Here is a 72,089-nt window from a genome sequence, read left to right on the forward strand (position 1 = left end):
TTGAAAGATACCATAGACAATAAGTCAACACCAAAAAGGTTTACAGCAAGTTTCTCTGACAAAGGTCTTATATCTCAAATATATAGAGAATGGAGTCAAATTTATAAAAATAAGAGCCATTCCCCAATTGATAAGTGGTCAAAGGATATGAATAGGCAATTTTCAGAAAGAGAAATCAAAGATATCTAAAGTCATGTTAAAAATGCTCTAAATTATTGTTGATTAGATAAAGGTAAATTAAAACAACTCTGACATACCACCTCACGCCTATCAGAAATGACAGATGCTGGAGGGGATGAGGGAACATAGGTATAACTAATAAGCTGTTGGTAGAATAGTGAACTGGTTCAACTGTTCTGGAGAACAATTTGGAACCATGCCTAAAGGAAGATAAAACTGCATAAACCCTTTGACCCGGCAATACCACTACTAGGTATGTACCCCAAATAGATCAAAAAGAAAAGGGAAAGGACCAATATATACAAAATATTAATAGCAGCTCTTTTTGTGGTGGCAAAGAATTGGAAATTGAAGGGATGCCCATCAATTAGGGAATGCCTAAACAAGTGGCATATGATTGGGATGCAATCCTATTGTGCTATAAGAAATTATTTGAGGGATGGTTCCTGAAAAAGATGGCAAGACCTATATGAGCTGATGCAAAGTAGAGTGAGAAGAGCTGGGAAATCACTGCGCACAGTAACAGCAATGTTGTTGTGATGATCAACTGTGAAAGACTTGGCTACTCTGATCAATACGATGATCCAGGACAATTCCAAAGGGCATATGATGACAAAATGCTATCCACCTCCAGGGAGAGGACTGGTGAACTCTGAATGCAAATTGAAATATTATTTTCTTACTTTACTTTTTGGTAATATGGATATATGTTTTGCATGATTTCACATGTATAATTGATATCCTATTGCTAGCCTTCTCAGTGAGTGGGGGAGGGAGAGAATTTTGAACTAAAAAATTTGAAAAGAAAACAATGCTTAAAAATAAATAAATAATAAGATATTTAAAAAAGAAAAAAGAAGTACTTTTAAATTCATTCCTGGAGTCGAGAAGACTTGAGTTCAAATCAGACCTCAGACACTCACTAACAGTTCATCCTACGCAAGTCACTTAATTTCTGTCTGCCTCGATTTCTCCAACTGTAACATGGGAATAATAATAAAAACACTCCCCCAGGATTGTCGTGAGGATCAAACGAGATAATATTTATAAGGCACTTAGCTCAGTTCGTGCTTAATAAATGCTTATTTCCTTCTTTCCTGCCTACATGCACTTGTGGCCCAGTCAAACTGACTTTCTTCCTCTCACTTGGCATTCCATCTTTTGTCCCCTCCTTGGCACAAGAGATTGCACCTCATACCTGAAACGCACTTGTTCACCGCCATCTCTTAGAATCCATCTTGGAACAAGGCTCATCTCAAACACCACATGACCGTCTTACTGATCCTCCCAGCTGCCAAGGCCTTCCCCTCTGCCAAATTGCCTTGTATTTATTGTGTGTATGTATGTGTGTGTATAAATTACATACATGCATCTATATACACTTGAGTGCATGTATTATACATATGCACACACATACCTGTTTCCTTTCCAATAGAATGTCAGCTCCTTGAGGGTAGAAGTTTTCTCTTTCTTTTTTGTAATCCCAGTACCTAGCACATAGTAAGCACTCAGTGAATGCTTAGTGACTGAAATACAGAATAAAAATGACAACATATTAACTTGCATTTTCATAGCACTTCAAGGTTTATGAAGCACTTTATTCCTGAGCTGCCTATGAGATATTCATTGGGATCACCATCTTATGAATGTGTATTGGAACATACAGTTCACTTGGCATCAGAGAACCTAGGCTCGAATCCCACTTCTGCCACTGTGTGCCCTTGAATAATTCACTGGGACTCAGTTTTTTCATCTGTAAAATGAGGGTTTTGGACCCTCATACCTTGGAGGTCCCTTCCAAGACTAGATCCTATGAGAAACAAAATGTAACCTTCCCTGAGAGGCAATCGGTTCATTCATTCATCTTCTGTCAGATCAGATCAAATAAGGTGCCATGCAAAAGGCAGAACCTACAGAAAGGCATCCTCCTTATCAGACATTTACACCTCAGGGCACCAGAATGTTGCAGGTGTCTTTGTGAGGGTGGGCTTCAATTGCTGGACTGAATTAAAGAGTGGAAGAGAAAGTAGGAGGAAGGGAGAGAAAAGGAAAGAAAATATATGAGAGGAAGGGGGAGAGAGTAGTTTTGGAGAATTAGGGTGAGCATGAAAGGAGAGACTAGGAGGAAAATAGGAGGAGGTAAAGGAATATAAAAGATGGAAAGAAAAGAAAATAAGAGCGAGGGAGAGAATAGGAAGGTTGGGGAAAGAAAAGGAGGAATGAGGAGAGGATAGGAGAGATGAGAAAATGAAGGCCATTTACCAAGCCCTCTCTCTCCTCCTCTCCTCCTCAGCTCACATCACTCAGATGCCTTCTTCCACTCCCTCCTCTTTCACCACCTCCCATGAAGAGATGACCCTTCTCCTTGGCAAAGTAAACCTCTGTACGTGCACAAGTGATCTCATTCTATCCCATCTTCTCCAACATATTATCCCTTCTGTCATCCCCTTTCTCTCACTAATCTTCAACTCCTCCCTGTCTGCTGGATGCTTCCCCACTAATTAAAAACATGCTCATGCCTCCCCCATCCTCAAAAACCTTCACCCAACCCATTCTTCCCATATCTCTTCTCTCTTTCGTGGTTCTCTGAGAAGGCCATTTACAAATAGTGCCTTTGCCTCCACTTTCTTTCTTCTCAGTCCCTTCTGAATTCTCTAGTCTGGTTTCTGACCTCAACGTTCATCCGAAACTGTTCTTTTCAAGTCATCAGTGATCTTTTACTTGCCAAATCTAATGGACTTTACTCAATTCTCATTCTTCCTGACCTCTCTGCAGTTTTTGACACTGTGGAACAAACCCCTTCTCCTGAATATTCTCTTCTCGGTAGGTTTTCATGACTGCTCTCACCTGGTTCTCCTCATACCTGTCTGACTCTTCCTTTTCAGTCACCTTTGCTGGGTCTTCATCCAAGTCACACCAGTAATAGTGGATACTCCACAGGGTGCTGTCCTGGATCCTCTTCTCCCTCTTTACTATTTCTTTTGATGATGTCATCAGCAATCATAGATTCAATTATCATCTCCATGCTAATGATTTTCATATCTATTCAGACATCCCTAACCTTCCTGTTGACCTCACATCTTCAACTGCCTATTGGTATCTTAAACTGGATGTCCCATGGACATCAAACTTAACATGTCCAAAACAGGGTTTTTTTATTTTTCCCTCCAAATACTTTCTACCTTCCAAACTAATACTGTCCAGGTACTACCTTCCTCCCAGTCATCAAGGCTTATAATTTAGGTCAAGACTGTCCAGCCTTAGGTTATCTTAGGGCTGCATTAAAATAATTATTCAAAGGCCGTACCCAGAATAAAAAAAACAGTACACTAATAGAAAGTGGGGAAATGCGCATTATCAACACAACAGGAGAAGGCATGAAGCGTGAAAGCAAACACAAAACAACAAAGTGACAACACAACAGTATAAAGGTAGGTGCATGCTGACAAGTCTGCATTGTACAGATGGAAAGTATCCCAGAGATCGATTGAAAATTCCGTGCGATATGTTCCATCTGTGATACTTCTTAAAAACACCAAAAAAAATTAACATCAATGAGATTATTTATTAGTAATGGAATTTAAAAATCTAATATGCATTCCATGCAAATTATTATTTTATTTTTTCACCCGTGAAAACTAAAACCCACAGGTGGGCCACATAAAATCATTGCAGGCCACATGCTGCCTGCGCGCCATATTTTGGACAGCCCTGATCTAGGTATCATTCTCGACTCTTCCCTCTCTTGCTCCCCATGTCCAATCAGCTGCCAAGACCTGTCCATTCTACCTTTGCAGCATGTCTGCTACATGGTCCTCTTCTCTCCTCTGACATTGCCACCACCCTGGCGCAGCCCCTTATCACCTCACTCCTGGACTATTACAATGACCTGCTCATCTGGTCTCCCTGTCTCCAGTATCTCTCCACTCCAGGCCATCCTCAATTCAACTATGAAACAGATTTTCCTAAAACACAGGCATGACCATGTCAACTTGTAGTCAATAAATTCCAGAGGCTCCCTGCTACCTCCAGGATCAAATATAAATTCTTCTGCTTGGCTTTTAAAGCCCTTCATAACTGGCCCCTTTCTACCTTTAGAGTCTTCTAATGCCTTACTCTTTTCTTCCTCCACAATCCAGTGACACTGGCCTCCTTTCTCTTCCTTGAACATGGCATTCCATCTTTTGAATCCATGTGTTTTCACTGGCTAGCCCCCATGCCTGGAGTATTTTTCATCTCTGTCATCCATCTTCTCAAGCTTCTAGGCATGAGAGATAGCCAGAGAAAATGCCAGGGGACAAGAGATGAAAAGTCTTGTGCTAGGAACAGCCAGGAGACTAGTGTCACTGGATCAAAGAGTACATGTCAAAGAGTATGATATAAGATTGGAAAGGTAGGAGGGAGCTGGGTTATGAAGGGCTTTGAATGCCAAAGAGAGCATTTGGTATTTGCTGCTGGAATAGGAAGCCTCTGGAGTTTATTGGGGTTGGGGGGACTGACATGATCAGACCTGAGCTTTAGAAAAATCACTTTAATGATTGAATGGAGGAAGGATTGTAGTGGGGAGAGACTTGAAGCAGGCAGACCCACTAGCAGGCTATTACAATAGTCTAGGAGTGAGTTGATAAGGGTCTGCGTCAGAATGGTAGAAAGGAGATGTCAGAGGACAGAAGGGGCCCTCTATGGCAAAGGTAAAACCAACAGGCCTTGACAACAGATTGGATATGGAATGAGAGACAGTGAGGAATTCAGGATGATTCCTAGGTTGTGAGTCTGAAGAACTAGGGGGATGGTGTTGCCCTCCACAGAAATAGGGAAGGTAGAAGGTGAGGAAAGATAATGAGTTCTGTCTCAGGCATATTGTATTTAAGATGTCTGCTGGACATCCAGTTTGAGATGTCTAAAAGGCAGTTGGAGATGCAAGATTGGAAGTCAGCAAGGAGATTGGGGCAGGAAAGGTACATCTGAAAATCTTCAGCACAGAGACAGTGATTAAATCCAAAGGAGCTGTTGAGATCACCAAGTGAAGTAATACAGAGAAAGAAGAAAAGAGGGCCCAGGACAGAAACCAGAGGGACACCTATGGTTAGAAGACCTGATGTGGAAGAGGACTTATGTCCGGATAGTAAAATCCTTAACATGTTAGCAATCAAAAATTGCAGAAGAGAAGCATGTATCTTCAAGATGCAAGATGACTTGGAAAAAGCAGGCTGGTCACATGGTGAGAGGAAGGCAAAACTGATGGATCTCTTAGATGCATGGCCTCTGGGCAATGCTGGAATAAAGGCAAGCATAGTGAGCAAAAGAGACAGAGAAGATACAGTCTGATAGGTAAGAGAAAAACCAGGAGACAGTGGGGTCCTGAACACCTAAAGGGAAGAAGAGTATCAAGAGAGTGATTAGGTATCAAAGACTGCATAGAGGTCAACAAGGATGAAGATTAAGAAAAGGCCATTGGATTTGGCAACTAAGAGATCATTGGTAACTTTGGAGAGGGCAATTTTGGTGGAATGATAAGGTTAGAAGTCAGATTGTAAGGGGTTAAGAAGAAAGAGGAGAGTAAGTGGCAGCACCAAATGTAAATGGCCTTTTCAAGGAGTTTAGCTACAAAGGGCAGAGAGACATAGGATGATAGTTAGTGAGAATCCTAAATCCACATTCCTTTACTAAAAGCATGCATATTTAGTGGGCACAGGGTTTTCGAAGTCAAGGATTCAGGTCAGAGAGATAGCAGTTATTCCTGGTGTTTGAGGATGACAGTTCTCATTTACACTCTTCAACAACTCAACTTTTTTTTTTGACTGTCAGCACACCCCAATGTACTTGTGTCTGGTGCCCCCCAAAATAAATAATTCCTACTAAGATGATCACCACTGACCTTGACCTATTTTCTTTTAGGGAGATTAAAATTTGTTTTGAGGAAACCTATCTTGTGAAGATCCACTCCACTCAGGGAATTGTACACATTTAAATACCTAATTTCTCCTGGGCTGTGATTACAAACCTTATAGACTGAAAGTACTTACCTTTGACTGCTCTGTATAACTCCATGCTTTGTTTCTAGACCTACTGTGCTGATTATCTCTTCTCTTACAATCAGGTTGGTTCTCTGGATTCATGTGAGCAACAGTAAGCACTGCCCACAGGCCCTTGTTAGGATTTTTAGTGAAAGGCTGAGAACATGCAGTCTGTCAAAGTAATAAACCCACTGGATGGGGTGCATCCATCTAGCCTGACTCTCCCTCTGGGGACAGAGATATTTAAATAGCAAAGGCTTATGTCCGGATAGTAAAATCATGTTAGCAATCAAAAATTGCGGAAGAGAAGCATGTATCTTCAGGATGCAAGATGACTTGGAAAAAGCAGGGGGGTCACATGGTGAGAGGAAGGCAAAACTAATGGATCTCTTAGATGGATGGCCTCTGGGCAATGCTGGAATAAAGGGAAGCATAGTGGGTTGGGCCCCACTGGAAGATTTATAGGTGGATACAAGTGAGTAGGCAAGTATGATTTGGATCCCATTTTAATGAGAACACAGATGTGTTGATATTTTGTTGTTGTTCAGTTCTAAAATTAGATTTTAGAGGAAAGAAGATAATAAGGATTTAACTATCAAAGATTTAACCATTTTTTAAAAAGTGATTTCTAGAATATACTCTCACTGGGGTGTAATCAGCCCGGTCCCTTTCTTCCCCCCAATAGTAGCGATTGAGATTTGAAGATCTTTCCCACCCATTAATAGTGCATGTGACCTTCATAGGAAGCCTAAGCCACATGTGGTAGGAGGAGCTTCCTGACAGGAAAAGGAAGTTATGTCACAGAAAATGCTGAGAGAGATAAAGAGATGTTATGGCTGCTAGTGGCCGCTCTGGTGATTGTTAGAACTGAACAGGCTGACTTAGCTGTACTGTGAGTTTGTTTTGGGGAAGACCCCAGCAGGGGGTCAGAGAGGTTTTGGGATGGTAAGGGTCCAGGTTGTTATATGGTGTTACAAGTTCCTTGCTGTTATGATAAAGTGGGCTGACTGGCTGTGGGAGCTGAACATTTGGTTTGGGGATATGATTTTCTGGTGTCTAAATAAATATTATACTTCTTTTACCTTCTTTATGGAAAGTCTCTCATACCTTGCAATACAGGACTACATAGGCATATTCATGATTATCACTGATGTTGTGTTTACTGCCTTACTGATACACAATTTGGTGACTAGGAGGATGGGATCGTAACATATAAGATCTCTACTTAGAGGTAGAAGGGCTTTAGAGGAAGAAATGGTTATCCCAGGATGGGAGGATGTAACTAATTGCTCCCTAGCAAGGGAATGCTCTAAGGGCACTGGTCTCTGGGAGGACTGGAAGCAGAAGCTAAAGAGTGGAGGACCTAGAGATTTGGAGCAATGCCTCAGAGAAATTGCTGTTGAGCCAGGAATGGGGATCCCAAGAGCAATCTCCAGACACAGCTGGATTTTACTCACAGCCTATCATATTGTATGTGAACACAGAGACAGACTATTAGGAGAGAGAGCTCAGAATCAGTTGCTGAAATGTCTGAGAATACTCAGCCTATACCACAGCAAGATAGAGAAACTCAGGTGGTAGAACAGCAGGAAGCTAACAGCCTTGTTGCAAATTCAGCAGGAAGGCAGAGGGAGCCAAGGAGGTCGAGTGCACCTCAGTTCAGCTGAGGTCGAGCCTAGCAGTCTGGTTACCATGGTAACAGGGGCAGAAACTCTAGACAGGAGGATACAATGTCAGAATCTCTGGTATGAAGTGATACTTTGTCACATGGTACTTCTCACAGAGTGAGACATTCTTACACTCTCAAAGAGAAATCCGTCCCATAGAAGGGAGGAGACAGGAAATGCAAGATCGTCATACTCAGTTTAGGGAGATTTTGGAGGATTTTACACACACACACACACACACCCCATCTCTACCACTCTGTAAAACAGGTGTTAAATGCAAAATCTCCAACTACCCCCAAACCATATTAAAATGGAACTGGTAAATATTTAATAAACGAAAATGCAATAAAACATAGATGTTAATTTGTGGTTTTCTAAGTCAATATGCTACCTGCAGGGACATATTTTTATTTGAATTTGACACCACTGCTAGACAGTAACTGCTGGCATTGGTCCAAAAGATTCTTTGCACTGGGTACCTTTTATTAGAGTGGTTGACTATATTTCAGGAAGACTTGGAGGAGGAAAGAAACACTTTCCGAAAATGTTAACCACAAAATTATTAAGAAGGCTTCATTTTCTGCATGTTATTGAAGTTTAAATTAAAAAAGATTCATTCAAATGCCTTCCTCTGACCTTTGTATTGGGAAAGGTTTTTTCCTTCGGAAAACTAATTATTGAACACCCACTGTATCTAAGACAAGCTAGGTACCATTTTTTTATTAATTCAATATATACCTTAGGATACAAAAGTCAGCTTTGCCTATGAGGAATAATTCTTAATAAAGCTATGAATTATAATATATAAAATGCATAACATATACTACTACATAATATAATAAATTATTAGAATAAAGCTTGAAGCTTTAAGGTTTGTAAAGCTCTTTACATCATCTCACTTTAACTCTCCACCTTTCATCCCCTCTGGCTGGTGACAGTGTCTAAAATCTCAGAGCCAAGGGATCCCCCCAGGAGGGGATGGAGTTGGAATGCCTGGGTTCTAGTCTCTCTCTTTCTGGAACTATCTCCTCATCTGTAAAATGGAAGAATTGGCCAAGATTATGTCTAAGGTCTCCCCAGTCTTGATATTCTATGATTTAATCCACTGAAACAATGATAGTTTTTAAAATGCCCTCCTCCCTCGATCGAATGAAATCACCTTAAAATGCCATGTTTTCACTCTCAAACAGCAGGCAAAGTGACAAGGGAATCACAACGGTCCTTTTGTTTTATTGAAGACATATTACAGTAGACAAATATTACACATGCTATACAAAATATACATTCTTATAGGTGAGAAAATATAAATACCAGGAAAGGGCAACATTAAACCAGGACAACTTGACTTATACCTCTTTGGGTACAACTGGTTCCATAGCTGCTATGACTTTGGCATCCTCTGATAGAGGGTAGGGAAGGGGAGGTGGGGAGACTGAGAGGGTACTGGGGGAACGAGAAAATAAGTGAAGGTCAGAAATGTGTCCATTATAAAGGAAGAGGCTACTTTATCACCAAAGTACCCTTGAGCTCTATCTTGGATAGCTACACATTTCCTTGAAGATACCGTAACAGCTCATAATGAAACAAAGTTCACTTTGCCAATTATATCTTTAAAATACAGATATACATAGAGGTTCCCAGCCTCCCTTTCCCCATATATTATCTTGAGTGTGATCAGCACTTGTCAAGAAGTTCACCATCTACTTCATCCTAGAGGGGACCTGAGTTTTCAATCTCTGATTGGGGTTGATATCAACTTCCAGAACACTTAACATTTTATAAGTCAGTGAAGAAGGTTGTTTAAAAAAAAAAAAGACAAATAAGAATAGATGTTGGTTGTGATTCCAATAAGTCAAAAAAAAAGATAAAGGGCAGAATCAGGGGATGTGGATGGACAAAATTCATTTGCCAAGCAAAAGGGAAGGATAATAAGGAAAGGATGATAAGGAAAATGAGGTATTATTTCCAAATAAAGATGTCAGATATCAGCTTGACCTGACAAGGGCCAACTCTGTCATTGTGACCTTTAAATAACATAAAGCAACAAAGCAAAACAGGGGGAGTATGTGAAATGAGGGTAACGAATTCTTAGCATTGCATTTGCATTCTGGAATTTTTAGATTTTGGCATGTAAACAGAAAAGGGTTAGAAACAATTATTAGAATATCTGGGTGCAACACTGAAGAATACAAGTCCCTCTGGACTAATCAGGAAGGAGAATGGAAGTGACCCCCATGACAATAAAAGCATGTGAAACTGGAAGTTCTAGCAGGCATTGGATATTACCATTTGTTGGAGAAACTGTAGAGGGGATTCATTTACCAGACAGGTGCTTGGATTAGATGACCAGTCAGGTCCCTTTTTAGCTCAAGGAGCAGCATGGGACATATGAAGCGCACAATCAATACATTTAAGTTGGCTGTTAGGCTCCTTCCCCACCAATGTCACATTTTCTGGAGAGTGACAGGATTTAGAACTAACTTGGTAGGACCTTAGGGCTTACCTAGTCTTACTCTCTATTTTATAGATACGAAAATGAGACAAATTAAATGACTTGCCATAGGGTTATGAAGATAGCAAACAGGAGAGCCCAGAATCTGAACCTTGTTCACCTAATGCCAAATCTTTCCACTTACTCACATTTTGTGGATTTAAAGACTAACATACAGAAGAAGAAAAAAAGATCCAAGCTGTGGTTTTATATTGGGTAAAAGTCCATGTGGGAGAACAAGAAATGGTGGGATTATCAAAATCCCCTGAAAATGTGGGAATTTCATAGAAATCATAATTGGGAGGGACCTTAAAGGTCACCTATGTCAAACCTTCTTCCTAATGTAGGAATCTCTTCTAGAATATCCCTAACAGAGTGTCATCCAGCCTTTACTTGAATAATTTCTCACTGGGTTGAGGCAGGCCACTCCATTTTTATGTAGTTATGCTAAAAGCAAAAAAACAACAAAAAAAAAAACTTCCTTACAGTGAACTGACAGGTATCTGCTGAATTTACATCCATTAGGATCTGGGTTCAAATTTCTGCTTAATATCTATGTGACCTTGGACAAGTCACAACCTCTTTGGGACTCATTTTCTGTATCTACAAGTGGTTGGACTAGCTGATATATGGGGTCCCTTCCAGCACTAAACCCACAAACCCATCACCTAATGCTTCTGTTTCTGTGCTGACATTATATTGTCTAATTCTCCTCCCCCAACATTGCTAGTAGATTGGAATAAAGCCTGAACTGCTAACATCCTGAGGTTCCTTTTCATCTTCAAAGTGATATATGGAAGCAACTGATCTTGCTCAAGCTAATCACCTATTCTGATAACACTCCAGGGGCAGAAATATATTTAATTGGCCTCCTAATACCTTCTATCTTACAGAAGTTTGAGTTGTTAGGGAATGAGATTGAGAAAACAGATTTGTAACAGGAAATAATTCAGCTAGGCTTAAAAGCCTATGTTATATGGTAGCCCTTGTGTAGCTAGGAAAATAATGCTTACTTTTTTCAGGTGAAGTATCAATCAGTCAAGAGATAAAAATGGATGAATTAGGAACACTTGCTTATCCTGCTGAAAGGCAGTGATCAGAAAAGTACAACCCTGAGCACTTCAGTTTGCCTAGGAGCCAAGCAAGGATGCCTGTTATATTAGCATTAGGTAGCCATTATACTACTTAGAACAAACACTGAAGAGCCACTAAATTTGTTTAAACTGTGCGGTTAAATTGCTACTGGAGCATTAGTACTGTCATTAGGCCAAAAATGTATGTACAACGAAGCCTCTGTAATACCTACTTCTAGGGCAAGCACTGAGTCATTAAGCCAGTCAAATTCACTTCTTTTTAGAGCTGAGCTAGCTTTACCCCTTCTCCAGATCCACCAAGTTACTGAAGGGGAAAACTGGGGAAGACTTACATGAACTGAAGCAAATTGAAATGAGCAGAACCAGGAGAACATTGTACATGGTAACAGGAATACTGTAAAATGATCAGCTGTGAATGACTTGGCTAATCTCAATATTACAATGATCCAAGACAATTCTGAAGGAAAATGCTTTCCACCTCCAGAAAAAGAACCAATGGAATCTGAACAGAGATCTAAGTGTACTTTTCTAAAACTTTATTTTTTTTTGGTTTTCTTTTTTTGGGCGGGGCTGGGGGGGGGTGGGGGCAGTGTTTTGTTTTCTTTCACAACATGGCTAATTTGCATGACTACACATGCATAATCTATATCAAACTGCTTGTCTTCTCAAGGAGGGGGAAGAGGAAGGAGGGAGAGAACCTAGAACTCAAAATTTTAAAAGACGAATGTTAAAAATTGTTTTTACATATAATTGGAAAAAAACAACAAAATATAAAAATCTTTACCCAAAAAAAAAAGTTACTGAAGGGACCTAAGAATCCTAGAAATAGAGTGCAAATGTTTTAGGACGACCATTAGAAGGTGCCCTCCTAAGGGTAGGAATGAACCACTGATTGGAGAAGTGTAGGTAATTCTTGGGACAGTGGTGAGAGAATAAGTTAAAGTCTAGAAATAAGCACTGGCTAAGCCATGTGCAATCACTTTGGCTAATGAGGAACACTCTTTCAGGCTCATTACCATGCTATCATTCCTGCCATAGAGGAAGAGAGTCAGGGATGCTAATCCAAGGAGCACCACAAAACCTCGTTCTAACCTAAGTGGTTCTGTAAAAATTGCTTTTCTTCACGTAGTGTTGGTCTTTCTTGGATCAGGAAGAGAGCCCTTCAAATTGGCTCATATTGTGACAAGAGAGGGACAAGAAAGGGAGGGATAAGAAACAGACCTGTCTTTCAAAAATGTTATAAATGAAGAGATTTTTTGAGGTGATTCTAAGTGAAAGGGTCCACTTGGTAGTCTGTGTTAGGGAAGAAAAGAAATAACAAGGGAAAGGCAGTATTATCCAATCAAGAAAGTGCTACCGGGGTAAGGGAAACATAAGAATTAAAAATAAATCAATGAAACTTAGCTGAAATTAGTGGTGGACGGCATGGAAATCTTTGTGAGAATCTAGATCTTCTTGAGAAGTACATTAAACAAGAAAATTTTAGTACAATACTTAGTAACTGACCTCCCTTTAAATGGCTCAAACCATAATCGGGTAAAGGTACTGGATTTGACCCTAAGAAGAGACTTAGAAGCTATAAGGAAAACAGAAATATGCAACATTACTTTTCTTTGCCCACTTGAAGTTGTTAGCTTACAAATAAAAATCTTTAGTAACCAGAAATATCATTTGCTGGGGAAAGTTAATGTGCCTCAAATATTATCTACACAAACACTGAGCCAAAGACCTCACAGAGCAACAGCTTCTCCATCTACAGCTTCTTTGTATTCTACTTCCCTCTTCATCTAGCATCAAGTTTTAACTGTATGTGGTACATTTTTGTTTTTAAAAAAAATCATTCTCCGTCTGTTTTGGAAGGAATGTCTTTGGTCAAACAGGTTGTTCCCTCAACCCCACATGTACATGACTAGTAGAACAGGACAAGCCTTTTTGGATCAGAAGCACAGTACCACCTGAGGTTTACAAAATGAAAGGGAATAACTGAGGACAATCTGTCTAGAGAAGAAAACAAAGGGTGAATTTCTGCCAGTGAAAAGAATCCAGAAAGTGTTAGTTACCCCAGGATGGCCATCTATGCATAAATTCTCACGAGGTACCCTGCTTACATACACAGACTTCTTAAGCAGTAAGAAGGTTTCAATGCAAATTCTTTAAACTTTCCAAGTTCTACAAAATCCATTTCTGGTCTGTTAAGCAGCTGTCAAAATAACACAGAATATTATACAATTTTGGCATATTAAAAAAATATTTACATTAAGCTGACATTTTACATGTAGTGGATACAAAAAATATTTATAAGTGAAAATGTATTTACAACTGCTGTCCTGGTCTGACAGGGACAGAAACTTAAAACGCAAAGCCCTAAACTTGGTACCAGTCTGCCAAAACAAGGATGTGATTCTCGTTTGTCACCATGAAAAAGAAAGCACCAGCTCGAAGGTAGGCTTATGGTTACAGAAAAACTTGACACACACTTTCAGAAGGACTTCTCAGAAGACCAAGTAAAATAGCCAAGCTCTCTCCAGATAGTAAGCAGCAATCTCATTCTTCCAACCTCTTTCAACTGCAAACCTGCACATGTCCCACTGGGCCCAGAAGAAATGGTTGTACTAGTCATGTCCTTGGGCCTCTCTTGATCTGATGCGACCTAAGAGAGGAGCGAGCTGGACTCCTCCATCCTCTTCAGTGACCAGTTCACTTGGCCCACTCAGTTGTACTTGTAAACATGACAGGAAAGCAAAGGTGAACCTTGAGGTTTCCTCTGAGCTCTGAGGTAGTACTTACACAGTTGGGGATTGGAGTGTGTACCCACATGACAGTCTGAGTAGAGCGTGTTTCATGTAGCTTCACTGCCATCTTGTACGTTCTGAGTCCTGCTGAAGTCAAAGGTGCGGCCTTGCAGCCTGTGACAGGGTCTGGGGGAAGCAGAATGTTCCTCATCACTTTCTGCCAGGCTCTCACTTTGGAGAAGTCGTGGTGACTCAAGGACTGGCTGCTGGGAAAAGTGAGATTGTGGGAGTCCTAGCTCTTTGTTTATGCCCCACAATGGCCGCTGTGCTGTTTCTGAAAATAAAACAGCAAACAAGACAATACAAAATCAAAATTCATTTTTAATAACATTTTTTCCTTTTCCTTTCTTAAACCAAAATTTTCTTAAGGAGGCTTTTCAGTATTCCTCAATAAAGATATTCCTAGGGAAATATATTCACAGCAAGTATATTACTGACCTTAAAACATTAAAGAAACACTACTTATGGGGCTAATTTTAGCACCCCATTCTACTCCCACTTCCTCTAACTAAACCAGAAGTTAAAGACCTTTCACTTTGGCACTCCTCTTATAAAACTAAAGCATTAGACTCCAAGTGACATTGACCACAGCCCCCAAGCACTTGCAGAATTCAGTGCTGATTTATTAATTTAAAATGTTATGCCATAGAGAATAAATCCCTGATTTGGTATAAACAATTCCTTCTGACAAGAAACCCACGATAAGCACCACCCACAGCCCTCCCTATCCCTGTCCACTTGACAAAAAAAGTTAGTATTGAAAAGATTATCCCCACGGTGTCTCTTGACAGGCAGAGTTCAATCACATTTCTCCTCTACTTGGCTCTACTCACAGTGCAATGATATGTACAAGTAAGGTGCTTTTTTTCCCCCTTGGGACACTGTTTAACCCTAAGCTGTATTAACTCTATGCTATATGTTTGGGACTAGAAAGCCAGATACCGGTGAAAACTACTCAGAATCAAAAACGGAGTACATCAAGAAGAAGAAGACCTACGGAACAATTATGAATGGCCAAATAAAGTCACAGGACTCTCACTTGCTGCTTTCCTTATTTAGAAAGATAAAAGAACAAAGGCAACTAAAGATAAAGAAAGAGAAATCACGGATGTTGTGGTATCCACTTGTGTTATTCACATCCACTTCTTCTGGGGAGAAAGGCAACGCCCAGGGCCCTGGCTAATCTCTTTCCTTGCGCAGCGGCAGGAATGACAAATGATGGCTATAATTTCAACAAGGGCACTTTTCTGACTTAGGAATCCCATTTCAACCCCGCAAAAAACCTTTAGTCTCTTACACACAGAGGCCTGGGGAAATGCTTCTTGTCTGATCATTGAACACGCTTAGTTACAGGTCAGGCTACTTTCTCAGGAGACACGATGCTCAGGGCAGCCCCACACACTTTGCTGATATTCAATGTGCATATTCCCCCATCTTCTCTTCCTCAGCTGCTCCTGGCCCAGAATCACCCTGCCCTTCACCAGAGGATCTGGGCTGGCAAAAGAGGCCAGCATGCTGACTGGGTGGGGAAGTATCCTTTAAAGGTGCTCTTCAGGGGCCAAGTACAGAGCCTGGCTTCATTCGCTCACTCAGTAATCCAACAAAGATTTACCCAGAGCCCATGTACAAGGTATTAGGTGTTCTCCTCCGGCAGTGCTCGGGAAAATTACTGCCTTACTGCCTCCCTGCCGAAAACTACAACTCTGTGGTGTACCCCCAAATCAGAGCAGCCCTGGGCATATCCCACAAAAGAAATCAGGAAACTGGCAGATGAAAAAAAAATACTTAATATTCATCTCATAGTATCTAGAAACTGCTACAGCCAACTGAGTGGAAACTTTTTACTCTTTTCAATGAAACTACCAAAAAAGGAAGGATTTTTCAATCTTCTTACTATAATTTTTACACTTGATTCACTGCTATTCCACTAAAAATAAAAGCACAAAATATACCCTGTGAATTTTAAATAGTGTTATCTTGTTAACACCAAAAAGTTTTACTCTCAGTCCCACAGAAACAGAAATCTTTGGTTCTAGTTTATAGCATAAAATTCAGCATTATGAAAGTAGCCAAACACTCCATCAAACCAATTCATTTTGCAAAAGGCCAACTGGCAAAGCTATAAATTAGGTTCAAAGTTAAAAACTCAAGGCAAAAAAAGGAACCCTTGAAAGAAGAAAACAAAATATCACATAAGCCTTACCAAGTGCCTTCTCATTCATCCTGTCATGGTTGGTGAGGAAGCCTGACATGTCTCTGTCTCCTGAGGACATCAAGGTGTCCACAGCCGCAGCTTCTGGGGAAGGATGTGCCAAACAAGCCTCCTGGGGCATCTGGACCATGAGGCTAGAAAGTGTTTGATCCAGACCATCCTCTTCAGTGATATATGTATATGGACAATATTCTCTGGTCCTGGAGTAGATGTTGGCATTGTCATAACAATCCGAGCAGATCACCCGGCTGCCACTGGCACCTGATGACAACATGGGAAAACCAAAACATTCCTCACTTAAGTAGTGAAGCAGTCAAGCCCTAGTCTTCCTGCTCAATCATGATTTTGGGAAATTATAATGAAATCAAAGGAGCTGAGACAAAGTCGGCATCACAACCCAGGACAAAGTTGTACAAAACAAAGCAAGGACTGAAGAGCTGTGAGCTCATTTCATCGAACCCTCATATCAAAATAGGCAATGCTAGCTTCTGGATGAAAACCTGCAAGGATCTGGGATGGGGGCACAATCTCAACAGGTTGTGTTACTAGCATTTTTTTTTAACACATTTTCCCCTTCCTGGGATAATACTTTGGTATGCTTCATTCCAACCCTTGCAAGTAGATATTTTGCCTATTTCTGGCAATTAAGACTTTTCTTTGCCAGAGTCAGCATGGAACTATAGAAAGAACAATGGCTCTGTAGTCAAGAAAGACCTGAATTCAAATCCTGCTTCTCACAATTAATCTTGGGTAAGTCAGGTAACCTCCTGGGGGCCCCAGTTCCCTCCTTTATAAAATCAAGGGGCTGTGCTAGATGTTCTTTGAGATACCTGACAGCTCTAAATCTACGACCCAGGGATCTCTGCCCGGCAAGGATTTCTGTCTAAAAGCAATCATACAGATACAAGTCAGAGGATCTGGGTTCCAATCTCAGTTCTGCTGCTCACTACCCCTGAAACCCTGGGCAAGGCACTTCCTCCTTCTCAGTCTGTACAATGAGGATGCTGGACTGGTGAACTCAAAGGTCCCTTTGAACTCAAATCCATGATTCTTATTTTCTTTATAACCAGATGTTTTCCCTTAGGACTCTATCCTTGAAATGATGCAAGAAAATATGACACACTTCACAAAAATGTTTTAAAACCAACTTTTTCCAAACACATCTCTTTTGTGTAGTGAAGAAAATGTGTACCAGTCAGGTTCAACGCAGGCTAGAATGATACCTAAGCAGGTGCAATTACCTTCCGGGCCTTTATGTATGTATCCGCTTGCAGGCGGCATGAGCTGCTGGTGACTCCCAGCCTCAGAGTTGCTGTAACCTTCCTGTGGTTCAGACAGGGTTCCCTGAGAAGACAGGTAGCTGGGGATGTCGGCCGGCAGATTCAGTTCTTCTGCAGAGACAGGCACACAAGCAACTTTCAAGTCAACACTCAGAATAGCGCTGAGCACGCACAGTCTATGCAAAGGTACATCAAATGATCATTAGCCAAGTGAACTGCCACCCAGGGATACCCACAATCCTACCACATCTCTTGGCTGCAGGATTTTATCCGGCTATCCCGTGCCCAGAATGCTCTCCCTTGTCTGCTGATTACTGCCCTCCTTAGACTCCTCTAAAGTCCCAGCTAAAATCCTGCCATCTACAGGAGGCCTTCCCCAAACCCTCTTAATTCCAGCGCCTTCCTTCTTTTAATTATTTCCCACTTATTATGTTTATTTATTTATTATATGCCTTCTAATAATATTCACCTGCACAGCAATTAGTAAAACCTAAAAAACAAGCCCTGCCTCTGCAGACCCCTCTCACCTGTATTGGTGATACTATAGTCCTCATTCTTCCTTCTCATATGGTAAATAACAATGACCCAAACCAGAGAGGTGCCCACGACGCAGCACACCACCACGATGATAACAATCCCCACAGTGGTCCAGCCATCATCTTCATGCCCAATGCTACTTTGGGAGGAATCACAATTGGAGGAAGAGATTACGTTTAAGTAAATGTGACCACGTTCTGTCCCCAAGGTGTTGGACATGATACATGTATATTTCCCAGCATCTTCTAGCCCAGCATCTACAATAATAAGAAGCTGATTGGCTGCTGCAAAGAAGTGCCTTTCGGTCACCATCAGAGGACCATCATCTTTTGTCCAGTTGAGGCGAGGAGTTGGACTTCCTCCAGCAATGCACTGCAAGACAGCTGTCTCACCTCGAGTTACAGTTCTGTCCTCCAGAGGTCTAATAAAAGAAGGTGTTTCTAGAAGGGAAAAAAGAACAACATTTTAAGTTAGGCAACCTGACTTGCACCTGTCTTTAATAAATTAGGAAGACGAATATTTTTCTAATATTATTTAAGCTCTTTGGTGCAATACTATCTCAAACCCCAACATTACCATGGAAAACCATCAGAAAGTCAACGAATACATCTAAAGCTGGACAAAGCACACGTATAAGTGCCAAGAGCAGAAGGATTAGTTCTACCATGAGAGAACAGGACTGCTACTTAATTTTTCTATCACAACCTCTCCACCAGACTATAAGACCCACCCAATTTTATTTCAACACAACATTCCTCCAGAAGGAGCAGGAGACTCAGGCTCCCAGGCCTGCTTAGAATGAAGATACCTCACTTAGGAGGTTCCTTTCCCACAAGACCAGGGGGTAGCTCCTGAGTCAAGAGGCTTCAGTCAAATACTGTGAGCCATGGGAAAGGAAAAGCAGCTCACCTAACACAGTTAAGGTGGCATTTGCTGAGAGGCCGCCTGCAATATTTTGTGCCATGCAGCTATATATTCCCATGTCTTCTATCTTCACATTGGCAATAAAGAAGACATCATCCTCAGGCATAACATGCATGCGTCTTTCTCGTGCTGCAGGAAAGTCTGTGCCACCATCTTTCTGCCAGGAAATCTGAGGTGCAGGGTGACCCTCTGCAGCACATTCCAGTCTGGCCATGGCTCCAGTACGGATAGTCAGGTCCATTGGGGTTTTCAAAAATGATGGTAGCTCTGTATCAAAAAAGGTCATAGCAAGAATGAGATGAAGAATATGAATGCACGAGAAAAACTAGCATCCTGACTACCAAACACTAGCTCCTCACAAAGTCTTGTGCTTCTGGAGAGACAGAGGCAGCCTGAAGGAGAGACGGGAGGCAGTGTGAACAAGGCCAGTGGGGGAGGGAACCACTCCATTCCCAAGAACCTGGTAAGTGGCAGCACCTTGCCTCACCCTGGCCTCTGGCCCTGAAGACAGCCCGATTCTGCCACAACCTTCCAGGGAGTAACCAGAGGAGATGTGGCTCTGCCTGCCAGCAATAGTCTCAGCTACAAAATACCCAGAAGAGTTCTTGCCACCAAAACCCCTGGCATGGTTCGATGGTTCAAATTCAAAAACAATTGTGGTTCTATCAATTAGAACAACCCTGGAGATGTGGCTGTTCACCAGCCTCTTCTCTCCTTGACCCTCCAGCTACCCTGGATTACCTGTCACCTGCATTGGCTGTCTCCCGACTGCTCTGAAGGACTGGGCCCTTCTCACGAGCTGTTGCTACCCCTCCGTGTCACCGCCAGCTGCCTTTCCATTCCCCCTCTGGCTGCAGTCTCTCTCCGTCAGAATGTGAGCTCCTTGAGAGCAGGTACTATCTCAATCCCCAGTGTGGATTTCCAGCACCTTACTCCCCTCCAGCCCCCCAGATCTCCCACCCCTCCGTGACTCTGCGCTGCCTACCGCACCCAAAACACTCTCCCTGGTCCTTCAACTTCCTTCATGACTCAGCTAAAAACTCCTTACTCTGTCTCCCCAATCCACTGTGAGCCGCCTGATGGCAGAGGCTGTTTCTAACTTTCATTTCCCCAGCCCTTAATATGGTGCCTGGCCCACAGGCAGGCACGTCACCAATGGTTGCTGACTGATTACTAAGTTCATAATAAGGTCCTGTTCGTTCTTCCATTCAAGGAAGGGGAAAAGGAAGAGAATAAGCATTTATGTGGTACCTACTGTGTCCCAGGATCTGTGCGAAGTACAAATATCTCATCTGATCCTCCCGGCTGTTATTTGCATTTGACAGTTGTGGGAACTGCGACTGACAGAGGTTAAGTGACTTGTCCAGGGTCACAGAGCTAGTCAGTGTCTGTGGCTAGATTTGAATTCAGGTCTTCCTGACTCCAGGCCCAACCTTCTACCCCGGCAGCACCAGAACTCAAGTCTTTGCAATAACTTCTAAAAGCAACTGCCTACCCTCACTAACGGAAGGGAAAGCAGAATGTCCAAAAATGTGTGTGCATGTATACATATGTCTGTATATGTGTTTATATAAATGCAATACACACATTTGTATATACGTGCACATATGTGTGTATATGTGTATACGTGTACGTGCATGCATATATTTCAAGCCACTTAGAATGAGGTATTGTCACTTCATTGTTATGTTTTCACCTACAAAGTGAGTGTTTTCCTCGCTAACACCTATAAAGCTGCAAAAGAGATCAGAGATGAAAGTTTCTGTCCACCTTCCACACTGTCCTAGAACATGAAGAAAACAAGACCCAACAAGTCCTGCTCTTGCCCCCACGGATTCTGTTTGGCACAGAAATGCTACGGTCATGAGGTGATGCAGGAAGGCCATCAGCGGTGGGGGGAGCCAAACAATTTGTAGCCTGCAAAAGGCAAACACATTTCCTTGCCTATCCTGTGAATGAATCTCAATAATCCTAACTCATCTTACCAGACAGGAATGACACACCCAAGTACTTCTCAGGGCGGAAGCAGCCAGGCTCCTATGGGAGGCAACTTGGCCTAAAGGAAAGAGCAGCATTCTTGGATTCAAAAGATTTGGGGGTTCGAACCCCGGCTCTGCCATTTACTAGCCTTGAGAGTCTCCATTTCATTTGTGAAAGAAGGACAGTGCACTACCTATAGAACCCACAGCGCTGTGAGGAAAGCGCTACAGAAATATACATTATCATATTGCCCTTTTGCCAAACTCCTTCAAAGTTACAGACCCCCAAAGAACAGTGAATGGGCAAGCTGGCTCAATTAGGGAAGCTGCCCACTCACAGACCCTACCATGGTGCAGTGATGTCCTCCCACACGTCAGGAGGAGTATAATTTTCTTGGTCAAATGAATAAAATCAAAAGAATAAAGTGATTAACCTTTCTCAAACTTAAAAGATATCAAGGGAAATGTTTTCTTACCATTCACAGTTAGTCGAGCTTTCTGAGAATAATTAGAACCAAAGTGATTAGTAACAATGCACTGGTATTTTCCTTCATCTGTGAAATTCACATTGAAAAGATGTAAAACAGTAGTGTATTCCAAGGCTTCTCCACCCTGCTGCCGATAGCGAGCAAAATTCTCGATGTCTGCATCATACAAGATTTCGCTGTCTTTTCTCCATGCAGTTGACATTGGTGAGTCACTGCTGCTCACTGCAGTGCACGTAAGAGTCACATTGACTCCTTTTAAAGCAATCGTGGTCTCTGGGTGTGTCCTTATCTGGGGCTTAGGAAAATCATCTGTGGAAAAAAGCAACAGGAGCTAAATTCACTGATTTGTTTTTTTCAAACAATCAATAAATTTAAACTAGAAACCAAATGGGCAAAGGACAGTTAAATGTACCTTCCAAGTGTTGTAATGTATTTGAGTCTTCAAACCTTAATCCTGCTTCCTAGATGGCCTTTCCATTACCTTCCTAATCACCATCAGCTACTAGACAGAGGGGTAAACAACTTTAGCCCAACATCCTAAGCTAGTCTCACCATTTACTATACAAATCTAAGCAATCTTTAACCATCTGTGCTAATTTCCTCATATATAAAATGGGGAGTAAACTCTTATTCTATTTCATAAGGAATAGCTGGCACTAAAAAAAGTTATTTGAAGATATTATATGGGGCAGAGCTGTCTCACAAACACCACGAGTATTTTTAAGTTAAGAGTGGCTATAGATAGCTGGGGGGTGGGGGTGGGGGGGTGGGAGGTGAAGGTTGCTAGGGGAAAAATGACAAGAAAAAGGAACTTAAAATGATAAAGAAACTAGTAATTTGCAAAATATGTCAATCTGCCTGGAAGTTTCACATCATCTGAGTATAAAACAAAGTTATTCCACTTCCAAAACCAATTTGCTGTAAAGGAAAATTCTCTAAATATGAAAAGGTATAATACTAAAGTTCAAAGCTCCAAGTAAGTGGCAGATCCCAGACCACACACTTCAGACAGGTAAGAACACATTTCTGGAGAATCATGGTCATGATCTCTTTGGACTTTAGACATTGCATGAAATGTACAAACCGCAGACAAAGTCTTTGGGATCCACGTTGAGGATGCTCTGCCCAGCTAGCCAGTCAGGGTGAGCACAACTCACATTCACTGCCTGTTCTAAGTGACTGTCCACTAGCCACTGCAGCAGCCATCTCAGCTGGCAGTCACAGAGTAAACTGCTGGTGTTCAACATCCTACAAAGGAGACACACACAGAGAGAATGAGGCCCGGTCCTTTCACTCTTCACATTCCAGGTGCCTGCTTCACACATTACCACTCAACGTCAAATTGAGCAGGGTGTATGCTGTTATCCCTAATGAGGAGAGATTACTTTCAAATTCTTTCCACAGAACCAAAGTACCAGGGGTCTCATTTCCAAAAAGAACAAAGAGAAAGCCACTGGAGGTGTGCCTGTGGCCTGCAAGAAACCTGTTAAGCCCGTCTGAAAAATAAGGGTTTGCTTAAACAATCATTAGTGATTGTGCTTCTACCAAGGTCCAGAATGGTTTCCTTCACCCTTTTCAGGAGACCAAGGTGAATTTTTATTAAGGTATAACATTGCCTAAACAAGATTATATTCCTGTGTTTTCTTGTAACGTTATTTTTCCAAAAAGATAAACTCAAGTAAAAGGACAAGGTTCTTCTATTATTTTTTTATCTCACCCCAAGGGCCTCAGCACACTACTCTCTCTCAATAAACAAACATTTGAGCACCTATCAAGTTTGAGGCAGAATTAGGCATTTGGAGGATACATTTAGATGGACCTTTGAACTGTTCATTGAAAAAAATCTATGCTAGGGTTCAAGTCCCCACTCTGAGCTGTCCCGAGTTCCTTCCTCTCTCCACCATCTTGGCACCAGAAGTCTTAAGTGAGGAAAAGCATTTTTTAAAAATGGAGAAAACTAGCTTTTAATTAAGTGTGGATAAAAATAGCTAATGATGTCTTTTGCGGCATCATTAAGTAAAAAAGCATGACTGATTACCATAAAACCCTTGAACTTATTTACACAAGATCACAAAGACTGAGTAGAAGAAAAATACCTTGTATTTCTTCCACTGCAACTATAACAGTTTTTAAATAATATACCAGTTTGAACTACCTAGAAGCAGCCATCATCAGTGGAAAGCTCTACATCATCCAATGAGATCATATCTGGAAAGTGCTTAGTACTCTGCCTGGCACACAACAGATGCTTAATAGATGCGTGTTCCCTTCCCCCTCCCTTCACACCCAAACCACAGCCTACATACCACCCGTCAGAGCCAAAGGCCAGGGGCAAAGATTAGTGGTGGGAGGAAAGAGAACAGAGGAGGACAAAGACCGAAGAAAAAGACCAGCTCAGAGGCAGCAGCCCCAGCAAAGCCCAGGCCTGAATGTTTTCATGTGTTAACAGAGTTAAAAAAATTGACTCAATGTGACATCCAGTTTTTACTCTAATTCCTAAATACATTTTGGTCAGGCTCATAGTCAAGACAATAAACATTGGTGACTAATGACAAGAAAGAAAGAAGGTTCTACTACTTACAGTTCTTTCAGATGTGTCTGAGCGAACGCATTTTCTTGGATAGACATTATAGCATTATTGTTTAAGTCTCTGCAACCAAAAGAAACAAAACACTTTTTACCTCTCTCCATTTGTACAACTGCAATCAAAACACTTTTAAGTAGTCACAAAAACCTTTGCTAATGTATGCAAACTACTTACAGATGCTCAAGGGCTTCAAGACCAATGAATGCCTTCTTTGTGACCGACTTAATATGGTTTCCTTGTAAGATTCTGAAATACAAACAAACCTTCCTAATAAAATTCTCCAAGTGTCCCCCCCTCCAAATCCACTAAATTAACCTATAAACGAGGCCAGAAAGAACTTTAAAAAAAAAAGCCTCAATTTTCAAGAATTATAAGTCTTAAATAGAAAACCAAAACTAACATGAAGGCTCTAAACATCACTCCGACCATGGTTGTGGAAAATGCTCTGTGTTTTTCCCCCTTTGGTACCAGATCCAAGTCTCAAAGGGTCCCAGATTCAGAGCTGGAGGGACCTCAGGGGTTGTCTAGTCCAGCTCCTTCATCCTGAAGGTGAAGAAACTGAAGCCTAAGAGGCTAAGTGAGTTTACAAAGCCACACAGGAAGAAGCAAGCAGCAAAGCTGAGATGGAGACCTGGGAGCCCTAGCTCCTATGCACTTGGCAGGCAGCCTCCTTGGGGACAAGCTGCTAGAAGGCCCAGCCTGGTTCAGTTGTCTTTTCTTACCTATAGGATTTGCTTAACATATGCTTGTTTAATCAAATCTACATGCATTATCTCACAGAATCTCACACTCAGGTGTGAAAATAGATTCAACAGTTCCAATGCTATATAGAATTGATGGAAACTTCACGGTGTTAAATAGTTTTGTTCTATTACTGCAACTCCTGTTCCCCAGTACCTTCTTTTTTAAACTGAGCACAAACAGCTTCACTCTGCAGGGGCCCACAGTTTTAGAAGATAATGTTTTTTCAAGAGTAGAGACCCAAAACAGAAAGCAAATCCAGGGGCAGATTAAATTTCTCTGGGTGGATAAGGGAAAGGGGCATCGGCTTCAAAAGTCTTAGTGGACACACAATTGTGAAACATATTTTTGCATAGGCATACACAAGACCATGAATACATACAATTTAGTGAGCTTGGTGAGTCCTACAAATGCTTCGCTTGCATCTTCTATGGCCCAGGAGATCTCATTGTTCCGTAAATCTCTGCAAGAATGAAACCACCTTTTTCATTTGGGGAAAGGCCAGAGACCACAACATTAGTCCACATGGCAGCTCAATGGTTAGCATCCTGACATGGCCATGCCAAATAGCCCCTCTAGTTTATCCTTTACCTAAAAATCACAGAGTATTTCCAATGAAGACTATGCTTTGAATTAGTTACTTAGGAAGTTCTATGACCATCTGAAAGATAGACATGTGAGAGAGATTTGCTGTTTGTCACAAGCTAAAAGATTCCAGAGGCAAGCCTGGATAAGTAAATTAAGCAACATGCTAAGAATGTTAATCTTCCTGGCTAACAGTTCCTAATTGTGTTAGCATATTAAAAGATTATAGGAAGGGGACTGCACAGGGCTGCCAGACAGGCAGCAGTAGGTTTTTCCAAGTGCAGGGAATATAGCTCACAAATCTGGTTACTGGCTAATGGGATTTCTTTGTGACCTATGTCTATCCCCAGGGTCCTCAGCTGAGAAAGGCTGACTAAGAGTAATACCAATACAGCATTTCACAGCTCCAGAGCAATTAGACTCTTCCCCCGGGAAGCAAGGACTGTACACCCACATGAATAACAATGCCTACAGTGTTTTCTTTAAAATCAAAATTATGGGTCTTTTAAAATCCACTAGTCCATCCTCAAAGGAAATGCAGTTACATGAATGTGCTAGATGAAAAATGCCAGCAAGAGACTATTTTATTAGTATTTGGTATCTCTTCAAGCCTACTTATGCCAAAACACCAAAAGTTTCTACTTTTACAGGCTATTTTAAAGCTATGTGGATTAGTTAACTTTCCTAAAAATTAAGCATTAGATTATTAAAACCATCAATGGCCCACCTTACTCAAAATCTTGCTATTAAACAGGAAAGGTTTTTTTTTCCTTCCACCTTCTATGGCTCAGTTTATTTAAGAATGCTCATCACCTGCCCTTCTGCTCAAAGAAAAAGAAAGGGATAAATCCAATCCCAGAGCCAGGATCTCCAAACTCTGGCTCCAATTCTGTCTTCAGTTTCTCTTAAAGTCTTTGACAGATAAAAGCTGTCAATGATGGTGTACATGGAGTATCACCCCAGATTCCCCAGTGCCTTCCAGGTAGTTTCACCCTTGTTCCTTGGTAAAGTATAGAGTTCTGGAAGTCAAGACTAGCCAAGATTACCTTTGTCTCATCAGCTCTCCCAAAATGGCTATATCAGGTAAATTCAATCTACACTAGTCTATTTACTCCGACAAGAAGTTAGCTCTCGAAAATCAGCCAAATCCAAATTTGGAGAAAAACCACCTCATCTATTTTAAAACTCGGACAAAAGCCTCTGTATAATAAGATCTAAGTTGCCATTCTCATGCATGGTTAAGCACCAATGTTTGCAACCTGCTCAATCAGCATGCCCCCTTGTCTTAAAGTATTTGTTGATTCAGAATTTGATGACCAGTCTCCTACTGAGGGCCCTTTAAGACCATATAAATTCTGCTAATTAATCACTTTGTTCACTCCCGTTTTTGCCATAAATTTTTGAGATTACTTTTATTTCATTAAAATGCATTAAGGTTAATAGAACACAACAATTTATAAAAGTTTCCTAGAATTTTGCTAATTAAGGCATCTTCTTAATGAACCAACAATCAGGATGATTTATTTCAAATGACTTTCTAAATGACAGATAAAAGTTCAGATGTATTCCTGATTATCATTAAAGACTGTAAGTTCCTTCTAGATAAGAATGGTGTGCCTTACTATACCACCCCAATAGCGCTTAACATAACAGTAGGCACACAATAGATAGTCAGCAAATACTTGTTGACTGATTAATCTAAAATGGACAGTTGAAAGATTTGTTATAGTTTTAGCCTAGGGCAAAGGAACAACAAAATTACAATAGTTACAAAATTATTAAATTCCAGTGTCGAATATGTTAGTTATTTTTATTTCCTCTGCTTTTTTTTATTGAAGCAAAAGGCAATTTTGTTGAACCAGTATACTTACAACGTCTGAAGATTTGAAAGGTCTTTAAAAACCCCATCAGCAATGTGAGTGACCCTGTTGTCCCCTAAATTCAACTTCTCCAATAAGCTCAGACCCACAAAGGCAGATTCATCCAGGCGAGTTAACTGATTATAGGACAAGTCGCTGTAAATAAGATTTTGGCAACAGTAAGGAATTCATTATACCTAAGTCCAACTTTATAATTCACATCCTTCTTACAACATACATGTACTCTAGAACTTTCAAACTCCTAGCATATAGGTTAGGAACTTCTAACCTTCATAACTGACCATGGCAATTATTCATTTCAACCTGACCTAAACTGCAAAGTCATCACTGAAATTGAGTTTAACACTTACAGTTCAGATAGTTGCTGGCAGAACTCCCAGGCATCAGGGCTGATTCTGTCAATAGCATTCTGGCTGACATAGAGCTGTTGTAATGTCCTCAAGCCATAGAGCCAGCCCTTGTTCACTTCTATTAGGTTATTGTGCTCCAGTTCTCTGCAGAATTAGAGAAACAGAGCAGAAAATGGGTTATAAAACAAGATATTCAATGAGAGGAATATTCTTAAATCTTTACAATGTCTTAGTCCTGGAAGGTGTCTAGCCCAAGATCTCTTCTTCACTCAATCCTACAACAATCTGAATTTAGGAGGACCTATCAATGAACTCAACAGTCTATCTAAGGCTGAATAAAGGAGCAAGACTGCTGAAGAAAATCAGATCTTCAAAACCTAAGAGCATGAGGAAATGTGACCAAACTGTGTCAAATATGCCTAATCCTGATGAGTTCTCACAGTTCCCTTCACCTAATAGAATAAAGTAATTCAGATAGCTTTAGATATGATACTCATGGGTACAGCAGCCAAATCCACTGACTTAACATTTTACAAAGCATGCCAACTTTGTACATCAACTGCCTCAGGGATTAGAGCACAGAACTCCTTAGTGTAAACTCTGTGTAATTAAAGACCCTACTCCAGCCTTCTCAGCTTAGAAGTCCTAATCAGAAGCCCTAGTTGACATTCCCCTGCTGTGGTTCCTAGTACTTACAATTCCTCCATGTTAACCAAGCCAAAGAAAGCTCCATCCATAAGTCTGCTAATTCCATTCCGCTGCATTTTCAAAGATTTTAAGGAATCAAGCCCTTGGAATGTAAGGCTTTCCACAGTTTTAATCCTGTTTCTTTTAAGTTCTCTTTAAGAAAAATATGAACAAAAGTTAAAACACAGTTGAGAATCATCTGCTTTAAAAAAAAAGACAGTTATGTAGAAGAAAAAGACCTCTCCAATCAGCTACTTACAAAAACTGAAGATGAGGCAGCTTAAAGATCTTGGGTGGAATCATGCTAATTCTGTTTCTATTTAACTTGACCACTACTAAAGAACTGGATAAATTATCAAAGCAGCCAGCTTCCAAGGTGGCTATCCTGTTATTACTCAGATTCCTGAAATAAATAAGGCAAAAATATATATATTGAACAAGAATCTTACCATAAGAAACTCTCCACAGACAATACTGTTATTTCCATTCTTAAGAGATTTATACTGAAAAGCCAACAATTTGGTAAGTTTTACTTACTTGTTTTCTATACAACTACATCAGTAAAATAAACCAAAATTAAGGCTTAGAAATCACCTTATTTCTTTTTTTTCTGACCAGGCAATATTATAACCTTACAATCTTAGCAAAAATGAATAATATGATTCAGGTTGTCATGTAAACATATACTTTAAAAATCATCTAAATGGTAGTTTTTTTTTTTTTACTTACAGATATTTCAGTTGCATTCTAGGAAATGAGGATGCCTTGATTTCTGAGATGATGTTTGAGCTGAGATCCAGAGTCTCCAGTGAAAGGTAAACCTGGAGCTGTTCTGCATTCACTTCTGGAATTACATTGTGTACTCTGAAGACCAAAAAAGAGAACTCCAGAAGTTACCTGTGACCTGTCCTTTAAATATTACCATACCAACAGAGGCAAAAGAACTATGAACAACATAATGTCTTTTAAAAGATTTAAGAAAAAAACTGAAAAATCCTTAAATATTTACTTACAATGAAAGGAGAGTGATGTTAGAAGTTGGTTCTCCAAAATATGGAATTTCTGTTAACTCATTATAATTCATTTTCCTGGAGAGAAAAAAAGGAAAGATGTGATTCTTGGGTGATTTTTTTTCCTTTTTTAGGTCTCAACTAGAAAGTATGCAGACTCTAGGATACATTTTTACTGACTGACTAGACTGACAGACAACATAGAAACACTAGACTGAGAGACAACACAAAAAAGCCCATAGCCCAAAACAAACTGGACTAGGACTAAAAATTATGACTGCTCTTTTTAAGACTGCAAATCTATTGTCATTGTGACACTGATAAGTGTAGAAAAGATTAGGAAAAATTGTGTAAATTCATGTTTTTCTTGATTTTTCTACAGAGCTAACCTATTAAGTGTGTTTATGATATCTATTCTGGGAAATAATACAGGTGATTAATACTGTGCATACACATGTGTATGTATATATGCATGTATATATGTATGCATGTATACACACACACATACACGTGTGTGTGAACGCATATGAATGATCAAATAAGCTACCTTGTAGTCCTGAGTTTCCTGTGACTAGAACTACTCAAACAGAAAGAGCTTAGATCAGTACTTCTTAAACTTAAACCATATGGGGTCTCGATCCATAGTTTAAAAAGCAGTGAAGGGGTTTTGAGTGGAAAAAGTTTAAGAAGCCCTGGCCTATTTGATTATTTTCTAAGGATGTGATAGAAGGGATTCAGGACTGCACTGAATGACCCCCTAAGTTTCTGAAACAGTCCACATTTTTATGGTGAAAAGGCCTCTGAACATCCAAAATCTTTGCAACAACATGCTTGTACTTTTTTTGTATGAGTCCGTTTACTCTTATTTTATTTAAGATTAAAATAAAGCTTGGTTATGGGGATTAGAAGCAGAAAATAAGATCAAGAAAAGCTGAGAGAAGCAGGTAACTGCAAATATCAAGAAGTATTAAGTGACAACGTAATAGTGAGAAAAGACAGAGAACCCATACCTAAATTATGTACAAGACTCCCCAAAGCACACAAGTTCAGGGCCATTTTGGGGTCTGGGCAAATAAGTCCCACCCAAAAGTACACACAAAAACACCTGAGGAATCATTATCAAAACAAAATTAAATTATTTTCAATATAGGTTAGAATAAAACTTAAAAAGTTATCTGAGTAGACTGTGAGCTTCTTGAAAGTAGGCATGACATCCCCTGCACATAAGAGGCAATGAATGCTTATTGAAATGAATTAAGCTTAAAGTTGGGAGTTGGAAGGGAGAACAGGATTTCAACTTATCTTGAAAATACCAAAACAGGAAGGCCTAATTCCCCCAACACCCCCAGATAAATGAGGTATTACTGTAAATAAACCTACTTTTTTATGTTATTCATTTATTTTAGATGCCAAATATTTGGCAGAACATACAAAATGTTTACATCATATGGGGGAGTCGTCTGTTTCTCTGGCAAGTCTGGATAAAGAAAATACTATATATAACTCTACAAAGAAGAACTTTTCACTTGTGACTCAAAGAAAGTACACAGCAGACTGAAACTTCAAAGCAACAATACAATGGCATAATGCCCAGAGACTTTATGATACAACAAATCCAAACAAACTATTGTGTAATCACAGCTTTAAAATTTTAATTCCTTCCTACCCTCATCCCATATTCTTTATCATGTCATGATTGGCAATCCCCAAACTGACAATGTTTATTAGGTCACAAAAATACGATTAAGAATAACTTACACATCCTGTAATTCCTTTGAATCCAAACTGATGTTCCAGTTAGATAACCGATTATGACTCAAATCCCTAAAAAACAAAAAGGAAAAATTCTATATTCACATTATATCAGGTGTTTATGAGATGAGAAAAAAATACTCATATATGAAAATCCCTCTAGAGTACAACACTGAAGATAGCCGTCCATATAACAAAGCCACCAAAGCTGAAATTGAATCCATCTTCCATAGGAATGGCTTTTCAAAATAACACTCTAACTCTAGGAATGGGAAATCCATTTCATCAGATCACAGAATTTAGAGCTGGCAAAGGACTTCTGAAATGGAAGCTAATCCTCTAATTTTACATAGGTAGGGATAGAACTTAGATTCAAAATCAAATCTTTTGCCTCCAAATCCAATGTTTGTTTTTTCCCACTATAGTACATTGTCTCGTCAGCCCAGATTACATTAATAATGGAGAAGAAATGGATGAAATAAAAAGTAAATTCTACAGTTCACTTTTAGCTTAAGTACAATCTAGTTTTGATTGAATTTGCAAAGAGAGGTAAACATTTAAATAAACTTTAAGAAACTCCCCTCTTGCTTGTTATTTTCTGGCACTTTTACAAGGCTAAGGTGGAATCTAGCCCACACAAGCTGTCTGCACAAGTGATTTACTATATGCTACAATATGGTTGGCAATAGGAACATGCTGGTGAAGCATTACAGATCACTGCAAGAGGAGAAGGAAGAGCTTATCTCACTGTGCTACCAAACAGTGTTGACAGATGCACACAGGTTTGAACAATGTCTTTATTACAGCCAAACGATCAATTTCAGCCAGTCATGTCTGTCAGTGAAACCAAGCACTTTTCCTCACAAACATGAATTACATCATAATATCACTAAGGACATGCCAAAGATCCTCACCCTTTTTTCTGCAAAGGTTCTAACACCTTTGCTTTAGGCTGAAGTCTGGCAGCAGTTATCAGCTCAAGGGCATTAAAGGGTGGAGAAAAGGGTGGGGAAGATGGAGGTGATGAAATATGCGCAACAAGAAAAATCTCACTCAGATACTTTTGCCCCCAAGCTGAGAAGAGAATAACACGAAATGTCACACAATTGTGAAAAGAGACTTTAGTCTTTATTCTAATTTTATTAGAAGTTTTCAACAAGGATAGAAATTGAAAACCACTGCTCTCCTCCAGGTTAGTTCTTACATGCTCCGTTCCTCATGGAGCAGAGAAGGGAAGCAGACAGCTCATACCAAGTGTTCCACCTCTAGAGGTCCTTGCCTACTACAATCTCACATCCTTTCCCCACTAAAGCTTGCAGACTGGACCATCTTCTTTTTTATCTGAACTATGTTCATGTGATCCTCCTTCTTCATTCTGGCTAAGTCTCTGTTTCTCTACACATCTCTCTGCATTTTCTTTTTTTATTTTTGTTGCAAAGATTTTTATCCTCTTTTTTATTAGGTAATATTGGTGCATTTTTCTTCATGTAATATTTGGGGTTTTATTAATTTGTTTATTTTTAGTTATCAACATTCACTTTCCTAAGATTTTGAGTTCTAAATTTTCTCCCCTTTCTTCCTTCCCCCCTCCCCAAGATGACATGCAATCTAATATAGGCTACACGTGTACAATCATATTAAGCATACTTTCACATTAGTCACATTGTGAAAGAAGAATCAGAACAAAAAGAAAAACCGTAAGAAAGAAAAAACAAGGACAAAAAAAAAGAGAAAATAGTATGCTTCGATCTGCATTCTGACTCCACAATTCTTTCTCTGGCTGTGGATAGCATTTTCCATCATGAATCTTTTAGGATTTTCTTAGGTCACTGCGCTGCTCAGAAGAACTAAGTCTAACAAAGTCGGTCATTGCCCAATCTTGCTGTTACTGTGTACAATGTTCTCCTGGTTCTGCTCACTTCCTTCAGCATCAGCTCATGAAAGTCTTTCCAGGTTTTTCTGAAATCCATTTGATCACCATTTCTCATAGAACAATAGCACTCCATTACATTCATATACCACAACTTGTTCAGCCATTCCCCAGTTGGTGGGCATCCCCTCAATTTCTAATTCTTTGCTACCACAAAAAGAGCTGCTATAAATATTTTTGTACATGTGGGTCCTTTTCCCTTTTTTATGATCTCTTTGGGATACAGACTAGTAATGATATTGCTGGATCAAAGGGCATGCACAGTTTTATAGCCCTTTGGGCATAGTTCCAAACTGTTCTCCAGAATGGCTGGATCAGTTCACAACCCTACCAACAATGCATTAGTGTTCCAATTTTCCCACGGTTTCTCCAACATTTATCATTTTCCTGTTTTGTCTTGTTAGCCAATCTGATAGGTATGATATGGTACCTCAGAGTTGTTCCAATTTGCGTTTCTCTAATCAACTGTGATTTAGAGCATTTTTTTCGTGATTATAGAAAGCTTTAATTTCTTCATCTGAAAACTGCCTGTTTATATCATTTGACTATTTATCAATCAGGCGCCCCTCTGCATTTTCTACACAAGATGACAATAAGTCTGGCCCTGTGCTTCTTTCAAGGATCTCACAGGACTAGATTTAGAGCCAAACGGCCCTTTCCAGGTCATCTCCAACAACCCCATTCTTCTGCAGAAGGAGAAGGCCAGTGAGGTGAAATTATCTGCACATGGTCCCACAACTACAAATGGCAGAGTCAAGATTTAAACTCAAGTCCTCTGACTCCTGATCCACTAGTCTTCATGCTGCCAGTGATTTTCTTTATTTATCCCCCTTCCATTCAAAAGGGTTTCTTAAAATTCTTGTCAACTACTCGTTCAGTTTTATCAAGTACAAGAAATACTAACACCTTCCATCACAGCCAAAGCAATACAAACAAAAGATTTTTTAATAGAAACACAGTGTTTAAACTTAGTCCCAGTGAAAAGTAAATGTGTGTCAGTCACTGCTAGGGGAGGGGAGGAGGAGGGGGGAAGGGCGTAATCACTTTTCTATACCTTTCAAATCTAAAGCTCGGGTTCTTAACCTTTTTGGTGTCATGGACCCCTTTGGCTAATTTGTTGAAGCCTATGGATCTCAGAATGTTTTTAAACGCACAAAATGCATGGGATGCAAAGGAAAGGAAACCAAATATAGTAAAATACAATCGTGAAAATATACATACATCTATTTTAAAGTTCACCAACACCAGGTTAAGAACCCCTTGTATAAAGGAGAAAGGGGTGGGGGAATGGAGGTGAAAGCTTATACTTTGAACCTAAACTGTAGTCTCATCAGTCTTGAAGAAGATTGCTTTATAAGAAAGGTTTTGGGGTATTTTCCCATCCAACTCCTACCTTACACTAAAATCAGTTCCACAGCAAATACTGCAGCAAGGTACCAGGAGAAGACTTAGGATCCTTTATTTATAAAACAACACATGCCACAAAGCAGTGAACATAATGTGTCTGTAATTAACATGCTCTGGAACAACCACTCTTCCTGTAGCAGGATACAGGCAATCAGTAATCTGCTAACATCTAAATCCTCCCTTCTAGATGAACTAGCGTGTGGATTATCATACACTAACTAGCAGAATACATGTAGCTGTGGACAAAAAGAAAACTATAGATCCATTCCACTGATACTTTGGGAACTTAAAAGTTTCAGATTTCTTCAACTTGCCTATGCCTTTTGATTGAAAATTTTAATATCCAGAGAAATTTGTTCACTGTTCTCAGGATTTCTCTTTTCTGTAACAATTTATACACATTGCCACAATTAATGCTAAAGTAAAAAAATGAAAAAGGAAACAAAAAAATTCCCAATAAACCACACATTTTAAAAAGATGCTTTTAAAGCCTAAAGAGGCTCAAATTTATATGAACTGGAAGAAAATTTTCCGGAGAAACAACTCAAGGTAGTTTGTCATGGTTTAGCACTCAAAAGCAGGTGCAGTCTTCACTAATATCTCAACCCACGTTTAGCACTTATTTTAAAAAATCGACATTCTAAACCGACCTGAAAACAGAATTCTTTTGTCTCCAGGGTTTTTTCTCTTAATAAGATGCTATGATACATTCAAGTACTTAATGAAATGATCTAGTGTTGTTGAACTAAATTTTAAAAAAGCTCAATATTGCAACAGTCACTATTATAACTTAATAGCTTGTCTTTTCAGCTTCTAACACCACTGGTATCTGAATATTTATGGGTAAGACAATTGAAAAGTAGAGGTCTTAAGAGCCAGCCTTATCAGTGTTGTGAACTATGCTTCCCCTCATGCTAATCTACAGGGATAGAGTTGTAATAAATGATGAATTATTAAAGTTCTTGATATCCTGTGGAGCCAGAGGTGCCATTAATGTAGTCATTTAGTGCCATCAGACTGTAAATAATTTATAGGATCTGCAGAGCAATCACAACAGGTTAGAAAAGGAGGACTCTGCTCCACAAGGTAATTACAAAGTCCTTAGGAAAGAGAAAAGTGGGGGGGGGGGGGGGGGCGTTTCTTCCACATAGTCACAGAAAAGTAAATTTCTAAGTCATTTTAGTCATTTTTCTGCTCCTAGTACTATGCAGCATTAATGGGCTGACCTAGAGATGTTAGGGATAATAATTTTTATGAAAAGAGGTATCCCCCTTTGCAAAAATTAACAGGGCTAATAGTACTTGGAAAGAAAACTTATCACAACTCATTTTCCTTTTTTCAAAGTTTTGTGTATATTCAGTAATGCTTAATTTATCCAGCATCATCAGAGATTGAGATTTTCTGCCTAACTGAACTGACAAAATAATTATCTACCTGATGACATAAGAGAAGGATTCACTTCTTACAGTAAAGCATCAATTAACTGAAACAGGTCTCTCCCCCAAATCATCCAATCCATTTTTAAGAAGCAAAGCTTAAAAAAAAATTTTTAACCTTACCAGACCTCATGTTTAAATGATCTTTAAGGTCTTATCCAGATTGAAATAACAGGATCACAGGATCATGAAAAATGATCATCTTAAATATACTCAGAGCTTCCCTGATTTCTTGGAGTAAACTGGCCATAATTCCACTTTTTCTTGAAGACCCTAAGGTAGTCATTATGCAAATCATCAAGCTGTGCTATATCGTAGTAATGTGGGCAGGAAACATCAGGCTAGGGGTAGCCCCAGAATGCTGTACTTTTAAAAGTTTATTAATTTGTGTTTTAAAAGTTTTTCAGTTTCTGCTCTCAATGCCAGGCTGTCAAAGCTGTTTCCGGCTACTCTGCATGTGAGGAACTCTAGTGGCCCTACAATTTGTTTTTTCAAATCCACAGTTCGGGAAACCAAACAATTAAGATACGTGTGTAGGATAAGATTAAATAAGAGAGTGGAGAAAATATCTGCACCAAATATTACCAATAAAAGTCTGACAATCAAGATACACAGGGAAGTGACACAACTACATAACATGAAGGCCATTCCCCAAGAGATTCATTTAGATGAGTGGCTGAAGGATATGACATCTTCAGAAGAATTGTAGTCTATACGTGACTATATTTTTAAAATGGCACAAATCACTATCGCTAAGAGACATACAGATTAAAATAAATCTTTGAGGTTTCACCTTACACCATGATAATTGATGGAGTTGACAAAAAAAGGAAAAAATCAATGGAAGCACTGTGGGAATTTAGGGACATTAATTCATTGCTGGTGGGGCTGTGAAATGGTCCAACCATTCTGCAAGTCAATTTGAAATTACACAAGAACTAAAGGAACTAAATTCTCCATACCCTTTGACCCAGCAAACCCATTACTGTACTTAAGCCCTACGGAAGTCAATGGTAGAAGAATAAGGGCCCAATATTTACCAAAATACCCACAGCAGGAAGTACTCTTTATGGTTGCAAAAAACTAGAATTAACGTGATTGTCCAAAGACTGAGGAAGAACTACTAGAAAATGACTGTGTCACACGAACTTAATGGAATTTCTATACAGTAAGAAATGACAGGGGCAGCTAGGTGGTGCAGCAAGTAGAGCACCGGCCTGGAGTCAGGAGGACCTGAGTTCAAATCCGGCCTCGGACACCTTACACACTTAACTAGCTGTGTGACCTTGGGCAAGTCAGTTAACCCCAATTGCCCTTCCCCCTCTAAAAAATGACAAATATGAAGAATTCAAGTAAGGATAGATTTACTTGAACTAATGCAGAACAAAATAAGCAGAACCAAAAAAACAAGATTCACAAGGACTACAACAAATGAAAAGATCACAATTAGGGAATCTGAAAGCTGAGTAATGGGAAAACAAATGAAGGTCATCCCAGGAAAGATCATGAAACATGTCTTCTCCTTTTCTTAGCAGGGAGCTAAGTGACTACAAGGACAGAGCACAGCATACAGTGAGAGCTATGGCCACTGTGTGGATATTTTTGCTTAGTTAGGGAAGGTTTAATTTGGGAGTGGAGAGAGGGTTTTTCGCACTTTCCAGGAATGACCATGATATAATAAAAATAAAAGCATCAATAAAGCATATTTTTGTGTTTATTTTTAATGTTTCTATTACTAGCTTTTGCTTTACCTTCATTTCTGTACAAATTCTGCCCCCGCTCCCCTAAACAGCAAGCCACCCCTTGCAAAAAAATTAAGATAAAAAACAGTTAGCAAATCAACCAAAATATCAACAGTGTCTAACAGCAAATGCAATATTCCACACCCTTAATCTCCCTTTCCTTACTCCTTTTCTGCAATGGAGGGAGGTACATTTCCTCATCTCCTCTTGGACACAATGTGTGTTCATGGTAATCATGGTAATGTCCAAGCACTGGGGTTCTTTTTGGTGCTGGTTGTTCTTCCATTTACACTCCTGTCATCACTGCATATCCTCTTTGTTTGGGTCTACTGACTTCACTGGAATTCTCCAAATTCTTCATATTCATTATTTCTTATAGTGCAGTACCCACAACCAAAGGGCATCTATTCTATTTCAAGTTGTTTGCTATATAAAAAAGGGCTGCTACATATATGTCACCAAAATAGGTGTATTCCGATCCTTGACTTCTCAGTGTATGTGATGCCTAGCTAACCAGCAATGGGCTCTCTGGATCCAAAGGTATGAGCACGCAGTCTCCTTTTTTCGGACATAATTCCACATTGCTTCTCAGCCTGGTTGAATCCACTTACAGTTCTACCAACGGTATCTATTGGTGCCCTCATCTTATCACAGCCTCTACAATACTGATCCTTCTCACCTTGTCATCTCTGCCACATTGCTAGATGGGGAGTAAAATATCAGAATTGTTTTGATTTGCATTTCTCTCTTTTTTTTTTTTAGTTATTTAAGGCAATCCTTATAGTACCAATCTTAAAGTAGTTGTAGTTTGGTGGGTTTTTCTTTTTTTGCTTGTTTTACTTGTTACCATGTTAGTTTAGGTTGCAGATTAATATTACTGTAATAGGAGGAATTACTCTCTTTTAAACTACATTTACCTCTTTGTCTTCTATGATTTTCTGCAGTACATTCTGTGACAATGTTGATCTACCACGGAAAAAAGTGTTTTCATATGATTGAGAGAACGCAGAAATAAATGAGATCTTTAAGTGTTTTGTTTTTAAATCTTTGTTAGGTAAGAGTAAAAGTTAAGGAAATAAGGTGAGCACATATTCACTGATTTGCTGCTAATGTAACTAAACTCCTGCCACTCTCTCAAACAGACTCTTTTGGGGAAAATACGCTCATTTAAAAACAAAAACAAAAAACCCTACAACAAATTACTATCTTCTCAACTACCAAAGCTTCCTCTATCTGCCACCATACTCTCAGGAGACATGCTTGTCTTTACTCTCCCTCAGCTCCAGCGACCACTCTCTCTTTTGCTTCTCTTACCTGTGCTGTTCCTTCTCAAGTAAACTTTGCTGAACCATCACCTTTGTCTCCTCCATTACCAAAGAGTGGGTATTTCTCTGAGGTATAGACCTGGGCCCTGTCTTTTTCTCTTTCTACACACACCCACTATCAAAAATCTCTTCGGCTTCTATAGGACATATATCACTTGCAAACTTATATATTCAGTCCAAGTATCTCTCCTGAACTGCAGCTTTTTGCTGCCAAGTGAAAAATGGAAACAATGTCTTATTTTCCACGAAATTTTATGAAGTCTGAATTAGAAGAATGAAAATAACTATCTTATTTAGGAATGACATGGAGAACGTGTGCTTTGTCTTTCTTCTTAGGAGTTAGGTTTCTCTGCTGCAAAAATTTCTTTCTGAATCATTATGCCACAAATAACACCACTAAAAACTAAGAGCAAATGTGACCCTGGATGAAGAATGAAATGACAGAATTCAGAAGTGAGTGGATATAATAAAAGTGCTGATATCTCAATTTCAACAATCTTACTGTTTCATAAACCAAGTCAGATACTACTTCAATTTCAGGATATTTTATCTGTCCTTTAGCAGCATAATATAGAAAAAACACTATCTTGGGAATCATAAGATCTGGGTTTAAAATCTAGGCCTCTCACTAATTCTGTAACCTAGAGTAAGCCCTCTGAAGGTTAAACTGTAAAAAATGAAACTGGACAAGATGACTTCTCAGGTCTCTTACAGTTTGAAATCTACTATCCTTTTCATCCTGTCTCCTTTTTAGCTGACCATAAAGAATTATTTGCTCCTAAGTGATCAACATTCCTCTTCACCTTCCAAATAAAAACAAAGTGATAGTTTTGCAACTGTGGAATGAATAGTTGATAGTCATAAATCTAAAGAAAGAGAAGGCTTAGAACATTTTTTAATCATCATTACAAAATATTTACTAGGCACCAAGCTTTGTACCTGATGATATAGTGATTACTTAGGTACTTACCATAAAAGTTTTGGGGAGTGGCTAGGTTTTAAAACTAGGCATCTTGCTATTCTCACTATGACTGGCAGAGATTTAATCATAGACGAGCATCTGATAAATCTGTTATTAGTGTAATCTGCCATTCCTTATGACTACATAGTATTACCTGGCAAAATCTAATACCATATTCCTCCAACAAGAACAACTATGCTCAGAACTGGCTACTTTTCTCGAAGCAACCTGCCAGGATTTTTTATTTAACCAGAGGAGCAAGTTCTTACCAAATGTAAAATGGGCACGTTAAAAAGAGCTTCCTTATGGAAATCTCTGCTCGAATATAACCTGAACATAACCTGAACGAGGACAAGGAAAAGGACTCATGCATTCGTTCACTTGGGCTTTCTCTGCATCTTCACTAGGAGGAAGACCATTGAGCGCAAACAAAGTAAACACGGTAAAGAATGGAGGGGAGAGAGAACATGGGGCACAGTCACACACTAATACCAATAAGCCCTTTATGAACTAAGTATTCATTAGAATGCCAACACTGCTCTAACTGGTATAGCCAAAGGGTGGGGCTAAGGCCGTATAATATTAGAGCTTATACTTTTAGAGTTTACAAAGAACTTTTCTCATATCACTGAGGAGGGGTCCACATATTTTCCCTGTTGAACAGATGAGGAAACTGGAACTGAGGCTCTGAGTTAATGAATCAAGAATTTCAAATTGCAAGCATAACTCTCCCAGGCACATTCCCAGGACAAAGGAAAGGCTTCTTCATCGTGAGAGGACTTACCCTAACCTCTCTTCAGAGGGACGGAAATTCTTAATCCAAAGGTAGTGAACTCCTTGGCTTGGCATGTAGGGTCCATCGAGTATACTACCTCTCCACATTGTTTATTATCTCTCGTCTACCCCTTCCCATCAGCAAAACCCATCCTCCAGACTTTCCTTTTCCTCTCATGTTACTTCTCTTCCTGGAATCCTATTTACCACCTGCCTTTTAGGAAGCCTTTACCCACCCTATCAGTTATTAATGACCTTTTTTATGCCAGTGACCTCGCCTCATACTCCACACGCCCTGATCCAATGCACAGAAGCATCACTGCATTATGGCTAGGTGGCACAGTGGCTAGAACTAAAAGGTCTGAATTCAAATCCTGCCTCAGATATTTACCCTCTCTGACACTCTACCTTTCTCTGCGTCAGTTTCCTCACCTGTAAAATGGAGATAATCACAGCACCTACTTCACAGGGTTGTTGTGGGGAACAAATGAAATAATAATTGTAAAGGGCTCCATAAATGTGTGTGAGACACAGAGAGAAAGGGAGAGAGGCAGACACAGAGAAAGAGAGAAGAAGACAGGAGAGACAGAAAGATACAGGCAGAGAAAGGGACAGAAAGAAAAGAGATAAAGAAAGGGAGGAAAGGAGATGGAGGGAAAGGGAGGAGAGAAAGAGGGAGGAGAGAAAGAGGGAGGGGGAGAGGGAGGAGAGAAAAGGGGGGGGAGAAGGAGGAACTCCTTTACAAGTCTGTCAGCACAGCCTAGAGTATAGGTATTTTATCTTATCTAGACTTTTTATCTCCTTGAGCATCTTCTAGCCCAAAGTAGGTGCTTAATAAATGTAAGAAAGTTGGTATTAGTAGGAAAAGAGATTCTTGGGTATGTCTAGGGTATTTTGTGGCTCTGACATCAGAATTCTGGATTAGTGCCACAAAGCATGAGTGGATGGTAGCGGGCAAGGAGACAGCTGCCCTTCCTGGGTTTCTCTTTTTTGTTTCTTTATCGGCCTTATTTCTCCTTCCTTATTCCTCACCTCACTGCTACATGCAGCCAAGTTCAGCTTGCAAAGAAGAAGAGCTAAGGGTTAATATCCTCTTTAGTAGCGCACCAAGCACATAAAGATATTTCAGTTTAGCTAGAACATCAGGCTGGGATAAGAGTAAAAAGTGTTTCCTTTAGTTAAGCATTTATTAAGTGCCTACTATATGCCAGGCGTGTGCTAAGTGCTTTACAAATATTTTTTCATTTGATCCTCAAAACATCCTTAAGAGGTAGGTGCTATTATTATCCCCATTTCACAGTTGAGGAAATGGAGGCAAACAGAGTGTCCAGGGTCACACAACTAGGAAATAAGTGTCTGATGTTAGATTTGAACTCACATCTTCCTCACTCCGGGCCCAAAGCTCTGTCTACTGTGCCATCTCCTGGCTGCCTTATTTGAAGAGCACCAAGCTAACCTTCTGGGGATCTGAGCGGCCACCCACAAGTTTTTGGCCCAGTTCATTTTGTTTACTCTAATGTTTAAAATAAGCCAGTAGTACGGAGTATAGTATACTTGAATGATTTTGAAAAAAGTCAAGAATAAACTGGGAAAGCATACAAAAAAACACCAAATGTAAACAACCTCTACAACCTCGCCATGGGATTTGTAGCACCACTCTGCTTGCCTACTGGAGTCTGAGATCCTTAATAAATTTTAAGAAATAAGCTGGGATCATGTCAATTTCCTCACAAGGGCACAATGATCTACAAACAGATCAAAAGGATTGAGGCCTCCTACCGTATGGAAGATCCAAGGTCTCTGGGGTCTGAGGTAGAAGGAAAATTAATGAAGTCATCATACGATGTTTGTAATTTGAGATGTGCCATTATAGCATGTAAAAGATATCCTATAGGTATTTAAAAAAACTATTTGTTCTATAGTGTCACCAGACAGCAGTGGGGACCTTGGTCTTGGTCCCTTAGGCAAACACTTCCATATTTAAATTTTACTGAGCATAGGCGGCTAAAATGGAGATTACAGTACTTGTTTCCTATCTAAAACTTTTAAAGGACAACTATTTACTAAAACAATTAAGTATAAATTTACTATGAGAACTTAGGCACGTCACTCATTCTCCATCGTACTCAAATTTCCTCCTCTGTAAAACGATAAAGGAATTGGGAAGACAGTCGATGAGATGATCTCTTCCCAATCTGTCCCAATACAGGCTGATTCCTCACCTCCCTGGTTCAAGCCCTCATTACCTCACCTGGACTATTCTAATTATTCTCTTTTCTCCTCATCTCTCCCTTCTTCAAACCATCCAACTACCAAAATAATTTTCCCAAGGCACAAATCTTACTATGTCATTTCCATTTCCTATAAGATATAAAGAGATCTTATCCTGGCATCTCATCCTAGACTCCCCCAAATTTTGGCTTTCCTAGCTTTACTTCACAAAATGCAAATTCTTGTCAACCCAGACTACCACTCCTAGAAACTGACACTCCGTCTTCCCCAAGCCTGTGAACCACTCCCTTTCTATCTCGGCCTCTCAGAATCCAAGTCTTCTTTCAAGGCTCAGCTCAGACACTGTTTCTTCTGGGAAACTTTCCCGGATCACCTCTAGTTCCTAGCAAAATACCTTGCCCATTCTGGGAGAAGGGATGGGAACCTGTGAGCAACAGGAAGAGAAGGGATTGAGTGAGAGGACCTGAGTTTGAATATTGATTCTGTTACCTACTAGCTGGTCTGAGGGACGTCACCATCTCTGGGCCTCAGTCTTCTCATCTCTAGACAGAGGGATTGAATGAGATGACTTTTATAGTCCCTTCTAGTTCTCATTCTATGATCTTACCATGTGCTAGTGTGAAAACTCCCTGGACCATGAGGTCTTTAACCTGGAGCCACAGACTGCCCCTCCCCACCCCCAGCCCACAGGTCCATGTGATAGATTTCAAAGGGTCTGGACTTAAATGGGGGAAAAAAGTCTTTCTTTTCATTAACATGAGGTTTATTTTGTAATCCTATTATATTTTATCCATTTAAAATATTATTCTGGAAAGGGATCCATAGGCCTCACCAGATTGCCAATAGTGTCCATGACCAAAACAAGTTTAAGTACTGTCCTTAGGGACAGTTAGGTGGGCAGTGGATAGGCACCAGGCCCAAAGTCATGAGGCCCTGTGTTCAAATCTGGCATCAGACACTTGACATGTACTAGCTGTGTGACCCTGGGCAAGTCACTTAACCCTGACTGCCACACTCCCCACCCCCCAAAAAAAGAACCCTTGCTCTAGATGTCTACAGAATTTAGGAGAGTGGCCTGGGGCACTGGGAGTTAAGAGGCCACCTAGTTATTATGCCTAAGAAGCAGGACTTAACTCAATTCTCCCTAAGACTGGCACTCTACCCACTATGCATCTTAGCATAAAGTTGCACATAGTAGGGATTTAATATCTGAACTGAACAAGAGACTATATTTAAGAGAAATAAATGAGAAATTATGTAGGAAAAGGGCTTCTCTGAGGCTCTTCCTACGATTATCTTTAATATTCTTATGTGAATTAGCATAATATACCTTTCCTTATATATTTCTGCTTACTAATCAATCCCCTTATTCTATCCTATTCACCCCAACCTCCTCAGCAAGATACACTAGAAAATATCAGACCCACAAGAAAGTGAGGAATAGTAGTGAGACATAGATTATAAGCTTTAACATACATCTCTTATGACTCCCGAACCTACTACCCCTCAGAACCTCTGTCCCCTGGGAATAAAAAAAATAAATCCAACTTTTTGGGGGAGGGAGCAATGGGGGAGAAACAGATGACAAGGAAGGGCTAAGGAAGCTGCAGAGAATTAAGTAAATTTGGAAAGGGAACAATCTGGTTTGGGGCCCTGGCTGGTCAGAACAAATGAAATACCAGAGGCAAAGTAATACCATGGAATAACCAGGACCTGGGGCTCTATATCTCCACTTTGCCCTCATGACTCAAGGCAAGATTCATCATCTACAAAATGAAGGTGTTAAACTAGATGCCTTCTGAGGTTCTACTACTTCTTCCAGCTCTAGTTCTATGATCCTATGAAAGACACACGCCACAGGGACAATTAATGGCCGGACTCAAGGAAGCCTGGGCTGGGGGATGAGGGTTGGGGGGGGAAGATTAAGGAATTGCTATGATTTATTAATCATGCAGTAGGTTTTCCCTATATAGTAGACCACTTCTTTCAACTGACCTCTGGGCCAAATTAAAAGCCCTCTCACAGATTCCCCAGTCAACTCAATAGACTTACTTCATTGACTTCTCCTTAAATTTTTCATGGCATTTTGCTTGAACCCCTCCTTCACACCGTTTTCTTTTTCTTTTTTTTTTATCTGTGTATGTCTGCCTTTATATTCCCATTGCCTAGCATATGTATGGAAGCCTAATAGTTATTTGTTAAATTTGAAGTAATTTTTTTCCATGTGGAACTTCAGGTCAACTGGATTATCCTACTAATTTAACTAATATGTCAAATGTTACTGCAAGCTGCATTCTCAAGAAACTTTATTTTTCATTAACTTTATTTCCTCTATCACTGCACCAGAAGAGTGAAGTTCATTTTCAGAAAAATACCTGAGGGGCCAGGGTGGTTCATTCCCCTACCTTATCAGCCTTCTAAAACTTCAGAATATTTTACAAATGAGACTGTTGTCCTCACAGTAGTTTTACAAAAGACAGAACAGAATGAATTGCTGAATTATCTGCCATTTAAAGAAGGGAATCCAAGGCATACACCACAGAAGTTAATAGTGGAGAGCTCAAGATTAAATCCCACACAATAATAGTGATCTGAATTCACATCTGCACCTCTAGCAACATACTCCAGAATTCTGTAATTGACCTCATTAAGAAAATATTAACAATGACTTAGAGGAAGATATAGCTGACATATAGGATGATGACAGGGACTGGCCCTATGATGTTGATAACACCCTCTGCCTGTGCAGATTGGCAATTTTTCTACAAATCAGTTTTAGAAAGTTGTCCAGGGCCATAACCAGTATGTCACAGGTTGGACTTGAACCTAAATCTTCCTGGATCTAAGGCAGCCTCTTTTATATACTACACCATGCTACTTCATAGATGACATACTTATCAGTACACACAGACGACAGAATCAGAACCCCCAAAGACCTGACAATATACAATGATAAACAGCTTCTAACAAATTGACATTTAATAATGTAACAGAGAGCCAGATTTGGAGCCTGGAAGACCTGGGTTCAAATCCTGCCTCTGCTGGTACTGGCTCTGTGACTACTGGGGAGGTCCCTTAACCTCTGGGTACACTGAGTTAACTAAGACTAATTTACAAAGGTATAGATCAACATTGATGAAATCTCATGTCCACTTCAAATGGTGAAAAAAAAGTAGCAGGCAAAGTGACAAACTCAAATCACCGTTATTATAAAATGGTTAATGCAACATATACAGACTGCCCAAGTGCAATTATACACTTATTAGCTGTGTGATCATGGACAAGTAACAATCTTCCCTAGCCACGGTCACCTATAAATTGAAAACAGTGCTGTCTATCACACAAGGAGCTGAGGTGAGTAAAGTGCTTCATCTAACCCCAGGTACTACATAAACAGGAAGAGTGTGTATGTACTATAAGCAAAGCACTTAATCTCCTCTCTAGGAGGAAAAGGTACAGAAGAGCTGCTAATCTGTACCAATGGAGTTTTTACAATGGGTGAACTGACCTACGCTGGAGGAAAATCACAAGAGTAGTGTTGGAAGGGACCTCAGAAGCTAGCTAGTTGAAAATTTTGGTTTTACAGATGAAGAAATTGAGGTCCAGGGAGGTCACACAGGGAATGAGCATCAAAAGTGGAATCTGAACCCAGGACCTTTGACTCCCCAAACCGGTGCTCTTTCTACCGTATTATGCTATAGGCCTCTCCATCTTAATCCATTTTATTATTATAAGGTCAACAGAAAAGGAAACAACTTTCAATTATCCTTAACAGGAATGTGGGAAAACAAGAAACAATAGTTGAAATTTATATAAAAATTTTTTTAAATTCTACAAATAGTAATCCGTCACAAAGCAAATCAAAACCCTAAATTCAAGGCAAAGAAAAACAAGGCCATTATCCAAATACTCTGCTTAAAAAGAGTAACTACTCTGTTCTTAAAGATTTTGTTCAGGATCACAGAATTTAGATCTGCAGGGCCCTCTCTGTGGCTACAAGTATGAGTATCTGAATTCCAATTACTGCTGTAATTCACATGGGTCACATCTATCTAACGTACAAATTCTAATTTTTAAACATTAATTTGTATCTAATAATAGTTATATATCTAACAAGTACTAAAAAGCATGTTAAAAGACTCAATTAAGGCCAATACTAATCTACCCTTTCATATCCTAAGACAGTGATTCTACTATTAGACTTTATTCCAAACACCTCTTTAATGGCAAGATTACTCTCAAAGAGGCTTGCATAGCAAAACTGTCAATTTCATTACATTTTTAAAAGGTTAATGTCACCTGACAGGCCAAAATAAGTAAACAAAAAAACCAAATTTGGATACAGCACATAGCTCAAATGAAACTATTTTTAATAACTTCTTTCCCAACACTGCTTAAAGGGAAATGCATTTATTGCAATTAGGGCTGGATGCAACTTTGTTGCTTTGGAAGCTGGACCACAGATGACTCCATCACGACTAGGGAGCAGTAAGAAATCCTTAGAAAGGTCTAGTCAGTGCATAAGAATACATGCTGACTGCATTTTGCTGCATGCTAATAGTAATTTTTCTTAAACTACATATGCATAAAACTTTTGAAACTGAAATCAGCCACAAGTGTCACTACTATATCCAAAAAACACAGAAAAACCTAATACCCTGCTCTACTAGGAATGCTTTATTTGTTCATGTAACATTTTTCCTTTATTCGCCAGAGGGTACAGAAAGGGAGACACTGACCATAAACTCTCATGGTTTAGCAGCACAGAGCTAGGCACATAGTAAGCATTTAACAAGTGCTTGTTTCCTTTTTTCTTTTCTACAAGTGTTAGCAAGCAACATTTGAATTACTTGAGGCCCTTTATCTGGATATTTTGCTATTAGAAGACATGTTCCTCATTGTTTTTTGTTTCTTGTAACCTCAGAATTTAAACTTTTGTCACTCCTATCCTTTCACTTTGACTAAGAGGTAACTATTAGAATTCAATCAATCAAAACTAGTAGCAAAGAAATAACTGAATACTAGCAGTCATTTTAATGCGTGGCATAATTGCAGCACTTAATATCTAATTGCTGTTCCTAACACCACCTCTCTGACTCAGGTTAATGAGCTCTCCAGATGCCACTGTCACGTCTAAGAGCTATGTGAATAAGAACAGCCAAAAGTCAAGAGTAGTTTCCTCTAAGGTATTTATTTCTTCTATGCAATTTATCTAAAAAGGGGGGGAGGTGCAGGGGAGGGAACGTATTGAAAACGATAATATACCACAACAAGCCTAGGAATACCTAACAGGACAAACACCTCTCCCTCTAGTTGTTCTGTTATGCTAAGAAACCAAAAACAGCAAGGAACCAGTCATTTCACACCCACTACTCACTCGTAGGTCACACCCTAACCCCCAATTCTGTGCATGCTTTTGGAGGGAGGGCTGAAGTGTGTTTTCAGGGATACTTCAACCACAAATCTACCCACACTCGTCCTTTCCCTTGGACTCAAATCAGAGGAAGCGGGCTACACAGGCAGACCAAATGACCCCAAACCTGCCAAGATCCTGCCTCTAACAGAAACTGTGCAAAACTGTCCTTCTCCAAATGTTTTTGCACGACCATAAGTTCGTTTCCTCCCGACTCCTAGGCCTCCTACCACACCCCCTCTCTGCTACCCAAGTGTGTCTTTTCCCTCCGGTTCGTGGGAAGGGGGTCCCCTTCCCCTTCTCCATGGGGATGCTTCCCTCCCCCTCTTCTCCATGGGGGTAACCCCTCCTCTCCGTAGGGTGCCTCCATCCTCCTCTCCACAGAGGTGTCCCCTCCTCTCCATGGGATGTCCCCATCCCCCTCCTCTCCAGAGGGGTCTCCCCTTCCTCCCCCTCCTCTCCGTAGGGATGCTCCCACCTCCTCTCCATGGGGTTCCCCCTCCTCTCCTTGGGGTGCTCCCCACCCCTCTCTTCTCCACAGGGGTGTCCCGTCCTCTCCATGGGGTGCCCCCTCCCCTTCCTCTCTATGTGGAAGCTCCCCTCTCCCCTTCTCTCGATGGGGTGCCCCCATCCCCCTCCTCTCCACAAGGGTGGCCCCTTCCTCCCCTTCCTCTCCATGAGGTGCTCCCTCCCCCTCCTTTCCGTGGGGATGCGCCCCCCTCCTCTCCATGGGGTTCTCCCTCCTCTCCGTGGGGTGCTCCCCACCCCTCTCTTCTCCACAGGGGTGTCCCATCCTATCCATGGGGTGCCCCCTCCCCTTCCTCTCTATGTGGAAGCTCCCCTCTCCCCTTCTCTCCATGGGGTGCCCCCATCCCCCTCCTCTCCACAAGGGTGGCCCCTTCCTCCCCTTCCTCTCCATGAGGTTCCCCCTCCCCCTCCTTTCCGTGGTGATGCTCCCCCCTCCTCTCCATGGGGTGCTCCCTCCCTAGAGGGGGTCTCCTCTTCCTTGGCCATTGTCCCCCCCCCCCGCCCCTGGCCCGCACACTCACAGGCTGGTGGTGCCGGGGGGCAGCGGGCCCGAGAGCGCCCTCCAGCCCGGAGCGGACAGCAGCTTCCTCCAGCTGCAGTCGAGCAACGGGAGAGGACAGGAGCAGGGCGCGGGGCAGAGGCCCGTCCGGGCAGCGGCGGCGGCAGCCGGCAGGAGGAGCAGGGCGGTCTGGGAGAGGAGGAGGAGTCGGAGCAGCGGCCCCGACACGAGCACGGCCACGAGAAGCTCCCACGGGCTAGGCTGGGGCGAAGCCGCCATCTTCCCCCCGACGTGGGCAGGGCCTCTGGCTAAAGCGGCTCCCGGGGGATCTAGAGCAGCCGCGCGATTCACTAGAGGTCCGGGCTGAGGCCTGCACGGAGCGAGGGGGAGGGGCGCTGCGTGCGGCAGCTACGGCGGCAGCGGCGACCCGGCTGAGAGGCCCGGGAAGGGGGGGCGGGGGGGAGCGACGCAGCTCCCGGGACCCACCCCGCGCCGCAGCGTTCGCACGCAAGGACGCCAGCCAATCCACGCCTCGAGGAGGTGGAGGACGGCGCCATAGGGGGCGGGGCTTTCTTGGGGAGGGGCGGGGCCAGCGTGAGCTTCCCATTCCAGAGGCGGGGCCAACTTCTCCACGCCCTCTCTCCATCCTCCGTGCCCGCCCCTTTTTCGCCTCACCCTTCTCCCAACCTCCTGGTCCCCAGTGCTCTCAGGGCTCTCCCCAGAACTGTCTGTACCTACCGGGAAACTACAGGCGGTCAGCCGAAAGCTCGAGCACCAGCCCTACGTGCTGTGTGACCTCGGGGAAGTCGATTACGCTCCCTGAGCATCTGGGGGAGGAGAAAAGCTCATTATTCTGGGTGTGTTCCCCTGCGGTCCCCAAGTAGGAGTTCGAGAAAAGCAGACGTCCGCGCCCGCGATTTAGGGGCTACGGGCTTGGATGCACACCCACCCGCATTCAAGGGCGCGTGGCTTGGTGGGTGTGAGGAGGGTGCTGGGAAATGCGTGTTTATCCTGGAGCAGAAGTTGGGTGCAGCTGCGTTAGTATCCCGAAGTCTGCCACCCTGGGCCTCCCCCAGCCTGGTGTCATTTCAAAGTTATGAACTGGGGCTTTGGGAACAGTAGCCTTCTAGCACATGTAAGAGTTGTCTCCCATCCATTATCTCATTAGGTTCTCATGAGCTGGGCGGGGCAAAGGTGATTACCCTCCTTCCAGACCTGGGGAAAACGAGCCTCGGTGCAGTTGTGACTTGGTCCAAGGTCAAAGACGTAGCAAACGACAGGGCTGGCGGATGAAACCGGACAGGCTTTCCTGACTCCCCGAAGCCTGGCCAGTGGTGCACTTTCTCCTGCATCGACTGCTCCGTTATGGTTTTTTGAAAACGTTTACACGTCTTGGAATAAAAGTCATTCCCAGGACTCCCAGAGCTTGGCTGGGGGCCTGTAGGGGCAGAAACCAGTCCAAGCCACACCCTGTGGTCCCAGAGCAGTGGAGGGAAAAGTGACCCTTCCACTTCGCACTTAATGCACAAAGGAATCCATAAAGAAACTGAGAATGTGAAGGAGCCCCTCCACACACATTTAAAACCTGGCATTAAGTAGTTGGCATCCGATTGGCATGATTTCCTGGCTGTTTAGCCTCAACTGTACCCTCACAGCTACAGTATGGCAAACTTTTTAGGGACTCTATCAAATTCTTCAGAGAACCTGTTTCAAATCTTCCCCAGTTTCCTCGGACCTCGTTCAACCTGTCCTGCCCTTTACTCGGTAGACAGCTTCACCTCCTTTATAGGATTACAAGATTTTTAGAGGTAGAAGAGATTTCAGAGATGATCTATTACAATGGCTCTAAACATCTTGAAGTCCGAGGACCAAAGCAATAATTACCACTGGGTGAATAGAGTTTTGCCCCCAGTGTAGTGTGTAGGGGTTGGGGGGAAGCACCTACTACGTGCAAGGCACTATACTAAGCACTTAACAAATATTATCTCATTTAATCCTCAAACAACCTTGGGAGGTGTTCCCATTTTACAGTTGAGAAAACAGGCAGACATCAGTTAAGTGCCTTGCCCAGGGTCAAAGAGCTAGTAAGTATCTGAGTCCACATTTGAACTTGACTCCAGGCTCAGCAGCACTCTATTCGTTTTCCCACCTAGCTTTGTGGTAGAGGGAAGAAGGAGCATACTTCCTTTCCTCAGTGACCATTATCCTGGTACCTCATCTCTTATTCCATCATTGAATCAGTGTCCCTTTGCTCAAAATAACTCTTTCTCCCCTCCCCTATCACCTTGTTGGCTTCTTTCTCAGACCCAGCTTCCTTCACTTCCCCCACCAGGAGGAAGTAGAAAGTCAGTCAGGCAATAAACATTTATTACTTTTTTATTTATTTATTTTTAGTTTTCAACATTCACTTTTATAAGAGTTTGAGTTCCAAATTTTCCCACCTCCCTCCCCTCTCTCCTCCCCAAGACAGCATGCAATCTGATATAGGCTATACATATACAATCATATTAAACATGTTTCCATGTCAGTCATGTCGTGAAAGAAGAATCAGAGCAAAAGGGAAAAACCATGAGGAAACAAAAAAGAGAGAGAAAATAGTACGCTTCAATCTGCATTCAAACTCCATAGTTCTTTCTCTGGGTATGGATAGCATTTTCCATCATGAGTCTCTTGGAATTGTCTTAGATCATTGTATTGCTCAGAAGAGCTAAGTATATCAAAGTTGGTTATCACACAATGTTGTTTTCATTGGATACAATGTTCTCCTGGCTCTGCTCACTTAGCTCAGCATCAGTTCATTTAAGTCTTTCCAGGTTTTTCTGAAGTCTGCCTGCTCATCATTTCTTATAGAACAATAGCATTCCAGCAATAAACATTTATTAAGTATATACTATATGCCAGGCACTATGCTAAGTGCCCAAGACAGTCCCTGCCCTCAAGGAGCTAACAATCTAATAGAGGAGAAAGCAAGCAAACATATGTACAAACTATATACAGGATAAATAGGAAATAATTTAAAAAAGGCACTAGAATTAGGAGGAGTTGCATATGGAAGATGAGATTTAGTTGTGAATTAAAGGAATTAGTGTTTGACACATAATAGGTGCTTAATAAATGTTTACTGATTGATAGAAAGGAAGCTACTGAAGGATGAGAGGAGAAGACAGAGTATTACCAGCATGGGGGACAGCCAGAGAAAATGCCTGGAGCCAAGAGATGGAGTGCCTTATATCTGGAACTGTAAGGAGACCAGTGTCAAGAGTACCTAGTGGAGAATAAAACTTAAGAAAGGTCAAAATGCCCCCTTTCCTGGCATAACTGCACCCTCAGTCAGACTGTCCTCTTTGCCACAACTACCCTATGTGGTCTTTCCATATCCTTTTAGTCAAATATTTTGCTACACTCCTCCATTGTCCCATGAAAATATTTCTAGTTATGGCTCTGAGGACACTTTTTTTAAAACATGAAATTTCGAAGATACCTCTCCTAATAAGAGTAATTGTTCTATTAGTATTCATTAATTGAAAAAAATACATAATGACAAAAACCTACTCAGTACTAATTTTAAATGAATTTCTATTTTATTGGAGCAGCATATATATAATTTTATCTACATACATACATTTTAAAAACTAGTAAAAACATGTGCAAGATATACTCAGCCTACAGAAAGGATGTTTGTTTATTTGTAGATTCACATAATGTTAAATAGTGGAGAGAACACTAACTGAAGTCAAAACATAAAGGTTCAAATCTTGCTTCTGAAGCTCACTGCCTTTGTGACCCTGGGTGACTCACAGCCTCCTTGGGTCTCAGTCTTTTCCACCTGTAAAATAAGGGGACTGGGTTCGGTGGCCTCTGAGGTCCTTTCCAACTCTACAGTATGATCCCATCATCCCTTGCAAAGTGTCTGAAGCCCTCCAGAGTTTCCTTAGCCCCTAGGTTGGAAGCCAAACAATCAAGAAGTGTTAGGCTGTGCTGTGGGTAGAGTGCTGGACGTGAAGTCGGGAAAACCTGAGTTCAAATCCAGCCTGAGATACTAGGTAGCTTTGTGTCCCTGGGCAAGTCACTTAGTCTCTATGTGCCTTAGCTTCCTCACCTATAAAATGGGGATAATATAGTATCTACCTCCCAAGGTTGCTGTGAGGATCTAGCACAGCCCCTGGTACAGAGTAAGGGCTATATAAATGCTATTTTTATTACTATTTAAATATAAATTATCATACAAATTAAAAGTATTATTTTTATCAATTTATTTAGTCATTTTTCAATCATGTCTGACTCCTTGTGACCCCATTCAAGGTTTTCTTGGCAAAGATACTGGTGTAGTTTGCCGTTTCCTTCTCCAACTCATTTTACAGATGAGGAAACTGAAGCAAACAGGGTGAAGTGACTTACCCAGGGTCACACAGTTAGTAAGTGTCTGAGGTCAGATTTGAAGTCAAGCCTCCGTACTCCAGGCCCAGCGCTCTATCCGCTGTGCCACTTCCCTGCCTGTATTATTATTATTATTATAATTATATACCTACTGTGTGCCAGGCACTGAGAATACACAGACAAAAATGAAACCAGCTTTGCTTACAAGCTTACATTCCATCAGGATATAATATGTACAAATACAACTATATGCAAAATAAAAACAAGGTAATTAGGTGGGATAGGAGAAGGCACTAACAGCCGAAGGATCAGGAAAGGCATCATGGAGAAGATGGTGCTTAAGCTGAGCTTTTAAGGGAATGAGGGATTCTGAGTCAAAGGTGGGGGTGGGGGGCAGGGGGTAGGGGTTGGGAGGGGACAGTTTATGTGCAGGCAGAGACTAGAAATGGAGTGTCATGTGTGAGAAACAGAAAGATCATTGGCTAGACCAGGGGTGGGGAACCTGCAGCCTCGAAGCCACATGTGGCCCTCTAGGTCCTTGGGTGCAGCCCTTTGATGGAGTCCAAGTTTTATAGAACAAATTATTTTTATTAAGGGGATTCATTCAGTCAAAGGACCGTACTTGAGGACCCAGAGGGCCACATGTGGCCTTGAGGCTGAAGGTTCCCCACCCCTGGGCTAGATCATACAGGGTGTGAAGTAAGTGATATGTCATATGGCTCATCTGGAGCCATCTCCAGTCATCCTGATCTATATCTGGCTACTGGACACAGATGGCTCTGGAGAAGGGAGAAGGCACAGCACTGCCTCACTTAAATCCAATTCACTTGCATGTCATGGCTTTACCTTCCTGCTGTCAGGGTCCTCTTTGAGGATGAAGGAGAAACAACAAAGTCATACAACTAGAAAGATGTGTTAGATCCAGGGGGTCAAGGGTTTTTTAAAGGATAAACAGAGGAGGTATATTTGACTCCTTTCTTCTTCTCTAGGATTTTGCTGCATAAATTCTAACAACAGCAACAGAAATAATAGCTCAGTTTTATATAGTGTTTTAAGCTTTGCAAAACTCTTTACATACATTATCTCATCCAGTCCTTACAGCAACCCTGTGAAGTGTTATTATTGTCCGAATGTTACAGATGAGGAAACTGAGGCCCAGAGAAGGTTACACAACTAATAACATCTGAGGGAAAAGACTTGCGGTAGAGAGACAAATCAGGTGCCTATTTCGATAGTCCAGGTGAGAGGTGATCAGGGCTGGTGGCAAAATGGAGTAGTGGCATTGATTGGAGGGAGAGGCCATTTCAAGAGGTATTGTGGGGACAGTGAGGTGGTGTAATGGATGGAGCACCAGCACCAGAGTCAGGAGGTCCTGAGTTCAAACCCAGCTTCAGATATTTAGTCACTTAACCCCAATTGCTTCCAAAAAAAAGAGGTGTTGTGGAGATAGAAAGGACAAAATTAGACAACCAATTGACTCTGTGGGATGTAGCCCACAGAAACCACCTCAGACAGGCTCTATAGAGCCAGTGTTAAATTTTCAGTGGGAGCATCTATGCTTTGGAAACTGGCAAATGCTAAAATCCAGGCTTGATTTTGTTAGATTTTTTTGATTGTCTAGACTGAAGAACATGATGGAGAAAAGGTTACACTCAAAAGTGTGTTGTGGGCACGGTTTTTGTTTTGGAAAGCTGGTTGTTAAACATTTACCAGCACACCCCTGGTAAGACTGAAGGACGATAAAAAGGTGTCAGAACCTGGGTCACTAGTAAGACTGCTGTATCTTCAACAATAATAGTTGAGAAGAAGGATGGGTTTGTGGCGGAGGGGGAGTCTAAATGAGCTCTATTTTGGACATGTTAACTTTGAGATATCTCCGAAACATCCAGCCTGAAATGTGGGACTGGAGCTTAGGAGACAGACTAGGACTAGATAAATAGATTTGGGAGTTATCTACATAGAGATAATAATTGAATCTGCTATTCTCTCTTGAATTATTCATTATTCCAGGTACTAGGGTGATGGTTATTTGGGTAACACAAAAAGGAGTGACCCCGGTGCTTCTAGTGAGGGTGACGCTTCCTTTGGATTCTCACCCCTTTTCTAGAACAACAGCAGGACTGCCTGAAGCCCACCACTCAGAGCAGGATGAAAGGATGTGAGAAGACAGATGGATGTAGAAACAGTTGGTGTGCAGGTAGCTCTATGCCTCTTTTTGCCTTTTCCTTTTGTTCTTGAACCCGAAGACCTCCTGCCAGCTATATGGGGAAGCAGGCAGCCCCCAGCACCTGGGGGCCTGCTGGGGTGACCCTTCCCAATATTTCTGATCGTCTTCCTTCCGTAGCATAAATTGCACAAATTCAGAATTCAGCTGGTTTTTGTTTTTTAACAGCTCGCCACTTAGACATTGGGGAGTTGGGTGGGACGTGTTTGACAGGACTAGACCAAGACTTCTAGGCTGGTGGCTGGAGTAGATCCCCATCTGGTGGACAAATTATGTATTACATCCTTTTGTTGGTTTAATAAGATGACATTCCAGCTTTCTTGTAGGTTTAAGGAAAGCAACCCATGAGAGATTTGGGCTAGTACTGCGTTACACGGATGACCCACCAATCAGATAGACAGCCTACACTTGTGTTACATACAGCCCGGGGGACTTGGAATTGGTTGTTTGCCTGATACCAAAGAGTGTTAATTAATGGATTGATGTCAACTTGAATCACTATCAAGATGCCCCAGAGCTCTATTCTTGACCCTATCCTATTCAATATTTACAGCAGTGACTTGGATGAAGATGGATTTGATATATTTGTCAAATATATGAATTACGTGGGATATGTTAGATGACAAAATCTGAATCAAAAAAAAAGATCTTGACAGTCGAGAAGGGTGGGCTGAATCTGATCAATTGAAATTTAATAATATGCCATGTTTCTCTACCACATTACATTTTATAAGAGTGGCAGCAGAACCTAGTGGATAGAAATCTAGCCTTGGAGTCTGGACCTCTTCGCCATATACTCTGTATGACCTCTGAGTAGCCCTAGGCAAGACATCTAATTCCTCAGTGCCTCAGGCAACTCACTAAGACCATAAGTTGCTGAATAGTTGATGATCTGCCCTAATAAATGGAATTTCCTTACTAAGAGCTCCAGGGACCAATGAAATCCCAGGTCACAATGGCCATGATCTTTTTGCTGGGGCACCCTTTTCCAACCACCCCACTCCCAACTTCTAATCTGTAACCCACAAACTGACATGTCCTCAATACTGCTGCCCACACCCAGCCTGGGATATCTTAAGCCACTCATCAATAACAAGTCTTTTTCCCCTGCCTCAGCTGGGAAGGAACTGACTCATAGTCAAATTGAGAAGCTTAAGATCTTTTAAAAATCATGACCATTTGCAAGACTCTTCTTGAAAAATTCCCTGAAATGAGTGTTGGGAACCTCAGAGCTGGGTTTTTCTCAGTAATCAGCCTGTGCGGTCGTGCATCTCTGAGGCTTTATCCTCCCCCTGTCCTCCAAGGTTGCTGCCCTGGAATGAACCCACCAGCTTCTTAACTGCCTGAACACCCAGAGAGGCTGCGTGCGTGCCTGCCTGCATGTGCATGCTTGAATGGGAACTGGAAGAATAGAAGGAGAGGGGCCTGCGGGGACAGATCTCTCATCCTGGTTGTTCTTTCCCAGGGCCTCTCTGTCCATGAACAGAGCCAAGGTACGCTGCCAAAAAGCTACCCTCTTGTTCCTGGTGATGAGGTTCTGACTGATCAGTCTAACAAGTTGTCCCTGAGGATAACTGGGCTCAAGAGATCAGTGTCTCACTATCCCCAGCTCCCTAATCTATTCAATGATTGGAGATAAGAGTGTCTAACAGCCTCCAGACCTTGTCCACTTCCCTAGCAGCACCTTATATCCTTACTGAAAATCCAGGGAATGTGACTGAATGGATGGTATCAATTTACTAACTGGGCTAAGTGAGGGGCCAGATACCAAGAGAAGCCTGGGAATAAGAAGGAAGAAAAAGATAATGGGAAAGCCCCTGAACATTCAGCACTATGGGGAGGTTGGGATCATATTGCAAGAAATAGAGTAACCTATTCAATGTAAGAGAAAAGGGAAATAACTGGAATTTATTCACAAACTTGAATTATTAATGTGCTAGAATTATGAAATCTTAGAGCTGGGAGGAAGTTTAAAGACCATCTAGTCCAACCCTTGGGTTGTTCAAAGGGTGTTCAGGGAGGACTAATACATCTGGTGTGAGGCCTTGCTGAACCCTTTTCAGGGCTGCTCATCCTCCTTTGGTGTCTGCCTTTAGCAGCTCTCACCCGTGGCTCCAAAAAGCTGTAACATGCGGAGTAGCCACATTCCAATAAAACCTTCTGGCAGATGGGCTAAACCAGGTTGAGAGTAACCAACAGGCCTCAAACCCATCACTAAGTCAGGAGAGTGTGTACCACAAGCATGTGAAGACTTCCCCTTGGCTGAATGGGCAGATGAGAACAATTTGTTCCAATAGCCATGAAGGCAGCTAAAGCAGGAGCTGTGGTCAGACACTGAGGAGGCCAAGGTCATCCTGGGCCATCTCCAGTCGTCTTGACTTTTGTCTTGCCACTGGACTTCAATGACTGATGACTTTGTGCAGCTCTACCTCACTTAAATCCAATTCACAAACAAGTTATCACCTGTGATGTCACTGGTTCTCTTTGAAAATGAAGGCCAAACAAGTCCAACCCTTACCCAAATCATACGTCTTGTCTACAATCTCCCCAACAAGTGATCATCCAAGGCTCTGTGTGAAGACCTCCAACATAACAGAGACCTCACTCCTGCTCTTTAAGGGGACTCCATTACATTTCTGACCACTCCAATCACTCCTTTTTCCTTGTTGAGCCAAAAATTGTTATTTTGCCATTTACCATCCACTGATCCTACTTCTGCCCTCTGGGGTCACATAAGACAAGTCTAATCCTTCTCCCACTTAACGATCAGTGGGGAGATTGCATGGTCAGTGAAATGAGCAAAGGATTTGGAGTCAGGGGTTTAAATCCTTGTTCTGCCATTTAGTACTCTGGACAAGAAATTGAAGTTCTCCAGGTCTGTTTGCTTATTTGCAAAAAATGAGGCAGGGGAGGTTTGGACTAAATGACCTCTAGGGTCCTTTCCAGCCACGATCCTATTAATGTTTCAACTGTTTGAAATCAATGATTGTTTTCCCTACTTCTTGTCTCTGGGTTAAACATCCCCAGTTCCTTCAACCCACCTTTATAAGGTATGGTCTGAACCTCCCTCATCATCCCATTCACCTAGACATACTGCAGTTCATTAATGGCCCCTAATCCTTCTTTTCTCCAGGATCAATACCCATAGTTCCTTCAGGTTCTCTCCATATGGCATGGTTTTTAGCTTCCCGTGTTTCCTGGTCACCCTCCCCTCTAAGATGTGAACTGACTAGAGCAGAATTCAGTATGACGCTCCCACACTGGACGCCATACTTCTATGCAGCCTCAGACTGCATTGGGTTTTGGTTTTGTTCTTGCTGCTTCCCTGTCATATTGATGATTCATATCAAGTTTTCAGTGCTAGGTGTTTTGACACCAACTTCTACATAACCACATTTTATATCCTTGACCTCTTCTGTCCCATCCCCAATTCAGCACTTGATTTTTTAAACTCAATCACCAGATATTTAGCCCTATTCAAATTCATCTTATTAGCTTGAACCCATCAGTCTAGCTTGTTGAAATCCTCCTGAATATCAATTCTATTGTCCAATGAAATTTTCTAAGCAGAAATTCTAACTCTGCCATGAACTAGTTGTGTGAATTTAGACAATTCATCTATTTTTTGGGGGGGGGCAGTTCCTTTACCTATAAAATTAGGGGGCTAAACTAGATGATATTACATGCTTGATTTTTTTCACCAAGAACTGAGGTATGCTCTGGGCCTCTGCACTTAATTAGAGGCATTCTATTGCTGCAGAAAGGATTAGAGTTTTCCCCCTTTCTTACTAAAGAGGCCCAGATTGACATATGGAACGAGGATTCCCCTGAGGGGATGGTCATTGGGACCACAGCTATTGCCAAGTACAGAGGAAAATACCCCAGCTTGGGCAGGCAGCCTTTAAATGCATGCAACGGTTTTTTGTTTTGCTCTGTTTTTTTTTTTTTTGTTTTGTTTTCTGGTCTGTCACAATTCAACTGAAAGCATTTTTTTAAAAGCTCTCCAACTCCAGAGATGATAGTAGGCATTGTGTGAGTGTGCCCTGAATAGCCTGGAATAAGCTTTTTTTAAAAATCCTCAAATTGGGGTCAGCTCAGAAGCTGGCTCTACTATACTTACAGCTGAATTCTTCCCATCCAACCTCCAGCATTTACACTTTCTGTAAGAGCCAGCTGCTTAATTGACAGCTGGAGGTAATCTCTTCCTACTCAAAGATGCTAAAGCAGGGTAACTCTCCCGCAGCTACTGGGAGTAGCAGTGAGAAGATCAATCTATATCATGAATATGGGTCAAATCCTGAATTTTTACCTAGAAGAATTCAGGTCACCCTCTATGGAATCACTTCATACCAGGGGATATACAGCAACTACCAGAAATGGTGCCTAGGAAGGGCTCAGTAGAGAGTAGTAGAGACTTTGTTGGAATACTTTGGTGCTCACATCTTTGACTTGTCACTACTTCCCAGGTTTTCTTTTTTTTTCCCCTCTCCTCTCTCTTTTTACAAAATTTTATTTTTTTAATCTGCCCTTAACCAACACCAAGAGGGGAAAACAATGAGTATTTCCTCATACATAGTAGAATAGGAAAAAAAGATGATTATTTATGAATCCACATTATTACACACAACATACTCTTTTTAAAGTATGTAACAAATTCCCCGTGTTACTTTCAAAGCTATCCTGCTTGTCTATGAATTTCTTCTGTTCTCTTCTATGCATTTTCTTTTCAATATTTCAATGACCTCCTTTTCTCTTTTTTTTGAGGGGACAAAACCATCCCCCAGTTTAAAAAAAGAGAGAGAGAGAAACAAAGTCCTTGCTCTGGTAACAAATAAACATATTCATACAAAACCAATCTACACGTTGACTGAGTTAAAAAATGTGTCCCTTTTAGGAGGGGGTAACTTTGGGCAACTAGGTGGTGCAGTGGATGGAATGGCAGGCCTAAAGTAGGGAAGACTCATTTTCTTTATTTCAAATCTGGCCTCAGATACTCCCTAACAGTGTGATCCTGGGCAAGTCACTTAACCCTGTTTGCCTCAGTTCTTCATCTGTAAAATGAGCTGGAAAAAGAAATGGTAAACCATTCCAATATCTTTGCCAAGAAAACCCCAAATTGGGTAACCAAGAGTAAGGCACAACCAAAATGACTGAACAACAACAAACTTGCTTCACCATTGCTATTCTTGAATATAGATTGGTTATATCATTAATCAGAATTCTTAAATTTTTCAGAATTGTTTTTCTCTACATTGGTGTTATTTTGTAAAATGTTCTCCTAGTTCTGCTCCTGCCACTCCTATCACTTTATATAAGTCTTCCCAAGTTTCTCTGAAATAGTCTCTCTAGTCACTTCTTACTGTACAATAATATTCTATTTCATTCATATACTTTATTGAACAATTTTTGAGCCATTCCCCAATTGATGGGCATTGACCTTAGTTTATAGTTCTTTGCTACCACAAAGAGCTGCTGTTAATATTTGTGCATATTGGGGTCCTTTTCTGTTTTCTTTGATTTCTCTTGCCTATAGGCCTAGTGATGAAATCATTAGGTCAAAGGGTATACAGAGTTTGGTGACTTTTTCCATCTAGTTTCAAATTGCTTTCCAGAATAGTTAGACCAATTCACAGCTCTACTAACAGTGAGTTAGGGTGCCTGTCTTCCCATAGCTCCTCCAACAGCTGCCATCTTCCTTTTTTTGTCATTTTTGTCAATCTAATGAATATAAGATGGAGCCTCAAATTTGAAGGTTTTTTTGAGAAGTGAGTTTTGATACCCATGACATTTTATTTATTTATTCACCTTAATTTGAAAATTTTGCACACCATAACAATGCTTTCCTTATCAAAGTAATATTATTATGCTTTCGTTTACTTCTTCCCCTCCATGGATGATATTTTCATTACATTTTTGGCTATGCTAACAATAAATATAATTTATAATACTACTCATTTGATGAGACAAAAATATACAGGACAAAAAGCCAAGATCAATGGTAAAATAAACCAAAAATAATAAACTCAAAGTCTAAATTCTATTAGTAATGGTACTTCAGGCCACCATCCCCCTTCCCCCCCTCACTCTCTAACCTCCACTTGCTTGGAATTGATCTAGAAATTCAGTTCACCTCACCAAATATTTATTGGGCATCTAGCATGTATCTAAGACTGATTCTGTGGGGGTATGAAAAAACAGGAACATATAATCCCTGCCCTTAATGAGGTTGGGTCAAAAAGATTTACATATATAAAACAACTTGAGAACTATATATATATCGACTGAAATATTCATTTAAGTAAAGACAATGGCCAAAATATATGGTGAGGTTAGTGCTACAGCTGGCCAGAAAGAGGATAGACTCATTGAAGAGTAGGATTTGAGCTGAACTTTGAAGGATGGTAGGATAAGGAGGAGTGAGGATATTCCAGGCCAGTAGAAAGAAACACATCATGGGGGCTGGATAAATGTGGCATGTTTGGGGTAGGAGAACTATGAAAACTTGGGGCTAGAGTAAAAGATTCATGCAGGGGAGTAATGGGAGATAAGGAACAGGATTCAACCCTAGAACCCTGAGGAAGTGGTATAGCCAACCTTGTTTGGGAACTCAACTGGTCTATTAGAGTGGAGTTGGGCAAAGAATGCACCCAAGTTTACATTGTTATAATATCCTTTACCATTTACCTATTGGGGTTGGCTCTTGTTCTTATATATTTGAGTAAGTTCCTTATATTTTTGGATATCAGAACTTTATCAAGTTTATTAGAAATTTGCTGCAAAAAAATGTATTTCCCAGCTAATTTCTTCCCTTCTAATTTTAACTGAATTGGTTTTGACTGTACAAAAACCTTTTGATTTTATGTAATCAAAATTGTCCATTTAATTTTCCATGATCTTCTCTATCCCTTGTTTGATCATGAATTCTTTCCCTATCCATGATTGCTCATGGTATTTCCTTCCTCACTCCTCTAACTTTTTAATGATATGATTTTTTATATAGAGATCATATATCCATTTGGAGCTTATCTTGGAATATGGTATGAGTTTTGGTCTAAACCTAATTTCTGCCAGAATGCTTTCTGGTTTTCTCAGCAGTTTTTGTCTAATAGTGAGTCCTTATCCCAGTAGTTGGAATAGTTAACAAAACACTGTGTTATTATGTTCATTTGTTCCTATGTGTCATGTACTCAATCTGTTTCACTGATGAACTTTTCAATATTCAATATTTTAACCAGTATGAAATCATTTTGATGATTACTACTTTGCAGTATGCTCTGAGATCTGATACCGGTAAGCTCTTTTCCTTCTCACTATTTTTTTAGATATTTTCTTTGAGATTCTTGCTTTATTATTCCTCCAAATGATTTTTTTTAAATTTCTAGCTCTAAAAATAATCCTTTGGCAGTGTGATTGGTGTAGAACAGAATATGTATATTGATTTAGTGTAACTGGGGATCTGGCCAATGAGGGCTCCGTTCTCAGAGCATGTGTGGGAGTTCGACCTGTTTCCAGTCCCAAGGGAGCCTTAAAGATCCCGTTCCCAGAAACCCTGGATGACATGTAAGAGAGGGATTTAGCTCTATAGTGCAAAGTATGTGCAAGTGTTCTCTTGCTGTTTTCTGTCCACTGAGTGGTGAAAAAAAAAAGCCTTTGACTGGCAATTGAATGTGCAAACAAAAGGCACTAAGAAGTTATTTTAATCTCTCTTTTCTGGTGGTGATCCATTAAGGCACAACATAAATCTGTGAGTAGGCAAGGCCTCTCTCCCTACCCAAGTACCACATGGCCTGGAACACCTGGCCCCTATGTTGCTTCTGTTCATGTTGTACCTTTTCTTTCTATTCTTAGGTAAAGGACAATTAGAGACAGAATCACCTTTGTGAGCTTCAAAAGGTCAGAAGAACCAACAGAGTTGGGGCCAGCCATGGCCACTGCGGCACAGAGGAGAAACCTGCTTGGCCTAGCCAAGCGGTGAATCAACTCTACAGCTGAGACCCCAAGTCCTACGAGTAAGGGTGTGATTTTGTTGTCTATGCTGCATTCAGAAGTGAACTTGGTGGGGTGCTCTGTTGTGAGGAGCTGGGCCACTCAATTACATACATTCAAGGATTTCCATTTCCAGCCTCCATGGAGGCTGGCAATATGTAGAGCCCCTTGCACAGGTTATAAGAACTGGATCCTCATTGGTTAGATCTCCTCCCATTACCTTAAGTTGTATAATCACTTTTTATTATTAGTTCAGCCCAACCATGAGCAACTAATATCTCTCTATTTAGGTCTATCTTAATTGTTGTAAAGCATTTTAGTGATATCCATATAATTTCTGTATATGTACCTTGGTAAGTGAATTCCAAATATTTTATACATTCTATAGTTATTTGGAATGGAATTTTTCTATCCTTTACTTTTAGCTTTTGTTGGTTATATATAGAAAAGGCCAATGATTTGTATGGATTTATTTTATAATCTGGTATTTATTTTAATTAGTTTTTTTTTGGTTGACTAGCTGGTGTTCACTAGGTAGATCCTCATATCATTGCAGAAAATTATCATCTTGTTTAAGGCACATAGGTGGCACAGTGGATAGAGCTCTGGGCCTGGAATCAGGAAGACCTGAGTTCAAATGTGGCTCTGTGACCCTGGGCAAGTCACTTCACCTCTGCCTCAGTTTCCCCATCTGTAAAATGGGGATAATAACAATACCTACCTCCAGGGTTGTTGTAAGGATCAAATGAGATAATAGTTGTAAAGAGCTTAACACAGTGCCTGGAACATAGTAGGCCCTATATAAATATTAGCCATTATCATTATCATTATTTATTATTATTTTCCCTTTATCCATGTTTATTCCCTCATTTTCCTTTTATTATCTTATTTCTAGAACTCTATCAAACAGTAGTGGTGATAATTTACATTTTTACTTTATCCCTGATCTTATAGAAGAGGTCCCTTTCTTCATTACAAATAAAGCCGGCTTGTGTTTTAGATAGATACTATTTATCATATTAAGGAAAGGTCCATTTATTCCAATGCTTTCATTTTTTAAAAACAGAAATGGATGTTTTGTTGTTAATATGGTATATTATAGGGATAGTTTCATAATACTGAACCAACCTTTTTCCCCTAGTATAAATCCAACCTGGTCATAGCGTGTAATTTTTTGATTTGCCATTGTAGTCTCCTTCTTGCTTTATCCTCTTCTATCATCATCATCAAACATTCATTGAATATCTATTATGTATGCTAGAGGTTTCAAATGCAGACAAGTATCAGAAAGAATTCCTGAACAGAAACAAAGTCCCCATACACAACAAGATATTTTCAGCAGCATTTTTTGTAATAGCAAAGAACTAGAAACAAAGAGGTCTCCCATTATTTAGGGGAATTGCTAAACAATTTGAGGTACAGGAATCTAATGCAATACTATTCTGCTCTAAAAATATAATGGATACGGTGCTTGCAAAGAAACATGAGAAGATTTCTATGAATTGATACAAAGTGAAGGAAGTAGAACCAAGAAGGCAATGCATGTAACTATGACAGGGACATTGATCTCTAATAATGAGGAGAGTTCCACACCAACGGGCTTTGGGACTGGGGTAGCATTCATCCCCTGGCTCAAAACTCATTGCAGTCCTTGCAAATATCAACTGGAACAGGTACACAAGAATCGGCACTTTAAAACAACAAGGTTGATTTTCCTGGAGTCCCAGGTAACCCACCTTTGTACCATTGACATTAAAATAAAGAAATGCACATGAACAGTGTATGTGTACTGTAGACATGGAACAAAACTAAGCATCCTCAGGGAGAATAGTACAGTGGCACCATGTCTAACTATGTACAGGACATAACATATACATACTTCAAAAGTATGTGCACAGAGTACATGGCAATCAATCAATCAAAAGCGATAAGCATGGCTAACTAACGAAGCAAAGTTAGCTAGCTAACTACAACACAAACACCTACCAATAGCCTACATAGAAATACAACTTATCTATAATCAGCAGAATATGTGTAAAACAATTAACAACAAACATTACTATAGCAGTAACATAACACAAAACGGAGTCAAAATTTAAAAACCAGCAAATTCAAATATACAATTCACATGTATAGAGCAAATATATGTAGTTACATGCAAGGCACTTTTCACAGGGTAAGCTCCAGTATCATTGCCTAGGTAACATGTGTAACTGTACCTTCAGGTTTGCCTGTAACATCATAACTTGGGCTACTTATGGCTCTAATAGACCTCGTTCTCCTATCATGGACTGATCTCACTACTCCTATACCAGAGTTAGTAGTTGGTGTGGGCTGACCATCATGATCATTATAGACTTGTGTGTCTACACCTGAACTGGCTGCCACGTCAGGTTGGCTATCAGTGTGTTCAGCTTTATAGATTAAATCTGTACCCCTGGAGTCCCTACAGTAGCAGTTTTAGACAGGAAGGGAGTTGCCTCTGGATTCAATTCTCCTGCCCTGTAAAAAGACACAGTTTAGTGTCTACATCTGGGTCAGAAAGTCTTTGTACAGCTGCTTAACAGCCTCTTTTCCTCAGCCCTTACCTAGTTGGTGAGAGTCCATCAGTTCTTCCCCCTTGTCCATGAGAAAGCCTAACTAATTCTCCTATGGACAATAGGTGGTTTCTAGGGGCCAATAGGACCCCTTCCATTTCCTGGGGCTATTTTCTAAACAGATACGTTGCTCAGTTTCTCAAACTGGCAAATTCCATCTGGACAAATGACAGTAGTCTTTTCCTTGTCTTCTTAAGACATAGGAATCTGAGAGTATCCACTATGCAAGTCCAAGACTGAAAAACACTGGCTGTCTAGCAAATAATGCTTGGCATCTTAAACTCATGGCATAGTGTACTGGCCGCATTAGCACATTTGATCAAAGTTTGGGAAGCAAAAAATATTAATATGTATTTCCATATTTCTTAGGTGCCATCACTAAGGTGATGGATGCATGAGGCCTTCTGGATTCTGTGCTGATGCCACTAACCAGCCTTTCTTTGAAATGGTTTCTAAGATCTTCTATCACAGACTAGATCTCCCCCTGAATGGTTGGGAATTAGTGATCTGGATTCTGCAGGGTGCACATCCCACAACCCTCTCATGCAATGAGAACACATATTCTCTTGCTGAGTTCCAGTTCTAACTTATCCCTCCTCTCCTGTGGTCTGCAAAGTCAAATACCTCAGGATCCAGCTTCAAGGGTGAACAGCTGGGTCTCCTGTGATATTCACTGGGACCTCTTGCCTCTCTCCTCTTGTGAGCCTCTGCACAATCAGCATGAATAGGCAAAGTGCACAGTACTGAGTCCCAGCCTGTTGCTTGCAGTATCCTGCTAGAATTTTGAAAAGACCAGGATTAATTCCAATCAACAGTGACACTCCAGTGAGTGTTGTGAGGGTGTGAACATACTAGAGACAAAGTATCTCCTTTTTCTGTTGACGCCAAAAACTTCTTGGGAAATTTCAAACTCACCTGGATGTATCCCAGATATGGATAGTTTTTATCACTTAAACCATCAAAATCTGGTAAACATGCCCTCTATGTATAGGAAAGGCAGTCATTTTATTGATGGCAGGAATTCAGGACAAGAATTCACCAGTACCTTTCAGTTTTGCTAAGTGAAACTCAAAGGATGATTTATATGGCCCACAAGGGAATTGATGGAGTTGAAGGAACTGAAAAGAATTTTCTCACCCTAAGGCAAATAGTAGACTGAGTTTAGGTAACTAGCTGAGGCAAGAGCAAAGGATTGGTAAAGAAAATTTGGAGCTAAGCCTGAGGGTGTCTACAGGCTTTTTCTGGCTGAGTAAGACTGGATAGATTTTTTTTAATGGAGGGAGGAGGAAAAGAAAGGAAGGAAGGAAGAAAGGAAGAAAGGAAAGGAGGGAAGGAGAGAGGGAGGGGGAGGAAGGGAAGGAAGGAAAGGAGAAAGAAAGGAGGAAGAAAGGAAGAAAGAAAAAGTGAGAAAAAAGAAGTAAGGAGAGAGAGAGAGAGAGGTAGAGAGGGAGGGAGAGAGAACAACAACAACAACAAAAAAGCTGAAATAGCCTTCAGGCTAACACTAACTATAATCCTTCTCCTACAAGTGGTTCCATAGCCACATATATTTCCTCCATATGTTATCTCCTTACTGGTCGTGTGGTGAATTAGGAGAGGGATGGGGAAAGAGTATAGCATTTGTGGGGAAGAATTTCACTTGTTATTTATTTTACTGTTCTTTTTGACTCAATGTCTTTTGCTTTGAATTAATGTCTTCTAGTTGGTCTGATAAGAGAAATGTCAGTGTGGGGTTCATGAGCTATGTCCTTCCTGAAATGTGGCAACCCAAACTGAACCCAGCACTTGTGTTATGTAGACTATTACTTCAGTTGTCATCTTATGCTTGTTGATTCACATTTAGCCTGAGGTCCATTAAGATTCCCAGCTTTTTTGAAATTCTTTTCCAGCCATACTTCCTTCATTCCCCTGCTAATTAACCCTTGCAGTTATTTTTTTAACCAAAGTGTAGGATGCAACTTTTATTCCTATTATCTCACTGAGTCAGTCATCCGTTATTAGTACATATGTGTTAGATAGGTACTGCAGATGGACAACTGGATCCAGACCTCAATAACAAAAAGAGAACAAGCTGGATTCTATTTGGCAAGTAGCAGAATTTTCAGTGATTCCCAAGCTGCTCCTGAAAACTAAAACCCATCTCTTTAGTACATTCTTTTAGTAGTGTTATGTGGCTGGGAACCATGAAATATCACCATCTCTGAAGAATCAACATTGTGGGAAATCCAAAAGGAAATGGGGGAACAAATAGATGGGGGCAAAATGCAGCATAATACCAATGATGACTTGTGTGCTAGAAGTGGTATAAAAGATATCATCCTGGCAATGCATGATGAGAAAAGCAGAGAGGATGATCATGTACCAAGAAAAAGGAATAAAAGATGGATTCTGCAAGAGCCAAGAGCCACACTGGCATTCACAGAACATTAAAGGACCTGAGGCAAAGACCTTTGATATATTCGGAAGATCTGCTATGGAGAATTTTGGGGAGGGCATGGATAAGTTCCTGGTACACAGTAGGCACTTAATAAATGCTTGTTAAATGACCGATTGATAAGAATACTCGGAATGAGGTTTGTACCTTCTAATTATTGAAATGATACCTTTTGAGTTTATACACGCATTGATAAAGTCTTAAGTCTAGCGATGCAAATGTAAAGGGTCAGCAGTACCTCAGAAAAGAACTAGGTGGCTGGAGTCAGCTGGAACTGAGTTCAATTCTAGCCTCAGACATTACCAGCTGTGTGAGCCTAAGCAAGTCACTTAACCTCCAGCAGTCTGTTTCCTCATTTGTAAAAAGAGGAAAGAGTTTAATTCTCTGTACTTGTATTCCCAGTGCCTCCCAGAGTCGTTGGAAAAATAAAAATGAAAACAATATCTGTAAAGCACTTTGCAAACTTTAAAGTGCTATATAAATGTTGCCATTGACGTTACTCTAAGGTTTTATTCTCATTTTCTTGGCAGTTTCTTTTTGGGTTTTTTTCCCCTTTCGACAACCCTTCCCTTGTGAAAATAAACCATTGCTAACGAATCACGAAGAGCATTTATTTCTCCAGCCACCAGGAGGGGCGTGTGAGCAATGACAGAAGGCAAAGTGCTATCCTTGGAATCTAGAAAGGGGTCAAATCCTTCCCCTGATACTTAGTAGCTGTATTAATTCACTTGGTCGACCTCCCCTGATACTTAGTAGCTGTATTAACTCACTTGGTCGACCTTCAATTTCGTCATCTGTAAAACCCAGGAGTGTGTGTGTGGGTGGGGTGGACTGGATGATCTCTAAGGGACCTTCCAGTTCTGAATCTGTGATTCTCTTATTCTCCCAAACTCCAGGCACCATGATAGCTTGCCACCTCTGGTCTCACTGAATCTGGTGCACAAGCAAGAGAAGCCCTCCAGTTCCAAACAGTAGCACAGATTTTTTTTCCTATTCCCCTTGCACTAGGCTGCCCTTTCAGTCATCCAGGCAGAAAGGAGCCAGTTGTTTCTAAGGTGCTCTCAGAATAAAAGCATCTCTTTCTCTCAGACTTTCTGGCTCACGGTTAATGTGAGTCTTGTGTATGATCCAGACTAATGGGCACTCCGCAACGTTACGAAAACAACACTGTGTCTTTCTTCAGTTCTGGTCCTCGATCTCAGCTTATGCTGAGGGGAAAAGCTACCTATCCCTTTAAAGAAAGGGATCTTCTCTGTGTGTGCATTCAGTAACCAAGACTGCACAAAGCTGGATGACCATCAAGTTGAGATGGGAAAAATACAAAACAAGGAACCAGAAACCCAGCCCTCCCTCCCCCATCCCAGCTGCTTTGCAGAGCAGCCAAAGAAGTACAAGTAAGTGAAGGGATTGACTAGCAAACTGGGAAAATGTCTCCTGGAAGGATGGAAAGTGAAAGAGAGGCACTTTTACTGGGCTGATGTTCCTCAACAGCTTTAGGCTTTCTTCCTCCTCTGGGGCTTGTGCCTGGTTAGAACTTAGGCCCAGACTTGTCCTCAGTTCTCAATCCAATCAATTCCACTGTCTCAATCAAAAGTATGTATATATCATCAAGTGTGTATATGCCTATGATATACCAGGAACTGTATTAGGCACTGGGAATACAAGTACAGAGAATTAAAAGATCCCTACTCCCAATGGAAGAGACAAGTACATATAAAAATATATACAGTATAAAGTTAATAACTGCATATATGTATGATATGTATATTTGTATGTACATATATATGCATACACATAAACAAAGTAATTAAATACAAGACAGTTTGGGAGGGAGGGCACTAGCATTTGGGGGATCAGGAAAGGTTTTATCTGGAAGATGGTATCTGAATCGAATCGTTAAGGAAGAGGGGGGACTTTGTGAATAGGAAGTAAGGACTATAGGGCAGCTAGGTGGCTCAGTGGATAGAGTGCTGGAAGTCCTGAGTTCAAATCCAGCCTCAGACACTTACTAGGTGGGTGACCCTAGGCAAGTCACTTAACCCTGTTTGCCTCAGTTTCTTCATCTGTAAAATAAGTTAGAGAAGGAAATGACAAACCACTCCAGTATCTTTGCCAAGAAAACCCCAAATGGGGTTACAAAGAGTCAGACACAACTGAACAACAACGAAGGACTAAGAACATTTCAGGTATCGGAGAGAGCCTGAGATGGAAGAGAGACACAGAAATGGGAGGTGGGAGTGTCATAAGTGAGGAGCCGAGAGTAGGTTGTTTTGGTTAGAGTGTAGGAAGGGGAATAATGCTCTAAGAGTCTGGAAGGGTAGGTTGAGGCCAGGTCATGTAACCGAAATGGCCTTTGTTTTCTTTGAGTGACTCAGCTTACCTCATTGAGCCTCTGGATGCTGTGGCTTGCTCTTCCAGGACAGGAAGTCCAGCCACCATACCAGGAATCAGAACTTCCTGTGTGATGAGTCATGGGGCTGGCTGAGGGGAGGTGTTAGCTCCAGAACCTGGTCTACGCTAGGGGGAGGGGCCAAGTTAAGAACCAATTGGCCCTGGTCATTCAGGCGGTGCTTGATGTTGTCAAAAACTCTATAAGAGGGGAGAGGACAGCTTGAAGCTCTCTCTTTCCTCTTTTGGTTGGTGTGGGAGCAGCGGCAAGCAAGCATGACTCTGGGCCAGCCCTTGCTCTCGGGCCGAGCCCAGATGTTGGTAACTATGAATTGTGTTGGGTCTGTCTGTTGATATTTGTAATTTGTTTGTATTTTGGTTTTGAGGTTCTGGGTGCTGGTTTGTTTTTTCCCCTGAACTAAATGAATGTTTTGAACCTCAGGGTGCTGGTTTTTTCCCCTGAAGTAAGTCAATACATCCGTATTTGGTCTGTCTCTTGATGCTTGTCTGTATGCTCCCCTGAACTAACTGAATGCTAACTGAATGCTGGCGTTTTCCCCTGAACTAAGTGAATGTTGTCTGT

General features: G+C 40.9%; 1 protein-coding gene across 1 annotated transcript; it reads right to left on the minus strand.

Moving 5' to 3' along the window:
- Positions 1–12,011: 12,011 nt before the first annotated feature.
- LRIG2 (leucine rich repeats and immunoglobulin like domains 2) lies at positions 12,012–50,003 on the minus strand. The gene is made up of 18 exons (XM_036768523.1): positions 49,523–50,003; positions 31,260–31,325; positions 29,505–29,579; positions 29,221–29,355; positions 28,751–28,894; positions 28,501–28,644; positions 27,805–27,948; positions 27,446–27,589; positions 25,372–25,452; positions 24,423–24,494; positions 24,243–24,311; positions 22,746–22,909; positions 21,650–21,970; positions 19,180–19,461; positions 18,261–18,710; positions 17,695–17,844; positions 16,445–16,714; positions 12,012–14,515 (listed from the first exon to the last, which is right to left on the minus strand). The coding sequence occupies exons 1-18, from the start codon at positions 49,777–49,779 to the stop codon at positions 14,289–14,291; spliced, it is 3,195 nt and encodes a 1,064-aa protein (XP_036624418.1). The 5' UTR covers positions 49,780–50,003; the 3' UTR covers positions 12,012–14,288.
- Between the last annotated feature and the right edge of the window lie 22,086 nt (positions 50,004–72,089).

This window comes from Trichosurus vulpecula, chromosome 7, assembly GCF_011100635.1.
Source record: "Trichosurus vulpecula isolate mTriVul1 chromosome 7, mTriVul1.pri, whole genome shotgun sequence".
Lineage (NCBI taxonomy): Eukaryota > Metazoa > Chordata > Mammalia > Diprotodontia > Phalangeridae > Trichosurus > Trichosurus vulpecula.

What these genes read in the sequence shown, in the direction of transcription:
- LRIG2 (XM_036768523.1), bottom strand. Translation starts at nt 49,779, where the DNA reads ATGGCGGCTTCGCCCCAGCCTAGCCCGTGGGAGCTTCTCGTGGCCGTG. An exon ending in TCAAAGGAATTACAGGATGT is followed by an intron (nt 29,580 to 31,259) that starts GTAAGTTATTCT and finishes TTTTCTCTCCAG; the next exon opens with GAAAATGAATTATAATGAGT. An exon ending in CTTTCAAATCTTCAGACGTT is followed by an intron (nt 25,453 to 27,445) that starts GTAAGTATACTG and finishes TCATTCTTGCAG; the next exon opens with AGATTTACGGAACAATGAGA.